The 60,948-nt window shown below is 32.8% G+C and overlaps 5 protein-coding genes across 21 annotated transcripts; 4 read left to right on the top strand and 1 right to left on the bottom strand.

Moving 5' to 3' along the window:
- Positions 1–381: 381 nt before the first annotated feature.
- Positions 382–9,097, top strand: LOC105788966 (phosphatidylinositol N-acetylglucosaminyltransferase subunit A). 11 transcript variants are annotated; one of them, XM_052627575.1, is made up of 11 exons: positions 382–550; positions 839–913; positions 2,846–3,673; positions 5,011–5,139; positions 5,593–6,165; positions 6,968–7,122; positions 7,311–7,401; positions 7,517–7,633; positions 7,715–7,818; positions 8,338–8,428; positions 8,877–9,097. In XM_052627575.1, exons 3-11 carry the CDS (start codon positions 3,416–3,418, stop codon positions 8,970–8,972), a joined length of 1,614 nt encoding a protein of 537 aa, XP_052483535.1. In that variant the 5' UTR covers positions 382–550; positions 839–913; positions 2,846–3,415; the 3' UTR covers positions 8,973–9,097. The 11 variants fall into 11 exon arrangements, with proteins under 11 accessions (XP_052483535.1, XP_012471555.1, XP_012471558.1 ...); XM_052627578.1 differs by lacking the exons at positions 382–550; positions 839–913 and adding exons at positions 1,134–1,260; positions 1,510–1,662; XM_012616101.2 differs by lacking the exon at positions 2,846–3,673.
- A 639-nt stretch (positions 9,098–9,736) lies between these two features.
- Positions 9,737–14,396, top strand: LOC105788969 (OVARIAN TUMOR DOMAIN-containing deubiquitinating enzyme 12). Of its 4 annotated transcripts, none has more exons than XM_012616116.2 (11): positions 9,737–9,875; positions 10,423–10,801; positions 10,900–11,072; positions 11,166–11,239; positions 11,408–11,462; positions 11,799–11,873; positions 12,013–12,086; positions 12,169–12,217; positions 12,797–12,881; positions 13,218–13,274; positions 14,075–14,396. In XM_012616116.2, the coding sequence occupies exons 2-11, from the start codon at positions 10,465–10,467 to the stop codon at positions 14,158–14,160; spliced, it is 1,065 nt and encodes a 354-aa protein (XP_012471570.1). In that variant the 5' UTR covers positions 9,737–9,875; positions 10,423–10,464; the 3' UTR covers positions 14,161–14,396. The 4 variants fall into 4 exon arrangements, with proteins under 4 accessions (XP_012471570.1, XP_052483534.1, XP_012471573.1 ...); XM_012616115.2 differs by lacking the exon at positions 9,737–9,875 and adding an exon at positions 9,897–10,076; XM_052627574.1 differs by lacking the exons at positions 9,737–9,875; positions 12,797–12,881 and adding an exon at positions 9,895–10,076.
- An 8,400-nt stretch (positions 14,397–22,796) lies between these two features.
- Positions 22,797–33,030, top strand: LOC105789713 (protein MAINTENANCE OF MERISTEMS-like). The gene is made up of 5 exons (XM_012617077.2): positions 22,797–22,862; positions 23,138–23,222; positions 32,215–32,276; positions 32,390–32,720; positions 32,783–33,030. Exons 1-5 carry the CDS (start codon positions 22,797–22,799, stop codon positions 33,028–33,030), a joined length of 792 nt encoding a protein of 263 aa, XP_012472531.2.
- Positions 33,031–42,108: 9,078 nt separating this feature from the next.
- On the top strand, positions 42,109–46,513 carry LOC105788965 (BEL1-like homeodomain protein 8). 4 transcript variants are annotated; one of them, XM_012616096.2, is made up of 5 exons: positions 42,120–42,358; positions 42,533–43,667; positions 44,946–45,337; positions 45,414–45,474; positions 45,579–46,513. In XM_012616096.2, exons 2-5 carry the CDS (start codon positions 42,564–42,566, stop codon positions 46,104–46,106), a joined length of 2,085 nt encoding a protein of 694 aa, XP_012471550.1. In that variant the 5' UTR covers positions 42,120–42,358; positions 42,533–42,563; the 3' UTR covers positions 46,107–46,513. The 4 variants fall into 4 exon arrangements, with proteins under 4 accessions (XP_052483533.1, XP_012471550.1, XP_012471549.1 ...); XM_012616095.2 differs by having other exon boundaries at positions 42,120–42,390; XM_012616094.2 differs by having other exon boundaries at positions 42,120–42,404.
- A 1,543-nt stretch (positions 46,514–48,056) lies between these two features.
- On the bottom strand, positions 48,057–48,552 carry LOC105789890 (uncharacterized). The gene has a single exon (XM_012617202.2). The coding sequence runs from the start codon at positions 48,500–48,502 to the stop codon at positions 48,245–48,247; it is 258 nt and encodes an 85-aa protein (XP_012472656.1). The 5' UTR covers positions 48,503–48,552; the 3' UTR covers positions 48,057–48,244.
- Positions 48,553–60,948: the final 12,396 nt, after the last annotated feature.

Below are 60,948 nucleotides of genomic sequence, written 5' to 3'. Positions count from 1 at the left end.
ATCCTAAAATTTTCATTTGAAATGATGGTTTAACGTGCCACGTCAGCTTACTATTACACCATTGACGGCAATTAACTGTTCAGTGACTAAAATGTTACAACACGATAACATAAGTGACTAAAACATAACCTAAGACAAACAAAAGTGACTATTTTGATAGTTTATCCATTTTAAAACTCAAATTCACTCTATTATAATTAAACTAAATAAAACCTACGCAACCAACTCAATGATAAGCTTTTTACCATTTTCTGGAAAATAGAAACGAAGTCCAACAAACTTCAGACCTTAAGGCCCAATCTTTGTACCTCTTCTAAACCCAATGGATAGCTTTTTACCCTTTCCTTAAATTTTGCATTTCCTCCCAAATTTTCTTTTCTGTATACAATGAAAACCTTGATTGATTCTTTTAAAATATTTTTTCCGAGCATTTTGAATCATATATAAATAGTATTAATTGTGTTTTTACGGCGACGGTGAGGCCGTTATAATTTACGAATTAAAATCTGAATCGCTAAAGAATTTGTGGATCAATCGAGAATTTTGACCGGTGAGAACTGGAATTTTATCAATCAAATCCTTAATTCCGATTTTGTTATTGTTGCTAATGAATTATTGAGCTTGTTTATCTATTGATTTGAAAGTTCTTGAGTGGTGCATTTTGATTTTTTGTTAATTGTTTTATGTTGCTGAAATCTATTAATTAGTAGCAAAGGTGATTTTGGAACTGTAAAACATTTTTGGTTTCTTATGTTGCGAGCTGATACTAGTTTCATCTCAGTTTTAAATTTTTTTGGCTATCATCTCATTTTTCGTTGGAGTCTCACATTTTTAACAGAAACTGGGCCATTAGGGGATCTATCAGCGACAATGATGGTGTCTTCAGTAACAGAGTGAAAAGAATATCATAGAGGTACATTCTCTAAGTAAAATTAGATTCGACTCAGAAAAAATCGAAAAAGAAATTCAAATGTTGAATTATTCTAATTGAGTTGTTCAGTTTTTTAACCAATTCCAATTAGTAATTCGGTTTTTTGAATTGGAGCGAGATCAAATATCCGGATTAAGCAAATCGAGGTAGTTTTGGATTAAAGCTATAATTTTAATTTTAATTTTGTCTTTTACACTTTTACACTTCAGTTTTCTGTTTCCCAATTAGGAAAATCCCATCCCCGATTTTGAAACCCCAACTTTCTTCCGACTCCCGATTTCTATTCCATTCTTTGCGTCTGTGTTCATTGGCACTCCGGTCGATTTTAGGTATCTTTCAACTGCCCTTTTTCGTTTTTCCTTGGTTTATCTCTTTTGGGGTTCTCTTTCTTGCTTTGCTTTACCTTTTATCGTAAAAGGATTAATCCTAGATTAAATAACATAACTGGAATGAGCAGAAACTTGAAAGTGCCCTTATTCTTTTATGTTTTTGAAACTGATAGCTGGTGTCTCTTTTGGCATGTTCTTTCTGTCTTATAATTGTCATCTGTTTCTCTTCTCTGCTTCCTATCTATCAAGCACTTTGGGGTTAAATTGACTAATGATAGTTAGAAATGAGGTATTTAAAAGAGGCAAGAAGAGTGAGAGAATAGGTTAGCGACAAGGAGACCATCCATTGGTTATTAAGCATGAAGGAAAAGGACCATGTTCTTATGATTGATGAAGTTCTGTGTAAGTGCTAATATATTTGGTTCTAAATACTCAATGCAACTATCTCCTTCATATTCTTTGTTTCCATAATAAGATTAAAGTGCACGTTTTTAAAAGTTCTTTTTAAGTTTCAAGTTAGATTAATGATCCCTCAAATCCCAGTGTTATATTCTTCAGGGATGACATTAATGCATTTCTACGCTAACCGGTCCCCAAGAACTTTAATCTTCACTTCTAAAAAGTCTATAGCTTTCATTTATTTTTTTAATTTGATCTTTTGTTTGAGTAATCATGGCTGCTTTGCATTTTCCTTTCATCTTTAGTTTTTTTTTTTTCATGTTGGCAGCATAATTGCTGCCATGAATTTCCACCAAATATTACCATTGGAGGGTCAAAGATGGAAATTTAGTAACAAATGGAAAAACTTGTTTGTTAGTTAGCTGATCTTATCACCTTCTTCAATGGATAAAGATTTGATTATCATTTTCAGTTAGATGAAAATTAAGGACGATTTAATTATCTATTTTATAGTAAAGAGTTATTCAATTACTATTCTTTACTTATATCCTGTGGTTAATTTGAACTATTATAAACTTAAACAAATATATTCGATTTAACTCGAATTTCATATCATTCTACTCAATTCGAAAACTTTTCAAATTGAGTTTGGTTGATAAAATAGGACTCATCAACTCTACTAACTCGAACTTTTTTTACTTGATTCGACTCGACTCGATTGAACGCTCACCTCTAATTCTCATGTTACTTTTGATGTTTAATTAGCTTGGTTTCAAATTCAGCAATATCATTGTTGCCTCTGTTACAGTACTGGTGTTTACCATTGATTTTTGATTTAGGTGGGAGGGATCAAAGGATGTGACTTCTTGAATGCCTATTTTTTTTCTTCATCTTAAAAGTTTATCTGCTATGGTTATTAATGAATAAATGATCTTTTGGAAGCATTGAAACAAGATAGCTGCTTTTCTTATTGTAATGTTTAGTGTGAACAGAATCTTGGAATATTTTTTTTGGTAATTATCGTTATTGATGCAAAACTGCTGGAATAAGTACAAATGTTTTGTAGTTAAAACAAAAAAAAAAAGAAAAAGAAATTGAGTGAAAGCTGGATGAGTTGGGATTTATTTGGAGGGGGTTCAACTAAAGCACTGCCCATTTAACATATTTCTCTCTGTATTGCTTTCAGTTTTGCATTAGGATTTGGGATAACTGGAAATGATTTTCTAGGGAAGCTATTGTCAACAATGGTAAGAAGAAACCTGAAAAAGATTGGTATGAGAGGGAGAATTACAAGCTGGAGAAGGCAATGCAAAAGAAAGTGGTATTTCGGATATGTCAGCTGAGAATACGAATGATGTTTCCAATTGATCAATAGAGCTGGCTGGTATGAATAAGAGAAAAGGTGGATAACAATGAAAAGAAGAAGGATCGAATAAAAAGAGGAAATCAGAGTTTTGTACAGATGAAAAGGAAGCCGAGAAGGGTCAGAAGAAGTATAAGAAAAGTAAAGATGCATTTGGTGAAGTTAGAGAGATTTCAATGAATGCTTGTTTGGGTGGAAAAGAGAGCATGGGACAAGAAAGTAACGAGGTAACATTTCTGGAGAGCAACTTTGGTTACAAAGCAAAAAGGATGCGAAACAAAAAAAGCTTGAAAGGTTGTAAGAGAATATCCGTTGGACCAGTTTTGGTGATAACCTGCAAAGCAGAGGCTTTGCTAGTTGTTGCAAAAATGATATGGAAGCTTAGCATCTTCTATGGTAGCAGAAGGCACATGGGCATATCTAGCTTGGATGCTTGCCCCATGGAAGATGTGGACCAGCACAATCTTATTGAGAATAGGTCTGGAGATTCATGTCAAAAACATTGGAACTGGATGGGCAATCTCTATGGCCCGCATAGGGACAAGTCTTTTGCTGAACAAGTTGAAATTTTTGCTAATTGATATCTCCCATACATGCTTGATGCAAAGGAGTCCTATAGTAGCAATGCCCAGTTGGTCTGCCATAGCTGCGGTGCTGTTTTTATCTTCTGGAAATGGCTTCTTGATTACAAATTAATTTGGAGTTGCATGCATTATATTAGCTTATTGGTTGATTATCTAAGAGCTCTTAGAGCAATATCCTATTAGATCCCTTGATATATGTTTAGATCTCCTCTTAATGGTGCTAATATCTTTAATATATGGATCTTAAGGTCTCTTAACTTGTTTGTGCGTAATCCACTCAATAGGCTTGGTATTGAATAATCCTGGAGGATTAAACTATAGTGTAGTGGGCAGCTTATTTCTCAGTTTTGCTAATAGCCAAAAAAATACGTTTTTTATAAGATTTTATTCCTAAAATTTGATTGTGGTTTGTAACAAAAATTAAAAATCTAATCTGTGTTTGCTTCTGCTCCCATATCCTTGATTTCCTATAAGAATGTAATTGAATTCCGAGTTTTGAATTTTGCTTGGTGCCAGGAGATGGATCTGATACTGGTTTATTCTGCTATAAATTTCCTCATTTGTTTGCTTTTATGAAAAAGATGACACTTCGGGAAACAGAAAGAAAAGGGGAGAAAGAAACCTCTTAGTTGAGGATGATAAGTTTGTTTTGATCTATAATAGCATCAAACTTTTACCCTTAACCTTCTTAAAAACTTGCCTAGAATAACATATGATGAGTGTTTTTGTTCACCAAAGTTTTGATTTGGCTGTGGTGGTCAATGGTGATTAGATGTACTATATATGAGTAAGATAGGTTTGCTTGATGTTTTACATAGGTTTATGTTTTTGATTCAACTTCCCTCTTCAATCGTGCACTTCCAAAGTAAAATGTTTTTCCTGCATTTTGCATAAACCATTTGAGTATAGTTGCACCTCCAAAGCATTGCCAATAACTATTTGCTGATCATCTCCAATGAAAAAAAACCACTGATGTGTTTCTTTCCCTGCCTTTTTTCTTTTTTCAAGTCATTTGGTGTACTATAAGCTGCTTCTTACTGCATAAATAGTTAAATGCTCATTACAAATGGCAGAATTTGCTAATATGACTGCATAAACTATTACTTGTCTTTTTTGCAATATTAATATTTGCTAGAATAAATCTGTATTTTGATTTGTATTTATTAGGAACAGAGCTTATTTCCATTTAAATAACATTCAGTTTCTGTGCTTCCATTCCCCATTCCCAACTTGCTCTGCTGCATTCTCTCTGTGCAATTAAAAAACATGTGGCCCTCGCATGCTAGGTATTGGGGATCATTTCCAGCTGTTGTTGTTTAGATTACACCAGTTTCAGCACTCCTATTTACTGCTTGTTTTTCTCATGTTTTTATAACAAAGAATATTTTACTATTATTGTTGCAGGTGATTGCCTTCATGGCTGACCTGAAGCACAGGATTCTTATGGTTTCTGATTTTTTCTATCCCAACTTTGGTGGTGTCGAGAATCACATCTATTATCTGTCACAATGCCTACTAAAACTTGGTCACAAGGTCAGAAAATTTCTGTAAGTTTGTAGGTTCTAATTCTTGTTTGTGAGGAATGATGTTTTTTCTTTTTCCCCAGAAAAGAAGGGGGAATGATTTTAGGTCCACTACTATAAAGAGGAAATCTTTTTTTTTCAAAGAAGGTTTTAGATATGCCGTTGCTTAGGTAGAAGAATACTATAATGTCCCTCTCTGGAAGGGTTCTCTCTATATTTCTTTCTCCTTTTCTCTGCTCTGCATTTTTTACTAAACCTGATATCCTTTTGTTTTACTTCTTTGGTCGATAAGAGACATCATATTTTAAAATTCCTTGGTCCTTTTCTCTATCCAACTCCGTTTTGCCTTCCGTTCCTGCAAATTAATGATTCGTTTTTTCTTCAAACTCTCAATGCAATAGGTACCAAATTTCAGTCCTTTTATTTCCCTAAAATGGATGATGTATTTACTCTATTATTGCAGGTGGTTGTTTTGACTCATGCTTATGGAAATCGATCTGGGGTGAGATACATGACGGGTGGTCTGAAGGTTTATTATGTACCGTGGCGGCCATTTCTTATGCAGAATACATTCCCGACTATCTATGGAACATTCCCAATAATTAGGACTATACTTCTTCGGGAAAAAATATCACTTGTGCATGGTCATCAAGCCTTCTCAACTCTATGCCATGAGACTTTGATGCACGCACGTACTATGGGATACAAGGTTGTATTTACTGATCATTCATTGTATGGTTTTGCTGATGTGGGAAGTATCCACATGAACAAGGTTCTGCAATTTACTTTGGCAGATGTAACCCGGGCCATATGTGTTTCTCATACAAGCAAGGAAAATACAGTGCTACGGTCAGGTTTGCCGCCTGAAAAGGTTTTTGTGATACCTAATGCCGTGGACACAGCTATGTTCAAACCTGCTCAACAGCGCCTTGGCCGTGATGAAATAGTTATTGTTGTGATAAGTAGGTTGGTTTATCGGAAGGGTGCAGATTTGCTTGTGGAAGTCATTCCGGAAGTTTGTCGTTTGTATCCCAATGTGAGTTGCTCAGAGCATGTTGTTGCTGAAAAGATTTTGATTTATTGGCTTGTTCTGTTACTAGTCAGTTGTCATGGTATTAGTTAGAAATGAGCAGTTCACCCAATTCTTATGTTGCTTCACCAGCTACTGGCAAGGGTATGAGATGGTTGGATTTTTTAATTACCTATGTCCTTTGGTTAGATATTCTGCAATGATGGTTAGTGTTGTTGCTACTGGCTAGACTAAGCATAAAATGGCCACCATTATATATCCATATGAACTGTTGGCCATTTTTACGTAAATTTGGTGTATAGTCCCTATTTACATACGAAAAATATGTTTATGTAGAATAAATATCCTGCCTTTTCAGCAGTGTCTGCCTATGTGATGAATATAATTGCCTTTTTATGGTTCAATTTATGTTAGTCTTGGAAAATATTTCAGTAGCCATTCTTTTGGTTTGCTTTCTGCAGTTAGCATGAGAGGAGTTAGTTGCAAAAGGGTTTATTACGGCTTTCTAAATTATGATGGTTCATCAGTTATAGGCCTAAAAATTAGCATGTTTAGCCAACTGCCATGTTGCACCTGCTCTCTCTCACATACACAAGCCTCTTACATCAAGACATCTGAATTTCTGCTACACTTACACATTTCTGATCCATTGTCATGTTTTAAGTTTTAGTTAAATCTTTCAGTGTGTTGGTTATAGTTCCTCATTTGGATGAAGACTTGGTATTTAGTAGAAAGTACGACTGTACTCTAACATGTTAGTCTGCACTGTTATTTTGAGTTATTTTCTCATTTTTAAACACCTGCGAAGGTACGTTTCATTGTTGGTGGAGATGGACCTAAACGAGTGCGGTTGGAAGAGATGAGAGAAAAGCATTCTCTCCAAGATCGAGTTGAGATGTTGGGGGCTGTACCACATGCTTCTGTAAGGTCTGTGCTGATTTCTGGCCACATATTTTTAAACAGGTAAATTTTTGGTTCCTACAGACCACCCGTTTTTAGTTTATTACCTTTTTATGTAACCAGAAGCCAAAAAGAAAAAAAAAGGGAAAAGAAGAAGAAGAAGAAACACAAAGAAGACAAATTAACATTCCTTGATCATTCGATAATCAAGTGTAAAGGCTGATCAACTTAATTGCTTTTCCTTTTGACAGTTCTTTAACTGAAGCTTTTTGTATAGCCATATTGGAGGCTGCAAGTTGTGGACTATTAACTGTCAGCACACGTGTAGGAGGTGTCCCAGAGGCATGTATTTCAAACTGTCATTAACCTAGACATACCAAACTGGTTTATGCTTTTGCACCTAAAAGGATTGGAATTTATTTAAGATATCCTCTAATTTTCCATTTATTTGTTTTAGGTTTTACCCGATGACATGATAGTACTTGCTGAACCGGATCCTAGTGACATGGTACATGCAATTAGGAAGGCAATATCTATCCTTCCTAATATTGATCCACAGGTTATGCATGATCGAGTAAGTAATTTTCATTGACTTCATATAGTAATTTTGAACTGCGTGAGGTGGACAAATGCATATTTCTCTTTCTGTGGCAAGATGAAGAGACTTTATAATTGGAACGATGTTGCTGAAAGGACTGAGATTGTATATAATCGTGCCTTGAAATGTTCTGATCAGAGTCTCCTAGAACGACTTTCCAGGTATGCCATTGAATGTTTTCCCTGAAGATGATGCTCACAAATTTGATTTAGCCAATGAGATGGTTTCATGCTTTTCAAGCACCTCTGATTTCACTGAAAGGTTTTTGGTATAATGTTGAGTGTATGGCATGGATATTTTCTTATGTGCTTTTAGTATGGAAGGCAGGAAGATTAAAAGTTGGCTTATTAAGTAATTAAATAAAAAATTACATACAACCTTGCAATCATCAACTGTATATACACTCAAGCTCGCATTATCTAGTTGTGAACAGGACTTGGAGACGAGTATTGAACATAATTATGTGTTTGTTATGGGTATACCAAACTTTTAAAGCTTTTCTTTATTTTTAAGTTGATACCCTCTTGTTTTTGTTTTGTGTCGGACATGGGTAGTTCAGGGACAATGGAGAATCTGAGTAATATACAAAGTGGTAGCTTTTAACTTTGAAATATTTGGTAAAATCATCACATTATTTTTGAGTTATTACCAAGGATGCTAATGAGGTGATGTTTTGTTAGGTATCTTTCATGTGGAGCTTGGGCAGGCAAGCTGTTTTGCTTGGTTATGATAATCGACTTTTTGATATGGCGTCTGTTAGAACTGTTGCAGGTACATGGTGTTTTTTTTCTTTTTGGTATGATCCCGTAAAATTAAATCAGTCAATTGGGTGAATCAGTTTGGTTTTTAATCGGCTCAATTTGGATAAGGTCAATTCAAGTTTTAAAATTTTTTGGTCATTTGAATTTGGATTAGTTTCAGGTTAGGGTCATTTTGGGTTATTCCAGGTTCAGGGTTGTTTTTGGTTTGAGGCTCAGGTTTTTCGGGTCGGTCATTATGGGTTTGGACCATGTCGAGTTTTGTTCATTTTGATTTTGAGTCAGTTTGGGTTTGGGTGGCTTTGTGGGTTTTGGTCATTTTATATTAAGACTAGACGGGTTGGATGGTTGGACCAGGTTTTGAGTTTTGGGTCAAAACTTGACGGTTATACATGAAGTGATGGTTTGTTTTTGTTTATAGTTTTACTTAATCTACTATACTGTTGTTACTGCTTCACCAGCCTGCAAAGGATATCGAGGAGGTGCCTGATGTGGCTCTACGCTGCCATCAACACGGAGAAAGGATTGAAGAAATATATCGTTGCAAATCAGAATAATAGTATAGGAATAGTTTTCGAGTTTATAACAATATTATTAGCTTCAAATATTTGACGTTTCGTCTTCAAGCATTGTACCTTATTCTATTCTTTATGCATTTTAAGTAAAAATCTCATTGCTGCAATCCACTTCTGAATGTGCTTTCTTGAAATCCCATGTTTTTCACTTCATTTTAATTATTATTCACAACGAGGCCTTGGCATAGTTAAAAGAGGTTTTGGGCAGGTTCAAAATTTATCATGCACAATTTTCAGTTTCACGGTACATTATCGCCAAACCTGAATTTTAGTTCAGTTAATAGTACTTATTCGGACATGTATTTGTATTTGTATTTTGATATTTTTGATTATAGTTGTTAACATTTAAAAAATTATTATTTACAAATATGATTTTACAATTAATGAGTTTTTAAAAAATGCATTATATTATGTTTTACTTTGTTTTTTAAAATAAAATAAAAAATAAAACACGTTTTAAGTAAAATTTTTTCAAAAGGAGATGATATGCGGCTTATTGGTTTATATATTCAATTTTTTTTTATTATGAAAGATTAATGTGCCTTATTTTGGTTTTCACGCGGGATTTAGTGTACCCATACAATCTGGTAACAGCAATTTTCTTTTGGTGGGGTGGGGGGGCACCTAACCATAGAGATACAGCGCCTAATTTCAATTGGATTGGGCTTTGTGGAGATTAGCAACTGGGAAATACAATTCCAGTCAGAAAGAAGAGCAATACCCTACAAAATACTGCTACAGCCTACAAGTGAAAAAGAATGAAGATGCCATAGCCGTCAATTCACGTTGACTGTTAGTCTCCTCCGCTATTACCTGACGGAAGCAAAGTAATAGTACCATTAGTACAATACCTCGTGAACTGACCCTCCTTTATCATCACCTCCTGTAATTATTATTACTTTTTTTTTTTTTTGCATTTTTTCCCTTCCATTTTAAAGTATTCCTCACCTCATTCCCCACTCATCTCGTCTCTGCCGCGTATCGACCCCGCATTTTATTTTATTTATCTCAATGGGTTTTTCTAATATTATTTTCATGGATAAATTATCTTAATTAGTTTCCTTCTAATATCATTCAGCTAATCTGGTATGTGTTTCCATTTTAAAGTTCTCATTTCTTTTTTAATGAATGTGTTTGCTACTTTTCTTGTATTCTTAATTCTTTCTAATTTTCTATAATGCCATTGTTTAAGGGACAATTTGGGTTTTCTAATCTGAGCAATTTGTTGTTAATTCATTGTTTAGTTTGATATTTATTGTTTGGGGGGGGGGTCTATTTGACCATTTTTGGCTGCAAATCTATTAGTTAAAGCTCAAACCTTTACATAAAGTAGAAATATTTAAGCTATAATAAAATCTGGGTATTGCATTTTGTTACTAAATAACTAAACTTTATTATCATATATATATTTTGTCTACGTTCATTACTGCAGGAAGCAGATTTTGGGGGTTAAGAGATTTTATCTACAGAGAAGATGGTGACATCTGAGCAAGAACATGATTTTGTTAAGTGGGGTTTGCAACTATTCAATAGTGATCCCTATGCTAATTGTGGATATTGTGGTGTGTTAACTCAAGAAAATGGAGAGTATTACACTGGAAATAGTTTCAAGGAGGATGACCATTACGACGCGGGAGAATGTTGTAATGTGGAAAATGATGAGGCTATTGCTCATACTCTTCAACTTCAAGAACTGTCAAAACTTGCAGTGGTGGGATCTCCAAGCCAAGGGGAGGAAGAAGAATTGCAATTGCAAGTGTCTGGTTACACTCGAGATTGTATCAATCAGTCTGTTGGGGACTTTGGTTCTGGTATAAGGAAGTTTCTGAATTTTCGAGTTTGACGGTTTGAAGTTGCTGATATGTCTTTAATGTATTGCATTAATATGTTTCTGTTTTGTGATTTGTAGGGCAAGGTTGTGGTGAGGAAGAGCAAGATGAAATAACAACTTCTAGTTCATGTTCTAGCCCTGAAGAGAAGTTGTTATGTGAAGAGGATAGGTCATATTCATTGGAGCTAACCGATGAGTTTGCTCTTGATGGTGAAGTTGGGAAAAGGCTGAACCAGATGGTTCCTGTTCCTGTAAGTGTGACTATAAGGTTTAGATTCTTGATTATGACATCTAAAAAGTAGTGTCGTAGTTATGCATTTAGATTTATCTCTGGTTGTGTGTAGCATATTCCAAGAATCAATGGTGAAATACCCTCTGTTGATGAAGCAACTTTAGATCATCAAAGACTACTAGAGAGGTTTGCGTTTTTTTTTTTGTTTTGTTTCCTGGAACTTGGAATTGGACCTTTCTTTGAATTCTTTATCTTTATATTTTCTAGCTATTTTCTAGTTCTATTGCCATTTTTTCCCCTTTGGTTGACCTATTTGTTGAATATATGGTTCTGGTAATTCTTTTGCTGTAACAGATTGCAAGTCTATAATTTAGTGGAGCTTAAAGTTGAAGGAGACGGTAACTGTCAGGTTAGCTTAAAAGCTGAAAGCATGGATATTAACATCAATAGAGCTAGATAGCATCAATATGGTTGAAGTTGTTCTGTGTCTAAACTGTCATTATACATACATAGGTTTCATGTATCCATATAAAAGCATGGGTGTCTTTTGATATTGGTTCCCTTCTAACATTTATTTCCAAGGTCTTGACTCGATTGTTGGTAAAACTTTCGAATGTTGTTACTGACATAAAATCTCGTCCCCTATGACATTCTTCCCAGTGATCATGGAAGCTCACTAATTGTTACTGCAGTGCTTCATGTAAATTATATACCTGATGTCTCATTAGCTTCATGATGTTGCCAGTTCCGTGCTCTATCTCATCAAGTTTATCGAACTCCTGAGCATCATGAGTTTGTGAGGCAGCAAGTTGTAGACCAGGTTGGCCTTTAACATACAATAGCAAAGTTTGGCGTTTTTGTTTGTTGGGCTTATGTATAGTCTTACATTGAAATCATTGTGCATTGCAAGTAAAGTTTGATGTTAACTTTTCTTTTCTTGCTATATCTTGCACAATCAGCTTAAGTCTTGTCCAGATATATATGAGGGGTATGTTCCCATGGCATACGGTGACTACCTGGAGAAGATGTCCAAGTATTTTTCTGTTCCTCCATGACTTAACTATTCTTCCTTTTCTAGTTTTCTTGACCTTGCTTCATCATATTGATGCTTACAGGAGTGGTGAATGGGGTGATCACGTCACTTTGCAGGCTGCTGCAGATTCGGTACGCTCCACCTGTCTTTTTGTATTGACTTTATTCATAATTTGGACGTTGAATTATATCCGCTTTCCCACTTTGGTACCTAAAATTTTTTTGGTCCCACCTTGGTACTTGAAATATCATTTTCACCCCATTTTACCCCCAAAAATTACCAGCGTCCAATAAGAATGTGTCATGTTCTTATTGGCAATTATTTTTGGGTAAATTGGGATGAAAATTTCAGGTACCAAAATGGAAAAAAAAGATTAGGTATGAAGTGGAAAAATGAGTATAATTTAGAGGCCAAATCGTGAATTAAGTCTTTCTTTTACCCTCTTGTTTGTGATAGATTTCACATTCCCCCTCCCTTAAATTTTTGTTATATTGTTCAATTTGCCTAACCTGCATATCAATTTTCCGTTGTCAATCCTCCAGTTTCTCTCTCTATGATTCAGTAGACATCCAAAAGATTAGTTGATGCCAATTTCTGTGTGCTGCTTTATAGTGCACAATATGGGAAGAAAAACTGTATTGGTTATTCTGATTATGTTAAAATATGCCAACAGTGGCTGTCTAATGCATCATGCTAATTGCTTGTTGCAGTATGGTGTTAAAATATTTGTCATAACATCTTTCAAGGACACTTGCTACATTGAGATTCTTCCAAATGTCCAAAAGTCAAAACGAGGTATAATCTATAGTATTAGCTTCTATTAGTAAGTTATTTTTCTTGTTTATCGTTATGATTCTGATTGCAATTAATACATTGAATGTCATGTTAAAATTTCTTCCTAGCATTTGAGCATCTCTTGTTATATCTCAATAGTTAGAGGTGCAAGCTGCCGTCTGACCATTTAGGTTATGATGATGGTTGATCGAAAAATATCTACTTCGTAGATATTCTATCCTTCGTTTTTATCTAATGGTTTTCTAGAGAAGAAAGATGCACACTACGGCTCAACCATTGTGCTATTCCGTGGAAATTTTATATCACAAAATAATCAGTTCGGTCTGGTTTCTGCAGTTATTTTTTTGAGCTTTTGGGCAGAGGTACACTACAACTCAATATATCCAGTTGGAGGTAAATACCACCCTGGGAAATTACTACTTATACGTGCATTCTAGCCAGAATATTAGAAATACACCAGTTTATTGTATTGAATGCAGCTGAGCCTGCTCTCTAAATTCTAAAGCTGCTTCAATTATAGATCAAGTTAACCTTTTTTAGTTTGGGTTTGAGTTGACCAGTCGCTTTTCAGCCTCTAGAAGATTTTCAGTCAGTATTAGATAGATGGAAAGATGACCTAGCATATGCCTTAAACACCCAAGTTTGCAAATCAATAAACTCACTAAGAAACATTGAGTCAGAGATATTCTGGTTTGAGGGAATGGTAGTTGCATAACTTGGTTTGCCGGAGGCACTTCAGCTTAATAGTACCTTTTGACCGTGGTTTTATATATATATGTATATATATATATACATATTATTTTATTTATTATTTGTTTTGTTTATAATTATTAGATGTAAAGATTGATGACCAGGATTATTAGATATTGTTACGGCTTAGATCACTTTGTTTGCCAGAAAGCGAACTTTACTTTCAAGAAAGCCTAATATACATAAACTTAAGCTTTACAGCCAACATTATCATCATCATCATCATCATCTTCAAATCAATAGGAAAAAAAAAGGGTTTTGTTATAACCCTACGTTCTCAAGAGTCCCAAACCATGGGTTCTAGAAAGGATGATGCATTTAAGAAATGAAAAAAAAAATTGCCAAACTAGTAATATGAAATTATGAATCTGTCATTTCTTAAATCCATGTATTGTTTGAGCATATTGATAATGCGCGGATTATATTACTATCTTTATATTCAGATGTGCCTTCATTCGGGATGAAGAAGAAGAAAAGGTGGCGAATGTTGCGGAACAAGCATTTGGAGTCAACTGATGGATATCAATGAATCAATCAAGCTTTGTTGCTTCAGCAAGAAAGCTAATGTGCCTCGCCGTTAATTTTCTACCAATGCAATGTTAGATTCAATGTTTATTTTAAGGATGGAAAAGCAAAGCAAAGCAAAGCAAAGCAAGGTAGGAGACATCATCTTGCTTGCTTCAATGCTCCACTTAGATTGTATATTTCTTGGATTCAATCTATCCTCATTTGTTTTCCAAATAAAGATATAGTACCATGTGTGTACACCCGAGAATGAGTATCCTAATTTGAAAAAAATTGATCCGATAAATTCACACTTAGCCAAATCTGATTTGATTATAAAAGGTTAACAATCCGTATCTGAAATTGATTCAAGCTAAAATGATCAAATAAGTGACCCAAAAATGATCTAAATTTAAAGTGATCAAGACTAAACATAACATGACAAAAACTTAAAAACTTAAAAATTTAAATGCCTCAGAACTCAAGAAGGCTTGAGCTCACAATGACTAAAAATCAAATTGATCTGAACCAATGCAATCTAAAATTTTTAGATAAGAGAAAATGGTCCCTCAAAGGATGGGGAATTGCAATAGGGAGACGCCTGCATTCTTTTAAATATACACTCTTAACTACCATGAGGGTGAGAGGAATACATTGAATTACTAGAGGGTGATGTGTTGACTCAAACCAGAGATGGAACACCTTCTATAAAATTTTTTGAGAGAGTTCATTCTCTAATGGAAAAAAGTATGAGCGAAACGGTAATCATCAAGTTGCTTAGAAGGAAGACTGGGGTTAATGCTTTGTTGAATAAGATTTACTCCATTGAGAAACCGTCAACATCGATCCAACTCACGGAACTAAACCAGGAAACGATTCCTACATGGTTAAGTTCCAGACAAGTGAGGACGGTATTATCTTAGGGTCTTTGGGTTATTTTTTTTGTTAATATCTTAAAATCCAACAATAGACTCTATTATTTTCGACTATATATCGATATCCACTTAATGTGATACTCTGCATCTATTTGCTAGGTCTTTTGAGAGTATTTTGTGCAACACCCCTCACTCGTTTTGGGACATTTAAAATTTCAAATGAAATATAAATTATTTTGGGACTTTAAAGTCAATTTCAACTCATTTAGAAAATATTCAAAAGCGATTAAGGTTGTCTGGGACCCAAAACGAGCCCCAATAAATCAAACTAGGCCAAAATAATATAGTGACTGAGACTTAGGGGAGTTGTATTGGTATCACTGGGTAGTTGTATCGGTACAATTGCTTAGTATGTCTTTTTTGGCTTTCTGACTTAGTTGTTTCAAAACAACTGAGTTAAAATTCTAATATTTGGACCCCTAAAACTAAAAATTGATCCTAAAAACTCTAAAACATCTCTAAATATTACTGAAACATATAATTAAGTTTCAAATCATTGTAAATAAATTTCAAAACTGAAAAAATAAAAAAATATTTATTCAAATTAAATAGTAGAATAAAATTCCTTTAAAATGCTTATGGTTGAATAGTTATCTCATTATGTAATTCACATATAGCTCCTAAGTACAAGTATACAATTATTATCATCACTACACATAAATTTCTGTTATAGCTCTTTTGTCTCATACAATTAGACAGATTCCATGTTTATATTCACTTCTTATCTAGGGCATTAAAATTCAAATCTTTATTTTATGACCATATGTATATTTAGTGGTTCATGGCTTCTCTTTATTGTCCTTCACTTATTCTTTTATCTTAATCATTTACACATAATGTCCATTTATAATACAAATATTAGAACATTACATCACAACTTATTTCATGTTTAGCATGCTTTTTTATTCACTTATTTAGTTCATATTTCGCTCATACTAAACTTTAGCATAACAAAATTTAGATACACGATATTTCAACTGATCACCTTAAAAGACAACACTAAAAATGCATTGATCTGAACACCCTAGAAATAGATTCATAACGCACATAAGTGCTGCGCTCGAAAGCATCTTTTAACCATAATCTTCAAACACACGCGTTAACTAATCCCTATAGCATGCTAATTGTATCCTCACAAATCACTAAGTTTACTAGGGCATTTCACAATATAATCAGATTACACTTATAACCATATTACACTTATAACATGATTTCCATATTTTCATACAAATAAAGACATCACATTTCATGATGCTATTGGGATCTAGTGTCCTAAGTGTAGTATATACATTTATACTTGTAATTTTTCGAACATATTGGTTTAAATAGAATTTCATTATACGCTAATATCATTTGTATTTGTCCTCAACAATTTTTGCACACAAAGCAAAATGTAAGCAAATATTGAATCATTACTTATTTAATGTTTAACTAATATTAAGTTGCATTATATGGTCGAATCATAATGCAAAAAGATAACTTATATTAGTAGATAATTTAAACAGTTTATAGTCTAATCAAAACTAAGCAAATTAATTGAAAGACTATTTATGCCATCTATCAAGTTTAATTGGGGGGATGCTTTATCTAGGGTATTAGATCGACTCCCAGAAACTAGAGACATAGATGCCATTGTCTGGATTAACAATAAATCGATCATAACCCAAGTTGAATTTATCCTAGATCCATTTATGGATTTATTCACTTGTGATGTTCATAGTATGACATACCTTAATCCTAAATGGATGATGGATTATGTATGTGTGACTTGTATACTTTGATGTAAATGAAAACATAAGTTCAAATAGATTAGGAACTGAAAGCTGATATGTATAGTATATGGCTTCTACATGATGTAGCATCATTTCATAATAGTGGAATCATAGTCCTATAAGGGTAACTGATATCATCTCATTGACATTACATGATTGATGAAAAAGGAATGTGGCCACAGGTCATTTGTCATAAGACAAATAATTTAATTACTATGTGTTAGTAATTGAATTTTTCATATTGGAAGATTTAATGGCAACCATGAGATAAAATAGAATCATATTAAGAGAACGGATTTCATCCCAAAGAGATTAAAGATATCCTATGAGGGTAACACACTTATGGCAAGACCATTGGACGAACAATTAATAAAGTAGCGTTTGTAATGCTATATAATAAGGGAGAGTTCAATTATTGTACTATAGTGAAATGATTCCATGATTAAATAAGTTGTAATTAATACGCGAAGATTCAGAACTTAATTTCAAATTATTTGAGCCCTAATTAGATATGTCCAATTGGTCCCTTTGCTAGCTTGAGATAAGCCAAAACAAATTGCATATAGAACCGATAAATTGTGAAATGAATGAAAATAATAAGTAAGAGAAATAAATCACATGTATCACTATCCGCAGTGAATGCGTTTTCTTGCGTAGTACGAAAGATGATTTATAAATTAATTTAATTTCTTTGAATTATTATTTAATTGCTTGTAATTAAATCATTGAAAGTTTGAAGTGAGAATTAAATTAATTAGTTATCATAGATTTGTTGAATAAGGTAATTAAATTGGTAATTAAGGGTCTGTTTGATTCAAGAAATTGATTTTCTGGAAAATCATTTCCAACTTTTCCAGCGTTTGATTGGCGGAAAACATTTTCCATTTGGAAAATGAACTCCAAAACAAGGGAAAATGGGTTACATTTTAGGGAAAATGTCTTACCCTTTCAATTTCCGTAAGACATTTTCCGTGCTCTCCTCTCTATCGCCTCCTTCATTCCTTCCTTCATTTCCGGTAGAAAATTGCTTCTATTTATTGATTTTCCAGTAACTTGTTTTTTTTAATTATTCAATACTTGTTTTTTTAACACAATTACAAATAATTTATTTGATATTAATTTTCAATTTATAACGATTAATATTGTAGCTTAATAATTGAGTATTATTATAGATAAATCATTGCAATATATGTAAAAATAATTTAAAATATAAAAATTATTAATATATATCAATATATGTAAAACAATTTTTTGAAAAATATTTCAGAAATCATAAACAGTAGAAAATATTTTACAGATTCAATCAAAAACCGAAAATATTTTCCAGAAATCATTTTGAGAAAAGTAAAACATTTTCCGAAATCATTTTACGGAAAATATTTTACCGGCAATCAAACAGACCCTAAATTTGTTGAATAAGTTTGAAGTGAGAATTAAATTAATTATCATGACTTTAATGGAATTAGAATTTGGTTGAGAAAATAATTTAATTGGATAATTAATATTTTTGAAAATAGAAAATAATTATTGGATTGGATAAATTCTAAGTGTTGGAAAAAAAATCTAAATAACAACTATAATTGCAACCAATACACAAAAGGCCTTTTAGTCACAGTTAAAAGAGAGGGGCGACAAACCTTAGTATTCCCTAGGGTGTATCGATGCCCCTTGTGTTCCAATTCTAATGGGACATGATGTTTTATATTAAAATATTATTATTTAATTAGACATTATTTAAATAGAACTCTTGTACGTTTCTTTATAAATAAGAACTATGAGTTAACCTATTGATATAACTTTGAGAGCATCAATATTCTGTCGAAAAATAGTGGTAATTTATTTTAAAGAATAAATTCTATTTTTTAGGAAAATATTCATAATTTTCGGTTTATAGAGAAAATTAAATTTCTTATTGAAAGTTAAGAAAAGTTTTCATTCTGTGCACTTGGTTCGATTTGTTTGAGCCCACACTCAAAACAATTTGAGGTTCAAGGATAGCAAAGAAGATTGATCGGTTGAAAGTCGAGAAACAACCTAGATTGCCTTTGTGCAAAACACATGTATAATTTCGGTTAAAAGTTTATTACTATAAATATCACAAGGCTCAATTTTAAGAAAAAAAGTTTAAACTTCAGTTGTGCCTAAAAACACCGTTTGCTCAATCGATTTTTCCAATAGATACAGGGCACATTTTCGAGTCACATCATTAAGGCTTTTTGAAACCTTTCAATACCTCAAATTTTAAATTCAAGTTACACATTCACTTATTAAAGTATTTGAGCACTTAGTGCTCCCAACATAATTTTCACACACGCACGTGCACGCGCGCACACAGTATTAAATTATTAACCATTCTATGGAAACCAATTTCCATAACACATTATTAATCAATAAGGTTTTTTTCATAACCACATATTTTAACACTTTTAACCCATGGAATACATGATAATCTTCTAAGAAATCAAATGGGAATTGTAACAGCTCAATTTTTCGTGGTGTCGAAAACAGTGGTTTGAGACCACTAAATCCGATAAGTGAGCTCATAAATTTTATTATATAGTGTTTATGAGTCGATTGTGAATTTAGGAAGGCTTATGAATTAGTGAATTATGCTTTAGAAATATTTGTTAGATTAATTAGTTTTAAAAACGAGGTATCGAGACCTCGATTTTATAAACCGAGCTGTAAATATTTTATAAATATTTACAAAGTGTCATTAAGGTAGTATTAAAGTTTCATTAGAAAATTTTATCGTTTCTATAGTTAATTAATTAAAAATGACTAAATTGAAAAATGTACAAAACTTGCTAAAGTGATTAAATAGCATAAATGATAAATAAGGGAGGACTAAAAGGGCAATTAGACACCCAAGGAATGGCTGAGGCGGCATAAGCAGAAAAAAATCTTGGAATTAGGTGATTTAAGAGAAAAATTGTAAATTTTGCCAAATTAACTTAAATAAATTGAATTCTATACTTTTCTAGGCTATTCTTCTTCAACTAATCAGCCAAAAACGCCATAGGAGAAGGTTTTAAGTTGATTTTATTATTTTACTTCATATCAAGAACTCAAAGAAAATTGTGGAAAAAGAGAAATTAGCTGAATAGTCCCTGAATTACAACAAATTCTACAAATTGGTCCAGGTAAGTTCATATGATTGAACTTTCATGATTAATTATTAATTTCGAAATGATATAATGTATTATTTGAAGTTTTTGTTTTTGAAATATGATTATGGTAAATATATGAAAATTTAATTGAAAAGTTCAAATTAAGTGGAATGCAAGATTGAGTACGATCATTCTATAACACAAGATGAATTGACAGATACGACCATGGTTGGACCATGGCAATGTTTGAATGTAAGACCATAGCTGAGCTATGGCATTTTAATGAAAAGACCATAACTGGGTTATGGCACCTTATATAAGACCATGGTTGGACCAGGGCAGTAAATGTATACGTGTAAGACCATAGTTGGGCTATGGCATCTTGATGATAAGACCATAACTGGGTTATGGCATTACGAGTGTAAGACCATGGCAGGGCCATGGCAATTGTGTAAAACCATAATTGGACTAGGCATCAAGAAAACAATGTACTCAAATCCGTAAGACGTTCTTTAATTTGGTAAAGATTGGTAAGTATTACAACGATTAATGTGAAAGAAATTAATTAGTTATTGATATTGAGCTCAATTATGTGAATTCATCAATTGAAGTTGTGATTGGCAGGACATGTTGTGAAATGCTTAATCTAAATGAATTATTTAGTATGTTCGTTTAAGGCTTATGAACTTACTAAGCTTCATTAAGCTTATTCTGTTGTTTAATATTTCTTGTAGATTAGCGTGAGGTCGGAGGATCGGATCATCACATCAAACTACACCCCGTTATTTTCGGTAGTTTTTGTAAAGTAAATTTTGGTTTATATGGCATGTATAGGGTTGCTTTGGCGATTAAATAGTTTGAATTGTGGTTGTGAATATTAAATATTCGTATGCACGTAGCTAGTAATAGAATTTGATAAATTAATGAAATGAGCTAAATAGGTAGGTATAAGTAAAAGAAATATTTGTGATGTTATGTCAAAATTGGCGAGAAAAGTGACCTTAAAATGGCCTATTTTCATCCACACGGGCAGGGACACGGGCATGTGTCCCCTGATTCTAAGAAAATTTTTAGAATTTTGGAAAAAATTTCCTGAGTACTCGGTTTAGTCTCAAACCACTTTTAATGTCTATTTTAGGCCTCGAGGGCTCATATTTGGGACTACATGAATGAATTTGATTGGCTTTTTTTTTATTAAGAAATGAATATGAAATGTATGATTGTTTGAGTTAAAAGTTTGGTAATGCTCCGTAACCCTGTTCCGATAACGAATAAGGGTTAGGGGTGTTATAGAAATCTTCAATTTTGACGAAAATTTGCTTCAGAATCAACTTCAATATTATTTTTTGAGTTTTTTTCTTGAGTATTCTATGACGATTCTTTCCTATCTTCTTATTTTTGTGATATATACGTCTTAAAATACCCAAAAAACCTAAAAATCGTATTTTCCACTGTTCAATGTGTAAATTCGCGCAATCGACATGGTCTACCACATGACCGTGTGGAATAAGTCAGCCCATATGGCTCCTATAACTTGCTCTGATTTTTTAGTTTTCGCTCGTTTTTCGCTCCTTTTGCTCTCAAGTACTCTATTAAGCATAAAAAACATGAATTTAAAGGAATAAAAGCATAAAATTCACAATTAACAATGAATAGTCACCCAAAAACGCAATAAGAATGAGGTTAAAACATGTTATTTTTAGCACTTATCAAGAGTTCACTAGGACAGTAAACACGAGGTAATCTGTCAGGATGTAAAAATTTATGGTTACACTGGGGAAGTCTACGGATCAGTATACTAGTAGAGTCATCGAGGTTTAAAGTAGAGTTCGCGGGGTGATTGGTGTGACAAGTCACAAAAATGAATGAGCTTGGTGCGTCTAAGGAAGATAAACCACTAGATTAGTGAGAGAATTCACCAAAGGAAATGATAAATGGGTCCAACAAAATGTCTCAACCCAGTTAAGGTGAAAAGAGAATGAGGCTCCTCAGATGATGAGGTATATGTAATCTACGTTAAAACGAGTCTGCCTAGGAAATCGCTGATCCCACATGGTATAAGCAGACACGGGATAGGCTAAGATAGGATACAATCATAAATGGTAAGCAGATAAGAGTCAACTGAAAGATTGGGTAGGTCGATAAGAATCTCGTGGGAGGAAATGCTTGCTTAAGGTTGAACGACCAATAAAGTCTGCTAGAAAATAAAGGAAAGCGGAGGTCCATCAAGACCATAAAAAATGGTGAAAACCTTGAGGTTAATGGTGGAAGAAGTAGGTTTCTTGGCAGTGGAGGTGATTGTTGGCTTGTTGAGGCAGAGATAGTGGATATGGTGATTTTATGGACAATGATCTTGGTGGATGTGAGTTTGTTAGTAGTGGAGAAGGCGAGTTTCTTAGAGGTGGAGGTGGTCGCAAGTTCCTTGGAGGTGAAGATAGTATCATAGGTGATTTTAAAGGAGTAGATATTGGTGGAGGTGAGTTTGTTGGTGATGGAAAAGATGAGTTTCTTAGAGGTGAAGGTGGTCGCAAGTTCCTTGGAGGTGGAAATGGTATCATAGGTGATGTTAAAGGTGTAGATATTGGTGGAGATGTGTTTGTTGGAGATAGAGGTGAATTTTTTGGTAGTAGAGTTGGTGGTAAGGGTGATGTTACTAGAGGTGAGTTTCTTGGTGGTGTAGGTAGAGATGATGGTGAAGGTGATGTTACCAGTGGAGATGTTGTTAGAGGTGAGTTTGTTAGTGGCAAAAGAGATGAGTTTCTTGGAGGTGGAGGTGTCACGAGTCTTTTGGAGGTGGATATGGTGATGTAGGTAATATTAAGGGTGGAGGCGAGTTTTTTGGACATGGAGGAGAGTTTCTTACCGGTGAAGGTGGTCGTTGATCCTTTGGAGGTGGAGGTAGAGGTGGAGGTAGAGGTGGACGTGGGGGTGACATTATAGCTAAAGATGTTGGTAGATGTGAGTTTGTTAACAGTGGATGAGGCAAGATGCTTAATTGCTACAAGAAAATAGTCATCTAAAAGAGGAAAATTCTAGGTTGACCAAGCAAATAGAAGATAAAGAATCTTGGCTCATTGAAGAACTTGACAACCTGGTGAAGACACAAAAGGAGCTTGTAACAACCAAGTTTATGCTTCCAAAGTTAAAAACCAGTAGTAGTAAGTTAGATGAAATCCTCATTGCAGGAAAGAGAGATCCAGGCAAATGAGACATTGGCTATTGACAAAGGAAAGACTATTTTTGTGAAGGCATCAAATCATGGAAAGTCAGGTGAGTGTTCTAGCAAGCCTATGTTAATTAAAATTTCCAAAAAGGTATTGACTCCTTATAGAGTGATTTTCTATTATTGTGGTTCCTAGACATATCAAACCACGATGTTTCAAGATGTTGCATGATCTGAGATGGAGATGCGTAGTGCTAGCAAAAGTGCCCACTTCTCATGGAACATTGCATGTGAAGAAACAAAAGTATGTTTGAAGAAATAAGTCAAAGTGTTTGCTTGTTGCACATCGATCACTGAAGTCAACCATGGATGATGTTTGGTATTTCAATAGTGACTGCTCATGGCACATGACAAGTAATCAAACCTACTTATATAAGTTTGAAGATTGTCAGTATGGAAAAGTTATTTTTGGAGATAGTAAGAAGGGACACATTATTGGAAAATGTACTTTCAATGTTCTTGAGATGCCTAGACTAAAGAATGTGCTTCTTGTAGAGGTTCTAAAAGCTAACTTGACGAGTATAGTCAACTAGGTAACTAAGGGATCCTTGTCAACTTTACCAAAGACAGGTGTCTAGTGTAACACCTCTAACCAATTTATATCATAAACACCACATCAAATTGAGATTAGATCATAATCTAATATACATCATGTTCTTTCATACTCATTAGCCGATTCTTTTTCTTTTTTTTTTTAGTAAAAACTTACAAGATATTTACTATGTTTTAAACTTACTAATATAAACTAATTCATAAATTAATCATGACATAACCAATCAAGACATATAATCAAGTTACCAATCATATTAATTATCATCTATACCAAATAGACTTATACCATGGTCAAATCATTTCAAATCATTGAAACCAAACACATTGAACATTCAACCGAGAACATATAAAACTAAGCTTAAACATAATGATCAAGCCATCTTTTTTTTTTTACTAAACCGAATTTAAGCATGGAAATTAGGCCATTTTCGCATGACCATTTATATACATAACCCAAAATCAAGCATTTCAGTTATGCTATACATGCCATAAAATTTAAATTCAATTTCAACAAAATACCGAAAGGAGTCGATAGTGTGATAGCCTTCTCTGACGATCCCCAAGCTCGTAACCAACTTTCAAAATCTATAAAACAAAGAATAATCATACACACAGTAAGCTTTCGCAGCTTAGTAAGTCATAAGCAACATTAATTATATGAACATTCAAACTAAATCAAATAGCCAAATCAACCCAAACCTTAATTAAATATACATATATCACACTCACAAGTTTATATGTTACCAAAAATGTATAGCTAAATGCACAATTACGCATAAACATATATAATTATCATTTTTAAATATTACAACTATATCAATAGGCCGAAACACTTATGTTCAATTGTGATAACACATAATTTATTTCTTACATAGCTTTAATTCATCAATTCAAGTATACAACTTACCTTAATTTCATAACATAGCATGAATACATACCTGAAACATTTAATTCGATTTCAGATTCTGTCTTTATATCACATTGCCTGTTGAACTATTCAGAATTAATATAGATACTCGGATAACTCGTAAAGATCGTACAATGCCTACGTCCCAGACGAGGTCTTGCATGTAATCAAATATCGATGCCACTGTCCCAGACAGGGTCTTATACGCAAATCATATACGATGCCAATGTCCCAGACATGGTCTTACACGTAAATCTCAAATCAATGCCATCGTCCCAGACGTGGTCTTTCTCAATATTGTATATCAAAATTCCTATGTTCATTAGGGCTTTTGAATGTCGCAATTAAATCAAATTAAGCTCGAAACAGGTCATTCCATGCGTAGTTAAAATTCGGCAACAACAACTCATCAATTATACAGGGCATTTAATTTATAAATTCATACTCAATATATATATTATTTCAGATAGTGTAAAATCATAAACAATGCAAGTCCCTAAATCAGCCTAATAACATCACATTCGGACAATGTTGTTAGCCCAAAACGGATAGATTAATTAACACCAAATGGCAACATAACCACATCTAAATTTGACTGAAAAATCAATAAATTCGGACAGCTATTTTTATTAAATAAACGGCATAAATGGTAGTGCATTGCATAGTGAATTTAACACAATCAGGCAACTTTAATTTAAGCTCCCTATCATTTAATTAGTCTATATAACATGTTTCAATCAGCTTTAAAAAATGCATTAAATGTTGAAATTTATAGCATTCAGACATCAATTCTCATTTTTGGACGAGGTTAACTTTTTAAATTAATATATATATATTTTTCCTTATTTACAACAGCAGTAGACCAATTACACTAAAATTTGCTGCACATTCAATACAACAATTGCATGCTGAAGTAATAATCATTCATGCAGCAGATTTCAACAGCTCTTGTTTATTTATTCATTAAAAATTTTTCTTTTTCACTTCTAACTGCAGTATTTTGATAATATATATATATATATATAACATGTATATTGAGCTACTAAATTCTGCTTAGCAGTATTTATATTCAAACATTATTTGCATGTAATAAATATATTTTAAACATAAAAATCTTACAAAATTTTCTTCGAAGAACTTACCTCGGACGAAGACGAACGAATCGGAAGACTATTCGACAACTTTTGATTTCCCTCGTTCCAAATTTGATTTCCTCTTTTCTTGATCTAAATCAATACAAATTTAACTCTTTTATTCACTAAAACATTCAATTCAATCCACATACTCATATTTAGGGTATTTTACAAATTAGCCCTTACATTTTCACATTTTGACATTTAAGTCCCTAATTCACAAAATTACAAAATACACATATCATTTTACACATGCTAGGCCGATTGTTTATACTCTTCATATATGCCCATATGTTTCATTTGTTTCACATTTTAATCCCTCTATTTCATTTTCACATTCTAACCCAAAATGCTCAATTTCACAAAAAGTCCAAACACAAAACATATTAATCTCATACCAAGCTTTCATAACTCATCAATTAACATCATTAAACCCACAAAATCATCAATGGAAAAACTCAAAAATCATCATCAAATTCTGAAATTGAGGCATGGGATGAAGAGAACACATTGCAACGATCCCAAAAACGTAGAAATTATAAAAAAATCGAGCAAACTACATACCTAAATCAAAGCTTCAAAATGTGCCGAACCTAAACAACAACCATGGCTTCTTTTCTTCTCAACATTCGGCCATGCAAGAGATGAAATACTCCACTAACCTTTTAATTTGTTTTATTTATGTCATATTATTACATCATTTACAATTTTAACCTTAGTGATTTAATTTACAAAACACATAATGGTTGTCCTTTGCCGTCCATAAGCTTTAATAATGGCCTAATTTCCCTTTAAGGACTTAACAATTAATTAACCATAGCAAATTAGTACTTTAATAATTTAAATGCCACTTTCACATTTTAAGCGATATAGCCATTTTTACAAATTAAGCACACAAATGGATAAATTAAATCATGAAATTTTCACATGTTAATTCATATACTATAAGCATGAAAAATAATATTAAAATATTTTTTTTCTAACTCGGACTTATGGTCCCGAAACCACTGTTCGACTAGGGTCTAAACCGGGCTGTTACATCTAGTATCATCCAAGTCAAGGGAGAATATCATGGAAGGGGCTCGTACATTTGACTACTGTTACAGGGTGGTCCAATCTGTCAAATGCAATACTGCAAGTGTTTCAGATTTAGAATTATGGCACGGGAAGTTTGGCCATATTGACTATGAAGGACTTTAAAAACCATTTTGATATGAAGCTATATATTAAATGGATTCTTAAGCTTAGTAACACCATCCTTAAGGAGTGTGGTAACTGCTGAAACGGCAAACAATACAAGGAGAAGCATCAGAGACTGCCCACATCCAAACCTTAGGGAAAAGTTTAATAAAGTGGATTGGAAACTTTTTTAAGCAAGTAAATAGGTTTCTTTTAGGCTAATTAAATTTTTACTGTTCAGCCTAACTTATATTAGCCATTGCTTCACAATTAACTATTCTCACCTAACCTTCTCCGTCTCAAAACGATGAACTTTTTCTTTACAATTCTATGTACGTAAACGATATAAAGCTTCATGCATGGGCGAAATGATATTATCATTTGCAACTACAGGTCTACTTACTAGCCATTTTAACCCATTCCTTCAATAACAGAATGTTCAAATATAAAATTATTAACTAAGGTATGTAAAATGAAACATGAAGATAGATGATTTCTGGGCGCAGGGGTTTTGATCCTCAAAACATAGTAAAATTGCAGTTTAATTTCCCTATAAATTACAAAAATAAATGGTGAAATTTTACATTATCCTGCAAAATTCATTATTTAATTAAAAGCTTAAATATATATAGCCACATTTCAAGCCTGTCCAGTATTTTTCTTTTCCCGGAAGGCCTAAATCCGACCAAATAGTAAGTTGGCCATTTTCATTTACTCTTTTGGGTCCAACAACACAGTAAGTAACACATTCAGAAGCTCTTAATTATTCTTACATGATTTTTTTATCATTAAAGGAAATGATGATAAACATTGGATCTCTCATTGTATATTTCCTACTTTTAGTTGACTTTTTTCTTCGCAATTATTTTGGATCCTGATTAAATAAGGTTAACTTTTTAAACAGGATAAAACTATTTCGATTTTTTTTTTCAAACGCAAAATTTTACTTAAAAAACATCAGATTTTACGGAATTTCCATTAGGAGCACATCATGATTCTTCAGTTAGCTAAACCTTGAATTATGATGATGATGATGCTGATATCCTATTTAAGCTCACGCTTGACAGCCCAACCCCTTTCCCTCATCCCATGACCCACAACCCACCACCTTCATAATTTTGTCATCCCATTAATAAGTATCTTAGCTACCCTTTCATTTCATTTGGAGCGTGTGCAACACTGCAAATCCATTTGCCTTTGATTATATAACTGATAATGTCTATATATTAATCAATTAATTGATTGATTTAATTAAACTAATTTAATATAAATCAGTTTGGTTGGTTATGTTAGTTAAATTGACTTTTTTAAGTTTGTTTTTTTTTCCCTTTTCCAATTTGTATGAGAAATAAAATAATAATAAAAATCGATTTGGGTTTTGATTAAAAAATTAAAAATATTTCTATACTTATACTTTATAAGTTCATCTCATGTACATGTAACCTTGCAAGTAGAGACATTTGAGAGCCTAATATCTCACGAGCCTAATCCATCGAGACCGCTTACTTGATATGAACACATCTATCATTCACATATCACATATTCCCAAGCATGACAACATAAACATTAAAATCTGCTCAGGAAATATACAATTAGATTAAGTTGCAAAGAGTCAATGTAAGGACAACAAGTAGCATTTTATGAACTATCAAAGATAACCCCTTAAAGTTCACCCAACTCTCTCCTACTATCATCCTCTCTCTCTCATTTTCTCTCAACATTTACATTTTGATGCTTTGATTCACTTACAACTCTTTGCTCTTTGGGTGAACCATCATAAATTACTATAATTCTTTTATTGTATCAACAAATATATATTAAAAGTCATTTGAATCGATGTTATAAAAAATTATGAATAATAACTAGTTCAACTTATTTTAATTATTTATAAAATTAAATTAATCATCACCAAATTGATTGAAAATTAACAATTAAATTAATTAAATTAGTTTCAACCTTTGCTCAAGCCTGCTAGACAACATTGTTCCCCACAGTCTTTTAATTGACTATAAAATGTGGGCATTTCTCTCTCCAAAACTCCACACAATCACACTTGGTTCCCCTTTATTGCTCTTGGATTTATATGATGAGTAGCTGAATAAGTGTGTGGTTGTCAATGTTCATATGTTAGGCAAATTTTAAATATATACCCAAAGAATTGGACCCATCATTTTTTTGTTATTATTTGATGCTTTCATATCATCAAGCATATGAATGGTCAATCTGACTTGTGAAATTTTATTTGAACACACATGCTTTTATTGCTCTCTTTTTCATTTTCTGGAAGTTTCAAAAATGCTACATATAGTGGCCTATGAATCACCTAATAATTGTCAGTGAACTTACATTTTAGTAGTACATTCTTTCATATATAGGTAAAACTTTGATATAGGTCCAATTTAATAGCATAATTTGTTGTTGTCAAGGTCAACTGAGAATCCAGTTAACTATATTTGACTATTAATAGATTTCCATTCAGCCGAATGTCTAATAACAATTTGAATCAAAGTAATAGGGGTTAAATGCTAAATTTCAACCTGTACAGGGACTAAAACTAGAATTATAACTTCAATTATGGAAAAGACTAAGATGCCTTGAATCACATAGAATAGTATGTGATTCCAAAACCCCAGCAAGCTTCATGATAAAGCATGGAAGATGGCCCCTTAGGGACATTATGATGGTTCATGGTTACTACAATCATCACAATTTATTCCAATTCATATAAAAATCAACTTAATTATCATTAAATCAATACCAAGAAATTTCGCTCACATGATCAATGGAAAATTATGTCTTCTCAACTCAGGCGATGAATTGATTACTACTATATAATAAAAAAATATTCCGAATAAATTGCTGAAAACTTGAAAGCTTTCGCTTCCATTTTACTTGTACAGTGTTTCCCTGCAACGATATTTTGCTTCTTACAACTGCAAATCTTGCACTGAATTTTCAGCAGCTACGTTGGACTTATTACAGCAGTAAGAAGTGAAACTTCATATCAAGTTAAAACAAATCATCGAAATATGAAATTCATCTTTTTATTTTTTAAAAAATAAAAAGTGTCTTAACCCAAAAATGTTTTTCCATCAGTTAACAACATTTGGCTCTTTTTATTGTAATTAAAAGTGTTTTTTTTATCCAAACGCATTTAGGTGTTTTTAACTTTAAAATGATTAAAATATTCTTATTTATACTAACTATTTAAAATATATAAACTATAAATTAATTTATTTTTATATATCATTAAATTAAATTTTATAAATACTTTATGCATCATTATATTAAATTATTTAAATACATTTTATCATTATATTAAAATTTTAAATCTTATATATTATATTTATTCTAAAAATTATTTTATATATCATCAATTTTACAAATAAATTATATTAATTGCTAAAAAAATTATATTTTATTTATAATTATATTAAATTATTTAAAATCATATAACTTTACTAAATTTTTAGTTTCTCCTATCATATCTCAAAACGGATATTAACTTTCAACCGTAGTTTTTGATAGTAATGGAAAACACAAAAAACTAATAAATATATTTTTCACAATAATTTTAATCATATTTTTCAAAAATATTGTAGAGAACGAGCTGTTTTTATTTCAGATTTCTGAATTCCAATATTGTAAATAGATGAAACAAAATATATATATATATAAAAACTTATCTCTCTTTTAAAATTTGATCTAAATTCTAAACGGGTTTTTACAATAATATCATAAAAAATAAAAATAACCAAAATATTATAAATTTTTTATTTACCAAAATATTATAATTATATTTATTATTTACCAAAATATATAAAAAAACAAAAAAACTGCAAAAAGCTGAAATGAGAGGAAAGAAAGAAAGAAAGGAAGGAGAGGAAAGAAAGAAAAGAAGGAAAGAAAAGGAAAGGAGAAGACAAAAAAAAGGAAAGAAGAAGAAGAGGAAAGGAGAAGAAAAAGAAAGAAAAGAAGGAAAGAAAAGGAAATGAGAAGAGAAAAAAAAAGAAGAAGAAGAGGGAAGGAAGGAAGGAAAAAAAAGAAAAAAAGTAATTTTTTATAAATTTAATTTTTTGTAATATTTGTGTGTTAAAATTTATGTTATGTACATTGTACGTATTTTATTATTTTATTTAGCATATATATTTTATGAAATATATTTAGAATGAAAAAATTAATGGTATGTACATTGTATGTTGATTAGGATCTTTTTTATGAAATTTACTTAGGAAGTTGAAATTAGTTATTATAGCATTAAAAGTAAAATAATAAAGAAATATGTTTAAGAAAACATAAATATGAAAAGAAAAAACGGAAATTGTATATTCACGAAAATAATAAAATGCGAAAAATATACATGTAATAAATTTCAAACATAATAAATTGAAATAATGTAAAATTATAAAATTATAAAATTACGATATTTTTAAAATAATAAAATGCGGATAAAAATACGAACAAATGGCAAGTAAGAGTGTATTAGTAATTTTTTTAAAAATCAGAAATAATTAAAACAAATAATTGAAACAAAATGTACTAAAATAATATATTTTATTTAAAGTAATAAAATCGGAAAATAATAATACGAGCAAAGGAAGGGGAAAAGGGTTTTTACCAAAATATTACAAAAAAATAAAAAAATACCAAAATATTATAAACATTTTTTTATTTACCAAAATAATAGAGGAAAAAAAAGAGGGTGATGGAGAGGAATAAAAAGTGGCACCAATGGAGAGGAATAAAATGTGGCACTAATATGTGGCTAATTACTTTTTAATCCCTCCTTATTTATTATTTTCTTTTATTCTCCTTCAAGACACTAAATTGATAAATTTCAAATATTATGCACTGAAATAATGTAAAATTATAAAAGACTAAGTTTATGAGATTTTTAAAATAATAAAATGCGGAGAAAAAATACGAACAAATGGCGGAAGTAAGAGTGTATTACTAACTTTTTTAAAATTCAGAAATAATTAATACAAAATATTTCAAAGAAAATGTCTTGAAATAATATAAAATAATAAAATACGAGAATAATATATTTTTATTTAAAGTAATAAAAATTGAAAAAATAATACGAGTAAAGGGCAGGGGTAAGGGTTATTTTCTTACACCAAACTAATTTCAAACATTATGCACTGAAATAATGTAAAATTATAAAATTAGAAATTATGAAATTTTTTAAAGGAATAAAATGCGGAGAAAAAAATACGAATAAATGGCCGAAGTAAGATTTTTTACTAAATTTTTTTCAACTTGCAGGCATCGCAATGGCTGGATTGATTAGAAATGATGAACACATATCTGATGCGGCTAATAACGAGGTATGATTTTTTATTTGTTAATCACGAGTTTTATTTATTTAAAAAGGATATACGCAGTATATACAAATAAATTATGTTATCGTAATATTTTTTCTGTAATTTAACACTATCAGGACTCGTTCCGAGTATTAAGGGGCCGTGTGAGTGTTTTAAAGAAAGTTCCGGATGCACGATTGATGGCGTACTTGGAGCTAGCCGGATTTGGGTCAGTAGCACTGATCCGGTCCTCCGACTTACGCTTTGATTTATTATCTGCGCTAGTGGAGCGGTGGCGTCCGGAGACCCACACTTTCCATTTTCCTTGCGGGGAGTGCACGGTTACCTTGGAGGATATTGCATTGCAGCTTGGGCTCCCAATTGACGGGAGTCCCGTAACGGGAGTATCTTCATTTACGGATCCGGCTGCACTTTGTTATCAGCTCCTAGGAGACTCGTTAGGGGACGGTGAGTCATATTTTTCCAGCATAAAATTTACATGGCTGAAGCCAAAATTGGACAATTATCAGCGACCGCCACTGAATGTGAGTTGATGTGCGTTGCTCGAGCGTACATCATGCATATGCTAGGGGCAGTACTCATGCCTGATGCAAACGGCGACAGTGTGCATTTGATGTACTTGCCCCTGCTAGCTGATTTGTCCACTGCTAGGTCGTATAGCTCGGGTTCCGCCGTCCTAGCAATGCTGTACCAGGAGCTTTGTCGACCTCCGCGTAGGTATACCCCAAGGACAACACCATCGAACCATCAATTTTAGGGGTTTAATGCACTTTTTGTATAAATTTAATATTTCTAATTTAATTTTTTCTTACTTTTGAACTTTTTTGTATAAATAGAAATTATTTTATTTATTCTTGGCATTAAAGCTGAATCCAATTATGAATGCCTCAATTTTCGATATAATTTTAAGCGTTCCAAATGCGCACATGGTATTTTATAACTTAATTTGAATACAATTTGGATACAATTTAAGCGTAAGCATAAGCCGAATAATAAAAATTATTTCAAATCAATTATACTTTTTATAACAATATGCATAAAAATTTTACAGCATTGGGTCAATTCCGACCCGATCCGGACGACTGTCCAACATGAAAGTTTCGGTTAGGGCATTTATTTCGACTATGACCAATTAACCTGCATATTCCACAACGCTTTCCGTCTGATTTCTCCCTAATGTCCATCTCATTACGGATTCTGCTTGACTGCGGACGACCCATTGGATTCCTCCGTAGCCCTATGTCTGGGAAGAGCTCAAAAGTCATCGACGGCACCTCCTACGTAGATAGGTCAGGCAGGACGGGGAACTCATTCTCCCAGACACGAAATGTGCGCTCCAGCGTGTACACATCATCGACATATTGTTCAGCATCAAGGTTGACTTTAGCACACGCTACCACGACATGCGCACAGGGATAATGAAGTGTTTCGAACCTCCTGCACTCGCACCGTCTATTCCGGAGATCAACTCTGTATGACCTAGTTGGTATACCAGGTCGACGACTGATGGTCTCAGTAACTCGAAACGTTTCTAGTCGTCGTGAATATATTTCCACATTCATTGACCTCGTCAACTGACGGTTTACGACCATTGCATCCCTGACATGTTCGACAAACACATGTCCCGCCTGAATCTGGTCGACTTGTTGCTGACCCATTCTTGGCATCAAAGTAGCCAGCCTGTAGAAAGTAGCAGAAAATACCGATACAATCGGAAGATGACGTGTTTTCAACAAGACAGCGTTGATCCCCTCCACTAAGTTTGTGGTCATTTGGCCATAACGAAAGCCCTCGTCAAAACTTTGAGCCCACTGCCACGGTTCCATTGTGCCTAACCATTGTCGGAAAGATGTGTTTGTCTGCCCCTCCATGTCACTCTCAAGTCGGATCATTCTTTGCCGAAAAATATGTGGTTCTAACTCGTACGCTGCATACGTATTAAGGAAAAATAAGTTCTAGTAAGTCGATAACATCAAACATTACAACTTATATTAAAAAGATAAGGTTATCATTTACCCATTGCCACGACTTGTCTCTTCCAGTCTGCATTTTTATAATCTTTATGGAAGTTAGACGCAATGTGACGAATGCAGTAAACGGATCTCTACGGCACACCGGAATGCCTAATAGCTGCAATTAAACCCTTCCCTCTATCGGAGATGATGCAAATGTTATCGTTCCTAATAACATACCTCCGCAGATTTGTGAGGAATAATTCCCAAGACTTTATGTTCTCTTTATCTACGATAGCAAATGCTACCGGGAGTATGTTTCTGTTACCGTCTTGAGCAACTGCAACAAGTAGGATCTGTGTATATTTTCCATACAGCCAGATCCCATCCACTTGCACAAGTGGCTTGTAGTGGGGAAATGCCCGCACATATGGATCGAACGTCCAGAACATCCGATGGAAAATCCTCTTTGCAGGCTATAATTGGTCATCCGGGCCGTAATATGGCATTGTCTGCAACTCAATCACAGTCCTCGGTACGTACTCCCGCATAGCAGCTATCCAACCTTGAAACTCGTTATACAACGAATCGTAATTGTCTGCAACTCAATCACAGTCCTTGGTACGTACTCCCGCATACCAGCTATCCAACCTTGAAACTCGTTATACAACGAATCGTAATCCCCATACAGTTGCTCTATCGCCATCTGTTTAGCTATCCATGCCTTCCGATATGAGACTCGATATTGGAATCGTGCTTGCATTTCGACAATCAGTACCGAAACTTTAATGGTCGACATGTCCTTCACCATTGGCATGATACACGTACAAATAGTTTTCGAATCAAGTTTTCCCTGATCTTCTGTCATACGTGTTGATGTGCATGTATGATGACCAACAAATTTTCGTATCTCCCACATCTGAGAACTTCTAATGAATGCAGCTCATACCCGCCAATTGCAGCCTTCCGCTGCCTTCCAACACTCCCCAACATATATTGTCGGAGTAGACACGAAGACTTTATAATCCACCGATACATTCATGCTGTACCGTTTAATGACATATACGCACTCTTCTTTATAGCTGAATCTCTGGCCTATAAATAACTCCTCATCATCAGATGTTACGGCCAGCCCGCGAGGATGAACTATTTCAGGGTACTCCGGGAACTCAGCTACATATGCTGCGTCGGGGTCTATGAGCGACATGTGTGGCTCAGGATTATTGTGTATCAAAATACGCCGCATCTGCTCCCCGACCGAAGAAGCGTTAATGTCTTCATCATCAATATCATCAGGTACACCGTCACTATCGACCTCTTCATCCCAATGATCACCAGCACCTTCTTCTTCACCACCAACCATATCAACATCGGGTATAATATTCAGGTCGATACCGACCCCACTTATAGTTGATTCACTATCAACTTATGATATTGGAGCCACCATCCAAGGATTTTCAGCCCCGTCTTCATCAGATACATTAACATCTTGATATTGCTCAATTCCGACTAACTCAGCAAATAAGTGAATCGGTGCATTCTTCTCACTCCCATTCCCACAGTAGAGATCGACCATTGTCTCCACGTATTTGTCGTCTACAAGTTCCATTTCGACGAATTTGACCGGATTTGTCGAAACTGGAAACTTGTAGAAAATTTTTGATATCCTTCTCCCACAACGTCTAAGAATTTTTGCATTAATCCTTGCATTCATTTCATCGAACGATACATTTCTATTAAATCTCATTGCTATTTGTTGTCGACATTCAAATACACATCCAACACTTGTTGTCAAGATGACTCCAACGAAATAAACGCATACAAGAAACTTAGCATCCATCTTCAATATTTAATCTGTCAAAAAAAAACAAAATCTCATAAAAATTCTCGAACGGTAAATAAATTACTAATCCTAATAACTAACACAATAATAATATTAATAATTTTATACTCAAAATAATACACACTAAAATCATTAATTAGGGTTTTACTAAAATAATAACTAGCTAACTATAATAATAATACTAATTTTTACTAACTAGTTTATATTGGTAAATAAAAATAATAACTAACAATAATAATAAAACTAGTTTTTACTAACAATAATACTACTAAGTTACATTTTAATACATTAATAACATCTTAATACTAACAACAACAACAACAACAACAACAACAACAATAATAATACTAGCTAAAACTATCAATTTGAGTTTTATTAATCTTAATAACTAACCTAAAACAAAAAATATTACAAAATATACAAAACAATAACAACAATATAATCAATTATTTTTTAAAAAATAACTTCTTTTCTCTTCTCTTTCTCTTCTTTTCCGCATCACCTCTTTTTCTTCTTTTTTTTTTTCTGATTTTTCTCCCTTCAGCTGGGCAGAGGCCGTGTTTATAACACGAGTAGTGCCGCTAATGGTTTTGGCACCTTTGGTGCCGCCAATGACTTTGGCACATTTGGTGCCGCCAATGCCATTGACCTGATCAACTTTTTCATCTTTGTGCAGATTTTTTTGATATATTTTAGTAAATAATAAAAATAATTATAATATTTTGATAAATAAAAAAATTTTATTATATTTTAGTTATTTTTTATTTTTTTATAATATTATTGTAAAAAACCCATTCTAAACAGTTTAGTGTAATTATAGAAAATTTTATGTGTATAAAAATGAGCAGGGCAGGAGATAGCGAAGTGGCTCGGTTGCCATGACAGGGTAGCTACGTCATTTCCCCAAAAATGAAAATAAAGTTGTAGGGATTCAGAAAGATGTGACGTACCCCATAAATGAATTTCTTTACTAAAGAAAAAGAGAAAATTTAAAACCTAGGGACCCTAAAAAAAAACCCAGTGTTTTCTAGGTACAACTAAAGTAGGGTAGGTTGATGTCACAGTTGTAGGGTTATTTGATTGTTCCTTTTGCATAGTAGCTTCTTAGTTCTTACCCGACCTTTATTATTTTTAACTATGAAAAGATGAGCTCCTTAACTCGTAATTTGCCGTCTTTGGGAAAATAAATAATTTGAATGGTTAATTTTAAGTTTTAGTCCCTCAATTATACAACTGTTTAAGATTTAATTTCCTATTTTAGTTTTATATATTTAGTCTCTCAATTTTTAAATTTTATCAATAATATAAATAATATATTGCGTGAACAAATTTTAATTAAAATTAATCAATATAGAGTACAACAAACTAATGATCCAATATCTTTGGTCTTTGACCAAAATAAATTCGAGCATGGTCCACGTATAATGAAATTTAAAATTTTATAAATTTAGAGAGAGTTAATACATAGTTTACGTGAAGAGAGACTTAAATTTGCACACTCAAGAACTTAAACATTTTCAACACAATTAATCAGAGTTAAATAGTAGAAGTATAGTTTTATATAGACTCAATTTGTGCGGTATGGCCTATGTTGGGCTCCGCCTCCCACTCCCAGTTGCAAACCCAATCTCATCCCCAACATATCTCTTTTTTTATCATTGTATTTATTTCTTTAACAAGTGACAAAATTTAGGTCACACAATTTTTAACAAATTTAAATGTAGTAATAAATTTATAAAATAGAAAATTAAGATATATCAATTTAAAACATATTTTGCTTTAAATAGAGTAGTGACTAAAACTCTTGTCAGATATATCTCATGTTTCCCTTTAATATTATATAAAAAATTTAAATCAGAAATAAACCTATTTTTATTTTATTATTAATATTTTGGGGTGGAAGTTTTATTGCTATTAGGTGCAAATATTGAGAAATATATTTATTATTTATGAATTCTATATGTCCTTTTGGTCTTCTGCTGTTTGAAAGACTTACTGACCTCATATGCAGTAATTTTTGGTTCAAAATGCAGTAATTTTTAGTAAATTGAGATATTTGATTTGTTTCAGAAAATAACAAAATCAAATTTCAATAACTTTGGTAGAATTTTGTTTCTTCCCATCCTTAAATTCTACGTGTAAGTGATTTTGAGCTCAGCTCGTTTTAATTGTTTTAATAATAACAATATTAATTAAATTAATCGATTAAAACTTTTGTAAGGTCTCATTTCGTTAAAAATATATTCTATTACGATAAATAATTATTATCATCGTATTAAAACGTTGTCTTACCTTCAAATTTGGTTTTTTTCTTTATTGAAAATTAAATTCAAATAAAAACTTGATAAATATGAATAATACGAATCAATACATACCTATAAACTGCAAAGAGAAACATAGTAATACATAATGGAACAAAATAAAATTTTACATCACAAATCTAGTTCCATATCATTCTTATCCATTTTCAATGAGAAAATGACAACTTAATTTTTTCTTAATTTTAGCTTTTCCTCCTGAAAAATTCAAATTCAACTAAAAATACTAAAAATCGGGAGAAAAATATCTAGTTCTCATTCTCGAAAAAAAATAAAGATAACGTGAAATTACAATCTCGTATATTGACACATCACACAATACAAACTCATACCATGAAATTAATTGCATGTATTTACATCCTAAATGTTTTTTAACATATGGTATATAAACATGAAGTCCAGGGACTAGCATGATAATTTGTCCCAACAACCCAATAAAGTAAAAAAGAAGACAAAGGATTAATTTCAAAGAAGTCACATTATTTATGCAATTTAACCCTAAATCAACAGACAAACAAAACAAATATAACATAAAAGATGAAGAAAGGAAAGACGCAAACAGTGTTAAAAGAAAACCTTCTGCTATCAAATTTAGAATAGAAAATCTTGCAATATTGTTATTTACTTAATATTCCACGCTGTAGTGAGTATTATTTGAATAGATCGGTTAGCCGATGATGGCCCTCTTTTGCTTTTCCTTGGGTTCATCTTGTTGTGAATGAATTTGATGGGGTGAGTAATCTACCGCTAGGATAATGTTTGAAATAAAATACTATTAAAGAACGGAATCAAACTTGAGTAACAAGTATCGAATCTGAATAAAAACTGAACACTATTCGCACGGTTCCTCTTTGCTCTCTTCCACTCTAACAGGGACTGCCTCATATGCCATCACCCGTTAATGTCTTTGATTGGACCCCTTTTACTCCGCCCTCAGAGAAAAAAAGCACTGGCGGTGGTAGGGGCATCAACTTCGATACAACTATGTCATCTATCATCACCGTCCAACTCATATATTAATATCAAACATCCAGGATAAGACCTGCACTGTACGAGTTAAAATTATGATCTGTGCAATGTGTGTGAGAGGGGAGTGATTTTGCCGTACAACAAAGGGGGGTTGCGGTGGCCGGCTTTTAAATCTATTGAGAATATGACTGAGATATTTATTGGGAATGGGTAGGAGAGGAGAGTTTGAAAGCAAAGGTGAGGCGGTCGGCTTTGAATGCGGGGGAACAAAGGCGTTGGTTTCTAGGAAAAAACCGGTTGCTGCTGATGATCTACAGATGCCCATACAGTTTGGGGAACTCTGTTCAATGAATTCTTATCCTATCAATAGTCTGCCTTCCGTTTCAGACCATAATGGGCGATTAAATGTAATATGATGCATTTAGTTTATTTTTTTATCTCAAATTATAGTATCAATACAATATTTAATTTTATCGTTATTGTTATTTTTACACTAATCGTAGATAAACGTATCGCTCATCCAAACTTATCCTTAGAGGAGAAATTTTGAGAATGAATTGTAAGAGGGTTTTGAAAAAAAATTATATCAATATCAACTTTTAAATAAGAAATATTTTCGAATTTTTTAAAATTATCATGAATAATTTTAAATAAAAAGCATTTTGAAAATTTTAAAATTAAAAAAATAAAATTCTAAACATAATCTATAAAATGAACAATTTCGTAGCAATTCATATTAAAAGAAATGATGAAATTATCCTGAATTAAATATTTTTTATTTTACAAATTATTCATGATAATTTCATTCAGCTCAATTCTCATTTTTATATTAATTTTGGTTTTAGACATATTTGATAGAATGATTTATTTTTGGGTTTTGGTTATTTGAAAGATTTTAATTTATATATATATATAATAAATAATTACCGTATAATATATTTAAAAGATATTTTATATAAAATTGTTAAATTATTTTAACTAATTAAAATGTAACATATTTATTTTTATATCATAGCAATAAAAATAAATTATGAATTAAATAAAACAAGATTCGATAATATTCAGATAATTGTAATTTTTAATTTATATTTTAAAATAAATCCAAACAGCTGAGCTGATATTTAATTTTTTCTTGCCCTACTATTAAAAAAGTTGCATTTAAGTGGGGGTAAATTTACATTACAAGTTACTTAATTTAGCATCAATTTTATTTTAGTCATAACTTTTAATTTATCAAATTATATCACTAAACTTTAATTATTAATAAATCAAATCACTGCATAAAATAATTTTAATAGAAAAATTGACTTAGATAATATAATATCGCTAGTTTGATTATATTTAAAACTCAAGTCACAACCAAATTGCTTCTTACCTTTTGTTTTGCTTAGCAGCAGTGTTAGTCTTCAGGTTGGTTATCGCCTGCCTTTTTTCTCTCCCATCAACCTTTTCTTTCTTTCTTATTCTATTCACTACACACGTCTTCTCTTTTTTCAGTTTGCAGATATATTTTGTGGGTATCTTTGTTGTCTTCACAAGTTGTGATAGACAGATGATGATGCTGATTGTTCGTTAAAACTCCATCGGCCACTAGTAGTTTTCTTGGAAAGTGGGTAGCTCTTTCTCAACTTCTTAATTTGTTTCTGGTTTGAGAGTATTTCAGAATAATAAATGATTTCACATGTCGATTTAGACCCGTGTTGTCTTAAGTTTTATATATATTTTTGTTTGTTTTTACATTGTTTAATAAGTCTTCAGTTTTAGAAGTTTTTGTTTATTCTTGTAGCACGTTTTTTAGTCTTGCTTATGCATGTAATTTTAGTTTTACAAGTGATTTTAGGGATAATTTTGTTATTGTCTTCTCTAGTTTGGTGAATGCTCAATTCTTTTGTCGATTTTTACTCGTTGCTTTAGACTATCCGGGGTTGATTTCATTATCATATTAAGTGTTTGCAATCACTCTAGATATGTCGTGCTTGAGTTGTAACAAAGCCAATTGTTAATGTGTAATAATATTCTATTGATACTGAGACTAAAGTCTTTATTGTGTTGATGGAGCTTATCCTTCACCATCTACAATGAATGTTTGCTTTTTTCTCTCTCTCTGAAATATATAGTTTCATTATTGAATGAATAAATTAATGAATTTACTTTTAAAAAAATTATTAAATAAAATTAAAATAAGTGACTTAATTTATTAATAATAAAAATTCAGTGATATCAATAAATATTAAGTATAATAATATTTTATAAAAATAATTTTATAGATCTTAAAACAGATATAAAAAATTTTAACTTCGATAAAAATTGATGTTAAGTTTAGTGAAGTAAAATGTAAATTACTCAGCATTTTAGCTTTAAATTTTTAGCATGAAAAATTAGGTTCAAACGGGACCCTACGAGGGAACATAAGAAATTTAAATCCAAAAACACACTCCTTTTTCACCTTAAACGTCAATGGTGACGTCCATTTATTATTATTCTCAAAGTTTTCTTTATCTTTCTATCCAATCAAATATTTTCTTGCTGGAAAATTCCCCAGCCCTAATGAAAACGAAAATTTACTTTCATATATCTTAACAACGCGCACAAAATATATCTTTAAAGAGGTAACTTAGTTTATGAAAAAAAATTATACTATTCCTTGCATTATTTTTTTCGAAAATTTAATTATTATTACTCCATAATTATGAAGTTAAGCTAGCTGTTGGGGATCTTTTTCTTGGTTGGTGGATGTTGAGTTAAATCTTTATTCTTCCTTTTTTTAGTCTTTGGGTCTTCATTGCATCATGACAACTTAGAAAATTTTATCACCATGTATTTTTTTCATAAAAATAGTTTTCTTCAAAAAGGAAAAATAATATACAAGAGATTTTCTAAACTTGATTTTATTCTATTAGATCTAAGCTTTAAAAAGGTTTGGGTGTTTTCAGTAGCTTGCAACTGAAAGGAAAACCAGGGTGTTTTTTTTTCAGCTTTGTGAAATTAGGGTTTATTCCACAGGTTGACGTGAAGCTTATGATTGCCATTTTCATGTACTTTTTGCAGTGTATATGCTTTAGCTGATTTATTTTATTTATATACATATACATATATCTTATATTTGTTTAAAGTACTGTGGTTTTCTGCTTAGATAAATTATTTAATATGTTTATATATTTGTTATTTTATCCCCAGATCGTTGAATCCTCTTGAAAGCTAGCTTTGCATGAGTTTTTTGGGTATGGATATGAGCAAGTTTAAACTTGAATCGCATGTCGCACAGCAAAGCCGGCGTGATAAATTGAGGGTTCATCATTTGGGACTAAACCCAGATCTTGTTCAAGTTCGTAATGTTAGAAATGCCAATTTGCTTTACGACCCAACATTTGTTTCACCCCATCAAGAGTTAACAGAAGATGAAGAAAGCCGCAGCAGGCAAATGCCTGCAAATGGTTCGTGTAAAGTCCCAGGTGACCCACAAAGTTGTGGTGATTGGGTGATGGGTTATGGGATCAACCAAAACCCTATGTTTGATGCTGCTATGGGGTATCCGAAGCCTAATTACAGTGAATTTTGCAGCCAGGATAGCAAAAGGCATTGTGGGGAATTGCATTTTGTTTCATCTTCTTCTCTTTATGATGTTACTACAGCTTCTCTGGGTACTCAGGGACTAGAAATGGCTTCTACGGCACATCAAGCAAGTGCTTGGCTGTGTGGTAACGGTGGTGGTGCTTGGACGAACATTAGGCCTGTATTAGAGGATGACCAACAGTGGGCTGATGCTGGTACTAATACGACCCAAGGGCTATCTCTAACTCTTTCGTCGAATACCACATGCGGTGCAGCTCAGTTCACAGAGGACCAGTGTTGTTCCCATCGCTTCAAGGAATCTCAAGATTCAAAAGCTTTAAACCCTGCCCATTTATATTCGATGCAGAAGCCATCTATAATCAGTAAAGGTAGTGGGAATTCAACATGTGTCCCCCTTGGTCCATTTACGGGATATGCAACTATTCTTAAGAATTCAAAGTTTCTGAAACCAGCACAACAATTATTGGATCAATACTGCCATGTAGCCAACTCGAAGCTTGCTAAAGTGTGCGAGACTTCCGATGCGGTCATAGGCGACATCGGTGACTTAGCCTCAGCTGATGATGCCAATGCAGTTGATATGGAGGATAGAGCTATTAAGGGAAACAACTCAGGGGCTTCCATCTCGAGTTTTTGCAGTTCTAATGAAATTAGTGTTGCTGTTGGCATTGGGAGCAGCAGCTCTTGTAGGCCTGAATACCAACAAAAGAAGGCAAAGCTTTTATATCTGCAAGAAGAGGTTGGTTGCCATTTTTTTTCCCCTTTTTTATTGTCTTCCATTGAATCTTTATCTTCATTAATTCAATGAAAATTAATGAAGATAACTATCAGATATGTTTATTTTAAAATCATATAGCATTAATTGAAGCCTTGCATCTTTGTATTTATACATATTGATTGTAATGCCTGTACATTATGCCATTGAAAAATTTCATCCTGTGTGCTTGGATGACTAACAGAATCGAATTTTAAACTAAATGGTCACTGATTGAAATGATGAGGATTGGTATGGTTAAGGCTTAAGAACAGAGAATTTCAATGGTGAAGTGTTAATTTGATTTCCATTGATGGATCTTGAAAATTATCAGTACTGCATATACCATCTTTCACTTTGTCATAACAATTTCTTTGATGGGTGATCAAGATCTGCCCTACTAGCATTAAGGTTCCTTTACTTGTCATATATACAACCAGAGCGAAAAAGAAACCGAACCATCAAATATTATTCCGTTTGTATTATATAAGCATCTGCATACGATATATAGTTCATTTTTATTATTTCAAACTTGAACAAATGCAGGAGTTGTTTCCTCTTAATTGTATTGCATTCACATTTTGCTAAGATTTGATCATGGAAATTATGTTTTTTTCCTTCTTTCTTACCAGTTTGAGCAAGTTGCATGTTTGGACCGGTTATAAACCTTGTTTAGCTCGGCATGGTCTATTTTGCTGTCATGGTGTAGCCTATCCATCTAAGTTATTTTCTTTTTCTACTCTTTTACATTGATAGAGGATTGTTTTCTTACAATTAAGTGCTGATGATGGATGGAATTTATTTACTTCCCAACAGTTTAATGAACTTTATGTAATTATAAAACAGTAATTAGTTGCTGGTATTAATCACTTTTCGTCTCTGTATACCTTCAAATCAAAGTGCATTTCAATTAACAGTGCGGACAATACTTTCAAAGCTACTTTATTTGTAAGTTTCGACCTTGATAAGTTGTCGTCTTGTCTTGGCTCAAGGCCCCATTGTGGGTTGAAATCATGGGTTATGCATATCTGAATACTATTGATTTTTCCTAATATGGCCAAGTTGTTTGATCAGAGAATGAATACTACAGTGAAATTGCTGTTCTTCCATCATGTTTTCCCTGTTGTGAACCATAAGTGTTTGTAGGCCATCGATTTTTTCAAGATAGATTGATTGGTGTTCTTTGTTTTATCGTTTTACCGTTAAGTAATGCTAGCTCAAGTTTGCTCTAATGAGAAGCTGTCTTTGCCGTGCCATTGAAAGGTTTACAGACGATACAAGCTATATTATCAGCAGATGCAAATGGTGGTTTCGTCTTTTGAATCGGTAGCAGGTCTTAGTTCTGCCACTCCCTACGTTTCCTTGGCTCTCAAGACGGTAGAAAAGAACTTTCGGTGCATAAAGAACGCAATCTCGGACCGCGTCAGGCATATATGTAGAGCCCTGGGGGAGGATTTATTGTCCTCAACTACCGGTGCTAGCAGTAGCAAAGGTGATATAAATATGTCTAGGCTAAAATATGAGGTTCAGAAATCCGGGGGGGTTAACGTGGGCTTCCTTGAACCCCAACAACAAGGCTGGAGGCCCCAGAGAGGCCTACCAGAACGTGCTGTGGCAATTCTTAGAGCTTGGCTCTTTGAGCATTTTCTTCATCCGTAAGTCTTTTCATTTTCGTATGTCAACTCGAGCATATAATTTGGTGTGAATTGTTTTGTCTGTTTTTTCTTATAGGTACCCTACAGACACGGACAAGCATATGTTGGCCACTCAAACTGGGCTTTCTCGGAACCAGGTGGGCTCATGGCTTCTTGTTTGTGGTATCAAGTGTTTAATCTAACAGTTCTGTGTGATTGAATTAGAATGTAGCGTAGTTAAGCGTTTGATTTCTGAAGGCAGGTGTCTAACTGGTTCATAAACGCACGAGTTCGAGTTTGGAAACCGATGGTTGAAGAAATACACATGCTCGAAAGCAAAGGCTTGGCAGAAAACAATCTGAACTCGAGCAAAACAACTGAAGCAAAATCTTCTAGTACCAATCGGCCTAATGAAGACCAACCTATCGACAGGTCATGTATAAACGTAACTTCCATGGAGCAATTGACTTGCTCATATGTGGCTGTTGCGGAGACTACGGGAGATGCCCATGATGCCGAACGCTGGTTTCATGATAAACCTTTGAGGATGGATTTTCGTATCCCAACAAGCATGGAAGGTTCGTTGTTGAGTTTCGCACCGTATGAGCAAAGCAGGCTTGAGATGAGAGGGCTCGGAGCTGTGTCACTTACGTTGGGACTCCGGCATGGTGCAGAAACCGCACAAGCACAACAGCACCAGCACCAGCACCGGCAGCAACAATATCAGTCGCAGGAGGACCAACTGCAGCGGCCATTCGGAGGTCAAATGGTCCACGACTTTGTTGGCTGAAATTGTATGATCAATCAACTAGCCTAGCCATTCCTTATGATAGTTTTTCCAAAATGTGGCAAAAGACTGCTAATACAAATGTTGCAGGCCAACTTGACCGTATTTGGTTGTCACACTAATACAGGGTTGAATTAAAGAGATGGCACCATGCAGTGCAATCATGTTGATGTGGTAATGGTGCTTTAATAAGTTTGTTTAGATTTGTCAGTTGTGCTGGTAGGGATTTTGGTTCTTTCGGTAATTGGTGGATACAAACATGTAATGTCTTTTAGGGTAAGAATGACCGACACCCTTAGATCCACTGTAAAAATTACCTAGTATGAATTTGGATCAATTTAGGTTAGGTTTGTTTCAGGTTATTTTGAGTTTATCTGGGTTTTTAAGTTGGGTGTTTCGAGTTTTGGATATTTTGGGTTTTACAGTTTGGATTATTATAGATTTAGATTAAAATTAAAATTTGAAAAATATAATTATTAAAAATATCAAAATAGAGAATGTAAAATATAATTATTAAAATGAATTTAATTACTGTTTGGTGGGGAATGAAGTTTTAAAACTCGAAAAATATAAAAAATTTAAAATTAATCACAATGACCTTGCTTTTTATGATAAGACGTACCTTGACTGTCGGATATGATTAAACATGTTGTCATCCCAAAGCATTGAAGTGGCTCTGAAGCCAGCCATAATTTCTTGGGTAGATGACTAAACTTTCTTAAATTTTCATTTTGGATATCAAAAATAATTTTTTTATTTTAGCTACAACTATTGGAAATCATTTTCATTTTATACACAATTGTTAAAAGTTATTTTCATTTTGGTCACTCGTCGTTAATTTGTTGATATTGTATATTTGTTTTACTTACTTAACTTTAATCAATTTTATTTTGATCACTCATTTTTCATAAAAGTAAAAAAAATCTTGGATTTATACCGGGAATGGAATTTATTTGAATGCGTAGATAAAACTAAAATTTTTCCAATAACTCAATTCCTTATAAAAAGTCATGTTTTAGCTTATAAAACTTCATTTTATTCGTTTGTGAAAAAAAGTTAAAATTAATTTTAAAAATGGGAAAGGAAATTTAAAATGATAAAATAGTTTTCTATAAAACCCAAATAATTTTCTATAAAACTCCAAAATTATCCCTTTTACAGGAAATAATTAAAATTAATTCTAAAAAAATAAAGGAAATTAAAGAGATAAAATGAATTTTCCTGTAAATATCCAAGTATTCCTTTAAAAACTCAGTTAATTCATATAGAACTCCAAAATTTTCCTTTTACTGAAAAAATAAAATTATTTCTAAAAAGAAAAAATAAAAAGTAACAATTTTTATGGAAAACTCAGGTAAACCCTTTTATTGAAAAAAACTATTAAGAAATAAAATAAATTAAAAAATAAAATAAGTGACTAAAATAAAAACTTATTAAAGTTGAGTGACTAAAATGAGTATAAACTGACATTGAATTAAGGACAGATGACAAATGAAAACGGTTTTTAGTGACAGCGCCTAAAATGATAACTTATGAAAGTTGTGTGACCAACCACGTAATTTACCCTAATTTCATTGATCCTGTAAACTTGTCAACTTAATTTTGATTTTGGTTGATTTAAATTAGATTAATTCTGGTTTTTAAAGTTCCAAATAATTTTGAATATATTCATATTATTGGAATTTGGATCAATTTCAATTTAATTCAAGTTATTCAATTTTAAAATTCAAATTTTTGAGTTAAATTCATTTCAGATTTTAATCGTGAACTATTTATTTATATCATTTCCAATTTAAAATTTCCAAACCCTGATCATTCAAATTTTTTGTTGGATAAATTTGGGTTATTCACTGATAAAATTGGATTGGATGATGTTGGAATTAGGGTCGAAAGGTGTAATCCCGTGCAAAGCATCCAGCCATGCATGCATGCAGTTACGTTAAATCCTATACATAATTGTAACAACAGATATACGATACAACTAAAACCAGAATACAAGTTATATACGTACTGCCGTACAGAAACTAATTAGATCATAATCACATATATATGTCTTAAAAACTCATTAAACACGCAGCAACATCATGCAATTATTATCTAGTTACCGGTTTAGTCCCCATATTATTGCTAATCTCATTAATTTACCCATTTCCATCTTCATTGCCACCAGGGTAGTTGTTAAAGTCGTTCCTAGGAATGTAATGGTGGTTGTTCACACTGCTCTCTTTTGCGTATCCACTTTTGGCATTGCTGTCGTCATGGAGCAGCCGCCGGCCGCCATTGACCGCGGTGTTTTCGTGCTTCAGCATATCCACTTTTATAACCTTTGCAGCCAAGCAGTAACTCACCATCATCAATATCGCTAAAGCAAGAGCCACAAACCTTATTCTTGCACCCATTAATTGGTTTTTTAGGTTAAGAGAGAAAAGAGAAAACCACACAACAAAACAATTAAGTATTGAGACCCTTATATAGGGAGAAAGGGTAGGGTTCATGACATCAATATAAAATTTTGTGATATGGATGATGTCTGTTGGATAAGTTTGATTGTCTTAAATTAATATCTTGAGTTTGAGTTTTGTAGCATTGAGAAAGCTTATTTCTCTAATTAAGGGTCCGATTAGCTTAATTTTAGATTTAATCGATGTTTAATATCAACGTTGGATATCGAAAAATTTCGGGAAAAAAAATGGTGATGGGATTTCCACCAAATGAGGCAAAATCAAGTGGGATGACTGTATTGTTTCATACAAGTTGGGATATTTAAAATCATCAAATTGAAAGAAACTTTTTTGTCCATATTGGAACTAGCCATAAATAGGAAATTTCCACATTATGAGTGGATTTAGTTGATGCAAAAGTCAATGAAGCACAAATATAGGTGTTGAACGGCGAATCTGGTCGAGTTCGTGTTTTTTTTATGTATAAGTTTTAAATTTTGTTAAAATTAATTCATATTTTTAAAGAGTTGAGTTAATCAAGCTCATTTTATTATTTTTATTTTTTTATAAAACATATGCTATTTTATTTATTATTTGGTAATTTTATATTTTTTTAAAATAAAGTTTAAAACTACTTATAACTTTTTTTCAACTCTTAAATAGGAGGATAAAAACGTTTCAGCACGTTCAAACCCACGTTCTTTTGTGCTGACAATAATTTTAGGTACAGTGAAAGTTTTAAAAAATTTCTTATAATTTGCTTTTATGCTTGTTGCCTTGGAAAATTGGTTAAGAAAATAATTATTTTAGGTACAGTGAAAGTTTTAAAATATTTCTTAAATTGGGCATCAATAAATTTAAAATTGAAATATATATGTACTTTGTACTAGACAAACAAAAGTCGATTCTAGCTTTCAACTGAACGACCATCTCCACTATCATCGAACCATGAATTGCCTCAAGTGTGGGCCCAAGCAAAATTAACTAAATCACATAATGAAAATTTTTATTTACTTTCAATAGGAAAGTAAATTCTCTCTATAACTGATAATTGTTCGTTTTTCTTTAAAAAAAATAGAATTTATTTTTAGAAATAAATTTCCATTGCTAGAATTACGACGTATGAAAGATATTTAAATTGCTTAACCAATAGTTCCTATTTATAAAGTAAAGTACAAGAATTCTGTTTGAATAATGTCTAATTAAATAATACTATTTTAATAAAAAATACAACTCCTACTTGAATTGTAGAAGTAAGGGGCACCGACACACCCCTAAATACATTAGGGTTTGCCACCCCTTTTATTACACAAAACCATATTGGGGATTATATGTGCTTCCTAGACTTTTATCCAATACTTATAATTTATTCAATCCAATATTTATTTTCTATTATCAAAATATTAATTAAATAATTTTATCAACCCAATTGTAATTCTGTTAAGGACATAGCAACTTGGCCATAATAAAGTCTATGAAGAAATATATTTAATTTTCTTATTCAACAAATCCAAAATGACTAATTAATTTAATTGATTTTGAACTTCAATTATGTAATTATAATTAATTAAATAATAATTGAAAAACCTTAAATTATTTTTAAGTCATTTCTTGTACTTAGCAAGAAAACACATTTATTGTTGATAGTAATACATGCGATTTATTTTTCTTAATTCATCGTTTTCATTCATTCCATATTTGTTGGTTCTATATGCAATTCATTTCTAGTTATCTCAAGCTAGCAAATGGACCAATTTGACATATATAATTAGGGCTTAAATAATTTGTTACTAAGTTCCACTTTTATGCCTATTAATTACAACATTATTTACTTACAAAGTCATTCCACTAAACTATCATGACTGAACTCTCCTTATTATAGATCATTACAAAACTACTTAATAAATGTTCATTCAATGACCTTGTCATAAATGTGTTACTCTCATAGGATATCCTTAATTTCTTTGGGATAAATCTATTCACCCAATATGATCCTATTTAATTTATCTTATGGTAACCATTATATCTTTCTTTATGAAAAGTCAATTGCTATCAAATAATAATTAAATTATTTATCACGATGACAAATGACTCATGACCATGTTTTAATTTTCATCTATCATGTAACGCCGATGAGAGAGTATCATTTACCCTTTATTGGACTATGAATTCCAACATTGTGGAATGATGCTATATATTGCAGAAGTAAACCCAACGTACCAACTTTTGATTCCTTATCTATTTGAACTTAGGTTTTCATTTACATCAAAGTATATTAGTCATGCATACATAGTCCGTCATCTACTTAGGATTAAGGTATGTCACACTATGAACGTCACAAGTGAATAAATTTATAAACGGATCTAGAATCTATTTTACTTGGGTCATTCCTGATGTACTATCAATCACATCTGTGTTTATATCTTTGGGAATCATCCGCTCCAATACTCAAGACAAGGCATCTCTCTAATTGGACTTGATACGACATGTTAGCCTTTCAATCGATTTGCTTGTTTCTGATTAGACTAATGACATGTTTAGATTATCTACCAATATAAGCTATCTTTTCGTATTACGATTCGACCATGTAATGCCGCTTAGTATTAATTAAACATTATATAATAAATGAGTCAATATTTGTTTGCATTTTGCTTTGCATGCAAAAACCGTTGAGGACAATATACAAATATATTAATAAAATTGATGATTTTTTATAAACCAATTTGATCGAAAAATAAAAGTATATATATAGATAAAACTATTACACTAAGAGCATTAGATCCGAACATGTCGTTGTTGTTGTAGTGTTGTTCGTAATCCTCTTTTCTTTTTTTAATAAATTTTCATTTAATGAGAGAAAAAATAACTCATGTTTAAAATAGATCAAAACAACCCTTATTTAGGAATCACTTTTGTTGAACTTTGCTTGATAGATCAAATATTGATATAGTTAAGATATTTCCTTTCACCCTTTGTTGTATGAATTTAGTACTCCTTTTCTTTCACAAACCTAGTGAATTTCACCATTATCAATAACTTAAACCTTTGTAATAAATCATTAATGTCTTTACAACGAAAAGTATTCTCTTGTAATCTGTATTTTCTATACTTATAAATAGTTTCTCATAAGACTCTTGAAATCATTTATAATCTTTCATCCTTCATCTTATTTCTCTTTTAGCCTTATTCTTCTTGCACTGCTACTATAATCATCACCAACCACTGCACTTAATATTATTTAATTTACTCGAATATTTCTCTATTGTTTCTCAATAAATTACGTTTCATATGTTTGCAATGCTTTCTCCTTATCAAAAAAAAAACTCCTACAAATCGATATATATATAAAATACACAACCATTCCCATTCCTCCATAATTCATCCGGGACTTAATGTTCTCATAATTTAGATAGTGCAAAGTACTTTATATCATCAACAACTAAAATATATAAAATATATTAAAAAATTTATCACTTTCAAGAGCATTAAAAGACCCTTTTTGCATATTATAAAGTGTAATGGGCTGAATTATTGCATCCAATTGCAATGATACAGCTTCTTCATCCATGGTGTAGCACAACTTTTGTTGGATTTGATTCACACCAATATTGCACCTTATTAGATACAACATATTGCTTTCATTATTAATTTAAAGAAAACAGCAAAAAGCAACAACAAAAATCTACCTACTTTTATCCGAGATCTTAACTGGAATGAAAATAAAACTTGTTTTAAACCTGAAGCTGCTAGTAGTGAAGTCCTTGAGACTGGTACTATTCATAGACCGAGTGATGGTGAAGTTGACTGGTGGGATCGCATACTATATTCACCATGAACATGGAATCTGAATTGCAAGAATTCTCTTTCAGATTTTTCTTCAGTGTAGCCTGCGTCTACCTTGCACCGAGGTGGTCCACCAACTCCAGATTTGGTATGTAAGGTTATTAACTTTTTTTTGGTTTAAATGCTCTTGAGGTCAAATATTTTAAAGTTGTTCACATAAGGTCTAAACCTTTTAAAATGATTAAATAAAGATCAAGATTTTTTGAAAGTGCTCAAATAATCACTTTTCATGTACTTCACCCAATTGTTAGTATAAAATTAAGTGAACACTAACGTATTTAGAACATAACACATGTCAATTGAGTTAGATATTAATTGTAATTTGCTTTACTACATTTGGGTTATGTTGGAAAAATTTTTTTATTAAAAGAAGCTTTATTGACTTACCATTTCACAACCAAAAGATAAAGCAAAATAATAACATTATAGAAGGTAATATATTGCTACACAGTAATAGCGGATCGACTGTGTGTTTATTTATATGTCCTCATAGTGAGGAGATTGTTTCAGGATTCGAATACCCCAATAAGGCTAGCTCCTAATAATTACAAATATCTTATTTGGCAAGCATCTCCAGATGTGGGTTCTCTTCCCTGTACTTCTTCTGGAATACAATTTAGAGACGTTGCAAATAATGAAATGTGAAATGCTTCTTAGGTTATTGAAACTTCACCATCTAATGGCACCATTAATGTAAATTGCAATGTGTCCCATTCGGATGCACAGCAGTTGAGATCCACAGAATCAACTTCTAACCTCTCTCCTCCTAGCCTGCCTTCAGTTACTGCGATTGAACATCAACCAAGCAATGCAAACCAAATTGCTAGCCAGATTTCTCAAGATCCGAGGCAACCGGTGGCAGACCGGATTGAGCTGTCCAATTAAGATATTTTGTAGCCTGTGCATTCACATATCATTGGTGGGATTGTGAGACAGGCTTCGGTCCCTTCTGTTTCTAGTGGCCTTCCCATACAGACTGCACCTATTGCATCATATCAAATACATGTTCCTATGTATTATGACCCATTTCAATACGAAATGGAAAGAATAATTAAAGAAGATCAAACCATTAAGGTTTATAAAGACACAATTAGTGCCCTTTTTACTTGTTTGCTTATTTACTAGTAGTGGTATATGGTTTACTTTCAATCAAGAATTTCCTCTCTTTGAACAGAAGCTGAAGCTGAAATCAGAGTGTGAGAAGGAGATTAAGGAGGTTGTAGCTCAAATTAATAGGACGTATAAATTAGTAAAACTCCAGGAGAAAAAGACAATTTATGTGCTAGAAAAAGAACTTGTTATAAATTTCAACAAAGTTCTCTTAAACAAAGGTCTTGATCGTGGCTTTTAGGTCTAAATGTATGGATAATGGACCATCTGCTTCAAAGGGCACACAGCAAGGGGAATTTAGTATATTACTTAGTAGTGCTACTGTAGTAAATGGAAGAATAGAGAATCAAATGGATGCTTATAATAATCTACTTGACGAAAATTCCAGCACTAGTGCCTGGTGGGTTTAGGGTAGCCACTCAATCCTAGATTTGTTTAGTGATCATATTTGGGATATTCTATGCTTAGTTTACCGGTACTTACATTGCAATCCCATAGACCAGTATTCTTGTTTAAGAAAACATGATGATTGCTAAAAAAACTGTTAACAAAATATGCAACCTTCGACGAGGATTTGCTTCCAAGTTCAGCCAAGTCAACCGAAACATGGCCCTGTGGTACATGCACATAGCTTAATTGTTATCTTGGTAGAGGCAAGCTCTATTTTCATGGAGCAGTTGGTTCAACTTTCACCACAACAGATGGTATAGCCACCTTCTACTGCTTCTGCTCCCCTCTCAACTGGCCCAGCTGCTAGAATGCAAACTTTTTCACTGGGTGTAGTTAATACACAAACTGTGACTCCACCCCTACAGCCTTTCATTGTTTCTTCTCTCCCTTCAACTAGCCCAACCACTCATGCAAACCGTGCCGCCTTCTACTACTTCTGCTTTCCTCTCAACTGGCCCAACTGCTAAATGCAAACTTTTTCACCGAATGTAGTTAATACACAAACCGTGACTCCACCTCTTCAACCTTCCGTTGCTTTTGGTCTCCCTTCAACTGGCTTAGCTACTAGCATGCAAACTGTGCCACCTACTGTAGTCAATTTACAAACCATGGGCTCGCATTTGTAGGTTATTAACCCCTCGACATTTTCATCAGGTGCTCCAACTAGACCTCCCCATATCAATTTCATCTCCCCTTCCCCAATAAACTTCCGAATGGGCAGTGAAATTCGAGCTCCTGCCTTGCATCTATAACCATTTAGACCTTCAACATCCAGTTCCCCTGGCTGTCTCCCGTCTCCCGTGGCAGTCTAGTGGAATGTCAAACCATCAGGCACATAATAGCCACCCTGCTCATAGGCAGGGATCAACTACAACCCAATCTAGCAGGTCGGACATAATAATAGACGACAGGCTACCTAACTCTTTACCATCATTGGATGTCCTAATGGGTATGAACAATCTATCTATCACCAGTGCAAATCCCCAAGCACCTTGCAGCCAGATACTAGTTTAAGCTTGGCTGCAATAATACCAAGTGTTCGGGCTAACCAAGCACAACAAAGCGGAGCAAGCGACATTGTTTGTTTATCAGATGATGACGAACCATAATAGCTAGACGTAATGTTGTTCAACTTAGGCGATCTAAATATGCAGTGGCAGATTGTATCGGTTCGATTTTTGCAGGGCTTCTTAGATTAGCAGTGTGAAGCTAGGTCAGAAATTGAGGCGACAAACGAATTTGCTGTTATCTTGGTTGTATATGGAAGAATGCATGCAGCTAATTATTCATGTAATTTGTAATATTTGTATATTTGCACTGTCTCTTATGCAAATTATTTAACTTTAAACCCGCTTCATATTGAATGCCTGGCCGATCACCGTATATTCCATGTGTTGAAACCTTTTGGAAATCGACCTTTTATTTAAAAAAAAGAAAATAGAGTCGCCACGAATCATTTTTTTATTAGGTGTAATCAGATCACCTCGTAATTTGATCATTTTAATAAAAGTTTAGATTTACTAAAACGATAATTTTTTATTTACAAAGTCTAGGAAATGGATTCGGGAGTCGGTTACGTACGAGGAAGGATTAACACCCTCGTAACGCCCAAAATTGATACCTAGCTGATTAATCGATGTCTTATTGTTGAGAATTGAAAATTTGGAGACAATTTAAAACACGATCTCACCTTGCATAGTGATATTTTTAATTAAAATCACTTAAATAAATTAAAACATATGTAAAAGGCCTTTTTATCTCGAGGTAACTAAAACGAAAAGGTCATGTCCCGTAAGTTAGGATACGACATCTCGAATCCTCGAAAATAAGCTTACTCATTATTTAATTACTATTTAAATCTTATGTGTTTTAGTTTTAAAAAGGATATTCAGTTATATAAGTTAAAAAGGAAAGTCGAACCTCATAAGTTAGGGCACAACTTATCGAATAAAAACGAATGTAACACTTAAAGCAATGTGCATTTAACTTATTTGGGCATAGTATAAAAATGGATAAGTATATTTAAACACGATTCATGACATGGCTGTAGCAAAATAAAATAAAACAGAAGTGTGTAAAAAATGGAACGATGATATATATAAAAATAAAAATAAAAATGTCATATTAGTAAATGACAATGATACAACTCTAATAGTAATAAAACACCAATTCATAATAACAATAGTAATAATCATGTCATAACTACTATTCTAATACTAATATAAATAATAAAAGAAAGATAAATAATAATAATAATAATAATAATAATAATAATAATAATAATAATAATAATAATAATAATAATAATAATAGTAAGGGCAACAAATGTGCAAATGAAAAGAAAAACATGAACAATATAAATTTTAAATATAAAAAGGGGTAAAGAAATAATAAATAAGTAAATAAATAAATAGAACAGTTCATAAAAGATTGAATTCAAGTACATAAAGGACGGAATTAGAACTTAAGTGAAATTAAAAACATAAATTGTGATAAAATAAATAAATAAATGACTAAAATATGACAAGCGAAAAGGAAAGGGGTCTAAATGGGAAATTATCCCCAACCCCAGGACACGCATCATTCCCCAGAAGGTCAGCAAATGGAGGACCAAATTGAAAACAAGTTGAAATTAACGGTGCAATCTAAAAAGAAAAAAATTTGGACCATATTAAAAAAGGTCCAAAAGCGGAAGGACCAAGGCCGCAAATAGACCAATCCATGAAAACTCGTAGATCCTACTAAATAATCGGGTCGAGTCTTGGGTCATGTCAAAACGACGCTGTTTTGGCGTTTGAAACTTAAGCTCAAAACGCTGTTTTATAGGGCTATATAAGCAAACAAAAAAGTGTTTAAAAATTCACTTTTTTCAGTTTCTAAAAAAAAAATAATCTTTGAGCCCTTTTTTTTTCCTCTCTCAGCCCTCCTAAATTCGGTCATTGGATCGCTGCTGCCCCGCTGTGGCCACCGGTCATCGACGACGACAACCGTCGCCTCCGGTGGCCGGATTTAAAAAAAATTACCTTTTTTTAGCCTTATTTAACCCATAGGAGCCTGATTTGAAGGCTAATGCCTAAAAAAATCAGAACAAAAAAAATAAAGAAAATAAAAGAAAATCTCAGCCTTGCGCGTTCGTTGAACCCTTAGCAGACCCCTAATGGGCTCTGAGGTATTCGAAACCGGAGGAGGTTTCCGATGGCGACAAAAGGCGAAACCGAAGGTAAGTGAGTATTCTTTTTTATAGATATTTATTATGTCTTTTTAAATGGAAAAATAAAAAAATAAACTACCTTTTTGTTTTCTTTGTTTTCGAAATCTTGTTTTTGTATTTCTTGGTATCCTTTATTTGAATCTTACAAAAGTTCGGCTTATATAGTCGTTTTAATTACAATATTTCTCTTTTTTTCTTTTTGTCTCTGCTCTACTATGTAGTTTCTGTGCTTTCTTTCTCTTTTGCAGGTACCAATGGTCAACAGTGAAGACGAGAGTCACGCCTTTGCTACTTTGGTGCAACGGTGGCAGGGAAGGCATTAGGCCTTGGGGCACGAGCATGCCGAAGTGGTGGGGAGCGACGCCAAACGGGTTAGGATTTTTTTACTTTCTGAGAATAGTTTAGGTTATGGGCTATTGGGCTTTGGGTTATTGGGTATTAGGTTTAGCAGGTGGGTTGGGTTATTGGGCTCTTTTTTTGGGCCAATCTATTTTGTAAATGAACTTTTGTTTTTTTTTTTGTTTTGTTTATTGGGCCAGATAAAATTGGTCTTTTACAGCTACCCCTCTTTACCCATTGACGTGTAACGGGAATAGAGCAAAGACTTTAAGAAGGGCCAATTTTGTCTGGTCCTGTTGAATCTCGACTTCTTTGGTGCTCCTCTCTTTCAAGTGGTTCACTCTTTCAATCTATTAGTTACTCTACTTCACTGTATCTGCTTCGCTATAACTTTAGGAATACATGATTTAGTGTTATAGTTTCATTTTGCTCCATTGCAACTTTAAGGAGATACAGTTTATTGTTGTAGTTTCAATCCAATCCACTGCAACTTCAAGGATATAGGATTTGTGTCCTCATCTTGCTCCACTGCAACTTCAGGGAGATAAGATTTGTGACTATAACTTCATTCTACACCACTGCAACTTCAGGGGCATAGGATCAGTAGCTTCATCTTGTTCCACTGCAACTTCAAGGGGATAAAACTTGTAGCTTCATCTTGTTCCACTGCAACTTCAAAGAGATAAGACTTGTAGCTTTAATTTGCTCCACTGCAACTTCAAGGAGATAAGATTTGTAGCTTCAATCTGCTCCACTGCAACTTCAGGGAGATAATATTCACCACTGTAGTTTCAATCAACCCACTGTAACTTCAGGGAATGGAATTTGTAGTTTTATCTTGCTCCACTGCAACTTCAGGGGGATAAGATTCGCTATGGTAGATTTAATCCGACCTACTGCAACTTCAAGGGTATAGGATTTTTAGCTTCAATCTGCTCAACTGCAACTTCAGGGAAATAATATTTACTATGATAGATTTTTTTTGGATCATCGGTACCCCTACGACGCAACAGAAAAATTAAAAATTCAGCGACCCTAACCACGGATCCATGTGTGAGGAACGAATCGGGATGAAAAAGGTTACGAAATTACCTAATGTTTATTTTGAGTAAACAGTGGCGCCTTAACAACGAGTAGTCTGATCTGCTGTCGAATCTAGCCGCAATCTATCTGACCTCGGCCTCTACGTAATCTACCCAGTTGGTTATGAAAGGAAGGAATCACCAAAACAGTTTTGAAAGGGTTTTTTTTCTTTGACGGCTGCTAGACCAAATTAAAGAAAAAACGAGATTCTTATATCTTTTTTTAAGGGTTTCTATAAATTAAATAAATATAATAATATTTTTAAACCGAAAATTATAATTACATTAATTATAATATAATTTCGGTAAACCATATATTTATTTGAATTTATATACTAACCAAATTCATGTTCTCATTATGCGTACAACAACCTTGTACATAATGTGTTCGATATTTGATTACCTAATTAAATTAATTCTATAATTAATTTAATTCAAGCGACAACCAAAAAAAACACCAACTATGTTTCATTCCGTTCATTTCAATTTAGGGTGTGACCCTGTAGGTTCCTGCAACGTTAGCAGTAATACTAGAACGATTCCAATGTTACAAACAATGAGTGGCATCTAGCAATGCATCATTGCTACCTAAGTCACAAGAAATCATGATTCGACATAACCTTTTATGATTAACCTTTTATAAAATAATCCTTAAGTCCTTTATATCTAGATTGGACACAAGTCATGGAATAGTCACACTTGCATAGTCCATCCCATGTTCCTTGATATCGTAAGTAGACTACGATATACAAATAAGTATGACATCTCATATCAACTTATTTGAGCATGGCCATGCATTTCTAGTCTCACTCAATCAAGTGGCCTAAGATATTACTCCCATTATGTAGAAGGGGCTTATCCTATCTCGATCAACCATATCACTTTACATAGATCGTGGTATATCTAACATCAACCTTTATAGAACAACCAGTTACGGTGTACATTTGACTGTATCAAAATATACAACTCACGATGTTGAGATTATGATGATCTCAAGTCTGAGGATCATATACATATTAATCACTATGAGTAATGTTGTGACAATTACATAATAATCCAAGAAACATACTCATAATGGGTCAGTCCAATATGTTGTTCTCTAACAAACATATTCATGCATTGATTTTGACATTCCATATCAATGACAACTCTTTATCATCAATCAACTACATGTTAGTCTTAATGCATTATTTTCGTCCTTTCCAACATTAATACTTGACTAAGGACCTTTTTGAGAATAATCATATTATTCTCAGGACATTATTATAAAACTGTTTATTTATACACACAAAAAAGAAACTAAAATAATAATGGTAACGTCTTATATTAATAAACATGATAAATCAAATATGTTATTACAACCATCTTATGATTGATCTTTGGGCCGACTCTAACAATTTCACCCATTACAATTTTAGGGGTGCATGATTTGTAGCTTAAATCTACTCCACTGCAACTTCAAAGAGAAAGATTAGCTATAGTGATTTCAATCTGACCCATTACAACTTTAGGGGTATGAGATTTGTGGTTTCACTGATCTATTACACCGTTCTTTGGGAAACATGACCTGTAGCATCCATTTCATAGGCCTATATTTATGCCAAGTGATTAGGATGTTATGATCAAGAAGAATCAAATGCTCCTAAATAGATGCATATGAATTGCATTTGTATGCATGCAGAATGTCATTTTCGAGAATGATTCCCTCTTAAGTGCTTAAGTTGACATTGCTCGTTGCTCGCCAAGGTTTTATCATTGATGTGTTACCAAACCTTCTTGTTCAGTTCTAGTATCTTTGACAGAAAACCCAAAAAAGTGATCACAATTTAGACTATTCGTTCCCAGATATTTCCAAATATTAAATTTGGTTAGTTCTAACTAGTGGTCATGTTTCAGGTCATTGTACTATTTAGAAATCTTTCAGAGCAATATGCAAAAATCTTTTTACTTAAATATTGCTAGTCTATTAATCGTTATTTTAAAGTGAAAATGCTTGAAAAAGGTTGTGGCAATGGACAAGATTAAAATTTATTAGAAGAAAAACTTGAAATGAATATATTAATCAACATAGCAAACGTTGCTAAAATTCAAAGTGAGTAAGATAAAATTAGGTGCCCCATTTATTGCAGCGTGAGCTTCTCTGCACAAACTTCTTGAGGACCATCTTGAGTCTGGTATGTGTCTAGGATATCTAGAGTACTTCGTTGATGCTTCAAGATGCAAAGTCCTTATTACTTTTGAGGGGACAAGACTACCATATGCCCCATCTTTGATCAAAATTTGATTTTCCTTTTCCCGGGTTTTCAACTCAAAACCCTTTTGGTCTCAATGCGCCCTTTGCGAGTTTTCGCCTTGGCCTCTCCTCTTTT

This window comes from Gossypium raimondii, chromosome 2 (assembly GCF_025698545.1).
Source record: "Gossypium raimondii isolate GPD5lz chromosome 2, ASM2569854v1, whole genome shotgun sequence".
NCBI classification, from domain to species: Eukaryota; Viridiplantae; Streptophyta; class Magnoliopsida; order Malvales; family Malvaceae; genus Gossypium; species Gossypium raimondii.
Note: the sequence above shows the minus strand (reverse complement) of the source record. Positions and strands in the feature narration are given on the sequence as shown.

Bases quoted from the DNA above. Each gene is read 5' to 3' on its own strand.
- LOC105788966 (XM_052627575.1), top strand. From the start codon at position 3,416: ATGGTAGCAGAAGGCACATGGGCATATCTAGCTTGGATGCTTGCCCCA. The intron at 5,140-5,592 runs GTCAGAAAATTT...CTATTATTGCAG, and splicing joins TACTAAAACTTGGTCACAAG to GTGGTTGTTTTGACTCATGC. The intron at 7,123-7,310 runs GTAAATTTTTGG...TCCTTTTGACAG, and splicing joins GGCCACATATTTTTAAACAG to TTCTTTAACTGAAGCTTTTT.
- LOC105788969 (XM_012616116.2), top strand. From the start codon at position 10,465: ATGGTGACATCTGAGCAAGAACATGATTTTGTTAAGTGGGGTTTGCAA. The intron at 11,073-11,165 runs GTAAGTGTGACT...GGTTGTGTGTAG, and splicing joins ACCAGATGGTTCCTGTTCCT to CATATTCCAAGAATCAATGG. The intron at 12,882-13,217 runs GTATAATCTATA...TGGTTTCTGCAG, and splicing joins TGTCCAAAAGTCAAAACGAG to TTATTTTTTTGAGCTTTTGG.
- LOC105789713 (XM_012617077.2), top strand. From the start codon at position 22,797: ATGGAGGAGAGTTTCTTACCGGTGAAGGTGGTCGTTGATCCTTTGGAG. The intron at 32,277-32,389 runs GTATGATTTTTT...TAACACTATCAG, and splicing joins CTGATGCGGCTAATAACGAG to GACTCGTTCCGAGTATTAAG. The intron at 32,721-32,782 runs GTGAGTCATATT...GACAATTATCAG, and splicing joins AGGAGACTCGTTAGGGGACG to CGACCGCCACTGAATGTGAG.
- LOC105788965 (XM_012616096.2), top strand. From the start codon at position 42,564: ATGAGTTTTTTGGGTATGGATATGAGCAAGTTTAAACTTGAATCGCAT. The intron at 43,668-44,945 runs GTTGGTTGCCAT...TGCCATTGAAAG, and splicing joins TTTTATATCTGCAAGAAGAG to GTTTACAGACGATACAAGCT. The intron at 45,338-45,413 runs GTAAGTCTTTTC...TTTTTCTTATAG, and splicing joins TTTGAGCATTTTCTTCATCC to GTACCCTACAGACACGGACA.
- LOC105789890 (XM_012617202.2), bottom strand. From the start codon at position 48,502: ATGGGTGCAAGAATAAGGTTTGTGGCTCTTGCTTTAGCGATATTGATG.